A 72089-nucleotide genomic window follows, 5' to 3' on the forward strand; every position below is an offset into this window, starting at 1 on the left:
TCAAGAGGGAGATTTATGGCTAACAAAGAAGAAGAAGAAAAAACAACAGAAAAAAAACAGAAAGTGAGGCATAACTATGAAGAGACATCATCAGTAGAAAAGTCTGCCAGGGACAGACCCTCCACAGAGAATCCAAGAAGACCTCTGCCACAACCCCCTCATCCGGGCTGAGTTCTGACTCACCCACCCTTGGTGTTATACCCCCCTCCTCCTCCCGAGAGCCCTTCCCATAGTCCTTCTCCTGTAAAATAACCCCCTGTGTCAGGGGGTTAAGTCCATGAATGCTGACTTCCCTGAAGGGTGGGACTTCAATGCTTCATTGGGAACGAGTTCTGTCATCATCGTCTCAATCTCCTTGATGGCCTACTGATTCACAACAACAAATGGCCAGAACTGAAATTTACAATATTAATGATCTCCAGAGGGAGACTCTTCATGATTTTGAATACCGCTTGACCTTCTCCATACATTTTCAAACACTTCTCAGCAATTTTTAAAATTCCCAGAGAGGATTTTACAAGTCTGGGAAGTGATCATGGTGTCAGTTAATTTATCTTTTTTTTTGACAATGACGAGACAATTTTTTTTTCACATAGCGCTTACTTCGGTCTGCATGTGGCCTTCCTTAAAACACTCATTACATAAAGATGAAAGTGAACACTTAATTTGAAGACAGAGTAAGTGACACTGGTCATTAATCACATTTTCATAAAGACTTTATAAAGGAATATAAAGCAACAACAACATGACCGATGAACATTACATTTTACAGCTTGTAGGTCCACATCAAATGTTCAAATTTAGAAATATTAATTGGTTTCAGCCAAGATATATATTTTTTTAAAAAATCATTTAAATCATTAATATTACTATTATTTTAGAATGTTTTTATGTAAAGGCATCTTGGTTATTTTGTGTACAGTGCCTGTAAAAGTTCACCTTTTTATTACTTTTCAATGCTGAATCATGGTCAATGTAATCTGTCTTTTTGACAGTAAAAAAGAGACTTTCATTTCAAAGTGAAATTAGATTTTACAAAATCACGACAATTATTTAAAAATATAAAATGTAAAATAAGTAATTTACTGAGTATTCTTTCTCCTTTAAGTGAATCAACTAAATCAGCACGACCCTAAGCCAAAACTGGTGTTGGATGATGAATCGGTTACTCCTGGCTATAACCACACTGTGAAGAAAAGAGAACACCCGAGGCAACTTTGTGAAAAAGTTATTTCAAGCATAAGTCAGGGGATAAGTCAAGAAAATTTCCAAGTCACTGAATATCCTTTGAAGTACAGCCAAATCCATTATTAAGAAATGGAGGGAATATGGAACATGCATACAGCTATGTAGAGGAGGCCATCCTCAGAAGTAGTTGATCATGCAAAAAGAGACTAATGAAGGAGGCTACAGTTACTCCTCTGAAAGAGTTACAAGCTTCAGAAGCCGGACTGGGAGAGACTGTGACAGAGTGATGATAAGGTAAAGACCCAAGAGCAGAACATTAACACACAACAGGCAGCTAGTGACAACTAAAAGATCAACTTTAAGAGAACTTTAAGAGATTTACGAGCAGTATTTTAACTGCTACAGTGTAAAGGAAATACTGCTGTTAAAAGGGACTTTATTTGTTTAAAGTGTTTGCAAACCAATTGTGATTGCACTTGTCTTAATATAGCAGTACTTTTAAAATAAAAGTGCAGAATACACTACTTTTAAATGCAATGTTCATTTTAATGCCTGGTACAACTAAAGGCACATTTGTTTGGACAAATATAATGATAACAACAAAAATATTATAAGAGTTTCATTTAAGAGCTGACATCTAGCCATTTCCCATGTTTTTTTTTGATGATAACCAAAATCACTAAAGTTTTTACTGCAATAGCAATGTCATTGTACTGCCAAAAACAGTGCTTTTCTTTTTTCTTTTTCTTCCTTTCCTCCTCCTGCCCGATTTGGCATGTTGGCTGATTCGTTTCTCACCACAATTTATTGGTAGGGTGGTAAATATTTGCGATGCTGAGCCTGAGGTGGCCGGCTGAAAACTCATTATCACGCTATTATTCTCTTTGTCTGTCTGTCTGTGACCCTGAAAGCCAATTGTGTAGATGCATCAGCCTTCCAACTGGTTTTGTACTGTAGGGTTTTTGCAAGGTAATGCAAGCCATGAGGTTTACAACAGGCACAGAATTGCAAAACCAGAATCATAGTAACACAGACAATTAACAGACAGACAAATAATCACAGGGCCATTAGTTCAACCATTGAAATAAGGCAGCACCTTCTGTCATTCAGAATATGTCACCTTGTAATTATCTTGCAATCATGTAAGTTAAAGTTAATGTAAATGAACCAATCACAAATATATTTTCAACAACTCATGTAAATGTAACCATGCACAGTCACCCTGTTACTGGCTGCATTGAGAGAGGTCCCTCAGCAGCAGCCTACGCCTATAGCAGTGTAACTAGGGGCATCACTAAGGGACATCAAAGAAGAAGTCAGTTGAGCACATGCAGACTCCAACTGACCTCATCAGGGTGACCCAAGTCAGCCCTAACTATAAGATTTGTCAAAAAGGAAGGTTTTAAGCCTGGTCTTAAAAATAGAGAGGGTGTCTGCCTCCCGAACCCAAACTGGGAGCTGGTTCCACAGGAGAGGCGCCTGATAACTGAAGGCTCTGCTTCCCATTCTACTTTTAGAGATTCTAGGAACAACAAGTAAGCCTGCAGTCTGAGAGCAAAGAGTTCTGCTAGGATAATATGGTACTATCAGGTCTTTAAGATATGATGGAGATTGGTTGTTAAGAGCTTTATATGTCAGAAGAAGGATTTTGAATTCTATTCTAAATTTCACAGGAAGTAAATAAAGAGAAGCCAGTATAGGAGAAATATGATCTCTCTTGCTAACTCCCGTCAATACTCTCGCTGCAGCGTATTGGATCAACTGTAGGTGTTTCCGGGAGCTATTGGGACAACCTGATATTACTATTTCATTTCATTTCACTATTATATTGCAATAGTCAAGCCTGGAAATAACAAATGCATGCACTAGTTTTTCTGCACCACTCTGAGACAGGATGTTCCTGATTTTTACAATATTTCTCAGGTGAAAAAAGTACGTTAGTTCATTTATCAGACATCTATTTTTTATTCACACATTTGTACAACTTCAGCAGCTTCAGTGTGCCATTCAGTATGTTTTTGGAAATGTGAGGTTTGAAGCAATCAATGTGATTTTGAATTCAACAGCAAAAAGAACATATTTTGAAAGCTTAGGATTGCTGTATTTCAGTCATAATTATTTTCTACCAAGACTCAAAATAATTTTATTCCTGGCAGTATGGAAAGGCCTGCAGTCCAACTGAGACCTCACCTAGGGTTAAAAAATCACAAACTAAGTTTTGACTCATAATTTTCTATATGAGGGGGTGAAGCTCTGGTCTATTTGCATTTAGTTATGTTTATAAGCAGCAGTTGCTTTTCAGAAGGATATTTTGTTAAGAATTTCTCCACTCAAATAATACTTACTTGCAAAAAATATGCTTGCAATGGTACTTGAATCATGACTAATACTTGAAAATCCCAGCACTGACATCAAGTTTGAGTTTAATTTACTTTTTTGAAACTTTGTGTCCTCTGACTGTCCAGCTACTCAAATCCAGAACTTCAAGATAATAAAATGTCGGGCACCCTCACTTATTACAGTATATTATGATATATTTTTTGCTCAGAGTTTCACCTCTTAAGATACAATGTATACCCTCTGATTTTCAGACAAAAGAGTTCTTAGGCTGTATCGAATTTGACAACAAATTCTGTAAATAATGCTAGTAAGATAAGAAAGATGAGAAGATACTAGTAAGATCTTTTATAATATTTTTTTTCCATTCATACATAATACTTAAAATGAAAAAACGGGAAATAGTCAGATATACGGCAGTGAACGACAGTGCTGTTTTGTGGAGATGTAAATTCAGTGTTATGTATCATTAAAATGTATGTATCTTATGTTTATTCATGCTTGCTTTTCTGTACAGTATTCCCATTATTATTGTACCAATATGACATGTTTGGTAAGACCAGCAACCTCTTGTCAACATGGAAAAACTCCAAAAATTACTCTGGAGAGGAAACATTGGAGAAATTCCAAGGGAAAATGTTGGCAAAAAACAACAGAAACATATGTCAGAAAATTTGTCACCTCCTACTGGATATTTAAAAACTTATCGTATTATGATTATAAAATGGCAACTTAAATGTTAAATACCCTGCATTCTGAATCAGTTTTTCTCTTACCTAACCTTTTCGCCATTATTCCGTTTTATTTGACAGGTGCAAGTCTAGGATTTTTTTTTTGCGGGGGGTTTCAGATAGGGGCACAGACTGCAGAAGGGTGGAATAGAATGTCATGTTCTATGTGTGTATTAGTTTCAATCGCGTGGCCAGACTGAAAAAAAATCATAATGCGTCTCTAGTAGTGTTCAGGGGGCCGGGCCAAACGTGGAGGCAGGCCGTATCCGGCCCGCGGGCCGTAGTTTGGGGACCACTGCTATAGCCCTTCGTACTTCCAGTGGTCTGTCTGGTATTTGGAGAGGAGGCGTGGAGCATAGGGTCTCCCTTTATGCGGATGACCTTGAGCTTTACGTTTCTAACCCATCTGAATCACTTCCCACTGCTTTAACATTGCTAAACCACTTTGGCACTCTCTGTGGTTACAAACTTAATGTCAGCAAGAGTGAGCTTTTCCCAATAAATGAAAAAGCAAAGGCTTTGGATTATTCTAACCTAAATTTTAAGGTTGAATATAGCAAGTTCTCATATCTTGGAGTTATAGTTACCAAAAAGTACAAGGATTTGTTCAAAGAAACCCTGTCTGTCCTTCTAAACCAGACCAAGCAACTGACGTCACAGTCTTATCAGTGTCTTTGATGGGCCGTGTGAACTCTGTTAAAATGGTTATTCTCCCTAAATTCTTGAATCTTTTTCAAACATTGCCAATCTTTATTCCGCCTGCTTTTTTCCAACATATCCTCCTATTAATGGAAAGGGAAGCGTCCACGCTTAAGCAAAACTCACCTTCAAAAGTCTAAATTTACTGGGAGTCTCGCCTTGCCAAATTTCCGTTTTCATTACTGGGCAGCCCACTTGAGATGTCTAGTTCATTGGTCCTTCTATAATGAACATTCTGAACTTCCTGACTGGGTTGCTTTGGAGTTTTCTTCAAAGAATCATTGCCCTCTGATTTGTATGGGCTCTGCCTTACCTTTACCTTCTGTTAGAATATTTGACAATCCTGTAGTTAAACACTCTTTGAAAATTTGAGGACAATTTAGGAAACAGTTTGGCCTGATCAGCTTCTCTACCTGGAGCCTTATCCTGAACCATTTTTTTAAGCCTTAAGCCTTAAGGTTTTCAGAGATGGCATCAGGAGGGTATCACTCGTTTCAAACATTTACTAAAAGAAGGCACTATATTGTCCTTTTCAGAATTGAAGGAAAAATTTAAACTTTTAAAATCTGATTTCTTTTGTTTTCTTCAGATTAGACATTTTCTTGTGTCACATTTAGCTGAGTCCCAAGCTTCCTCACAAGCAGCAACACTCGATAAAATCCTGTCATTAAAGCCATCCAAAGGCCTCATTTCTGAGTTATATAACAGTATGTTAGAACTTAAAAGCCCTTCTGTAAACAAATTTAAAAGAGCCTGGGAAGAAGACTTGGGTGTCACTATAACAGAAGATACCTGGACTAGCGCGCTTAGACTGGTTCACTCATCTTCTTTCTGTGCTCGTCATCAATTAATCCAGTTTAAAATCATACACCGGGCACACATTTCGAAGGCCAAACTGTCCTCTATGTACCAGGTGCAACCTAATGGAAGCCTCCCTCAGCCACATGTTCTGGTCTTGCCCACATTTCGGTAACTATTGGGGAGCCATCTTTAGCACTCTTTCTCGGATATTTAGTATTAGATTGGAACCAAATCCTGTACTAGCCCTCTTTGGGGTTATTGAAAATCAAGTACATCTTAATACAACCAAAAAAAAAACATCTCTAGCCTTTGCCTTATTACTGGCATGCCATACCATGTTCCTAAAGTGGAAAGATGCTTCCCCTCCTTCCCATACACAGTGGCTACAGGATGTCATGTCCTGTTTAAAATGGGAAAAGATCAGATACTTACTGAAACAAACTCCTGGTGCTTTTGAGGATATGTGGGGTTCATTCATACAGGCATTCCCAGCTCTGTGATTCACGCAGCATAATATAATCGTTATTCTGGAGTGAACATTCTGTTAAGCAGGGGTGGGTAGGGTGGGAAGGTCGTGTTTTCTTTTTTGTTGTTGGTTTTTTGTTTGTTTGTTTGTTTTTATTTATTCATATTTTCTTTTTATTATTATTATTATTATTATTATTATTATTATTATTATTATTATTATTGTCTATATCCATATAAAAATATCGTACATACACATTTACATGTCTTTTATACAGTGACTCACACCATGGTTGTCTTTGTATTTTGTTTGTTGTTTAAGAAGACCTTGGCATTTATATAAATGTACTGATATTTCCTTGTGAAAAACAATAAAAATATTTTGGAATAAAAAAATAAAGTTAACTTAAGAAGTCCAACTTTAAGCAAAACATAGGAAAACAAAGTCTAGTTTAAATTGTAGAAAAGAATCCTTCATAATTGTATGAAAAAGCTGTGGAAAAATATTCAAGTAACCAGCCCGAGTTTACCAGTTTAACGTTAAGTCATACGTTTCTTAAAGCCATCATAAAAGAACCCAGTTTGAAGTCACTGTTTTAGGTTTTCATGAAAGAGCCCCCGTTGTATTCCAGTGAAATTTTTTCATATGGAAAGTTTTGGAGCCAAATTCAAATCAGCATCTAACCAATCATGGATGTGTTCCTCCCAAGGGGTGGTGTTGAGCTTCACTGTCCAGAGGTCAGAGGCCAAATATTTTTAGAACTTACTTTCAGTTCATTTCTTAAACGTACACACCTATTTGTTAAAAATCTATGTGATCATAGATCTAAAATACCACTGAATAGGTGGCTAAAACAATGTCAAACATGATGTGTTTATCATGTAGCATTCCTCAGTTAATATACATAAACATGCAGATGAACTGTGGAATTTCACAATACATGAAAGCAAAGTTCTAATATAAGAACACAAGCACATACATGCAACGATAAGAAAATAAGACTTTGAAACAGGAAGTATATATGCTTGGGATAAGAGTTTCTCTGTGACTTTTATTGCAGTGACAGAGAGAAGGTGTTTGTGTATCGTGTGTGTGTCTTCCACAAACACTTCAGATATTGATACTGGTCCTGATCAGCTTGGTATTACAGACTGAATTCAGATGTTGGGATCATCTCTCCAGTGATGCTGAACTTCTTTATTTTGAATAATCTAAAACTGTTCAGTTCATTGTTTTGAAGAAAGTTCTGGATTTAGGGAGTGAGAAAGGTCAGGAGGTCACAGTAAAGAATGCAATTTCCTCTTCTCCAGAGGTGTGGTTTTCCTCACAGTCGACACTTTATGACCCTTATCAGATTCCGGTGGAGGTAGGAGACATCCTGTGGTCTGCAAGAGTGGTCATTTTGAAGTAAACATCCGATCAGCAGATGCTCCATTGGATGTGACTTTTGGGTTAGCTGTCTTCTGAAATGGTTTCTCACCAAATTTACAGCTGTGAGAAAGTGTCTCTGGATTGTTCTGCTCCTCAGTCTGCTACAGCAGAGATGAACTCAGCAAACAGGAATAATGAGCTGGAAACTTTTATTAAGTGCAAGAAGTTGCTTGGGATAAACAAAGTTATAAAGCCAAAGGAGTGATTTAAGCATCTAGATATCTTGCAGTGAAAGTTTCATTTTCTACTATGAGGTGAGTCAAAACTGCTCTTCAAGTCTTGAAATTTCATGAAATTCACAAATGAATCATCAGCACAAGAGCTTGACAAGAAAATAACTGGTTTCCTAATAAAATGTCAAAAGAACAAGCCTGTGAATGTAAAAACTGAAAGAATTAAACTATCATTTCCAAAGTGCATTTTTGTTGGGAACCAGAAATCCAATCACAGAGCACTAACTTGTGCTGAAGCTAAAAATTGTACATTGTCAAAACTCAAATATCACAACAATGGCAATTGTGTTTTCTTTGGAGCTGTTTTGAGGAAGTATTTTACAATTGCTACAGCTCAAATTTAACAAACATTTATTCAAACATTTGGCTCCACTGTTTTGTTGAGGGGGCTTTCTGTCTATTACTTTCTTTGGCTGTAGGTAGTGACATTGCCATGTGTACATTTGGCAACTATAGTACAGCTCCCCTGTGTGGACAATCTGTGGCATACAAATGTGATTTTTTTTTTTTTTGACTTTTTCCATTACAATCTAGTTCTGTGAGGTGCATCACATCTTAAAATGCATACATTAAAATATCCCCTCAAAAAAATCTAAATCACAGAGTTCTGTGACTGCCAGTTTGGGAAAATTGAAAGGTTTACAGTGAAGAGGAATATTTTAATATTCACATGTCACACGGGTTGGCTTTTATAGTTCATTCTAATGCTATTATGCTAATGCTAAATCAAATTGGACTGTCTTAGGCAGAAATACCAATCAAATCATGATTCAATTACTAGCACTTCACAATTGATTTTGAGGAATAAAATTTACAGTAACAGGCTATACTTTAATTCTTGAGGTAAAAGTCGTTATAGTACCTATTGTTTGGGGACAGCGGAATCCAATTGCCAGTGAATAGAGTAAAAACACAAGATTTAAAGATACAAAAATCCAAAATCAGACACTAAACCAGGGGTATTCAACTAAAATTCAAAGAGGTCCAGTCAGAGAAAATGTATTAAAGCAAAGGTCTGGAACATCATAAAGTCTAACTTTAATTAGTGCGATATATGTTGATGTAACCTAGAAGTTTTATTAGCCGGTGCATGTAATCAATAGCTGACCATCAAATCAAATAAATTCAGTATGGTTCAAAAACATTTTGACAACATTTATTAACAAATAACTTTTGATATAACTGTGCATCTTAAAATTAAGTGCAGAACTTGAAAAAATAATGACTAAACAACCCAAACCAGCTTATATACATCTTTAACAATACCTACATCTCAAAAAATGTAAACAATTGAACACTTTAACATTTTTTTCCTGTCTTGTTACTCCCTTATATCCCATGCTGCTTAATGGGAGAACTGAGCTGCAGTTTGCCCAACCACTACTTTTTGAATTGTGTATTGTGGTCTGAATGGTGTCAGGGTCGTTCTCAAACACATTTGGAGCTCATTGGTCAGTCTGGAACCATATTCAGTTTTGTCATGTTTGTTATGTTCATAGTTGAGAAAGGTGCCTCCAGCTGTATGTTGAGCCAAACATGGTCAGCATGTGCAGGACTATTTCCCTCTCAGTGTCGCTTTATTCATTTCCTTTTTTGTCTGTCCCTCACCTCTCAACTGTTTTCTGAACGCAGAGCTGTGATGTTTAGCAGCTGAATGCAGAGACTTCATTGGCTGAGTAGCGTCACGTGGGATGGCTGACTTCGTACGTAATTGGTCTGTGTGTTTCCTGAGCTGCTAACTAATGCCGTAAACACTGGAAAAGCTGTGCCGGTAAAACAGAAGCGACCGGTCAAATTTAAAATCCCATTACAATTTACTCATTACAGGTCCGGTCCGTATAAGACGGCGTCTGGGTCCGGATCCGGACCGCGGTCCGCCAGTTAGTGACCCCTGCACTAGACATTTGATAAAATTCAGCTGGAAGAACACTACTAAAAAGTGTGTGTGATGATGAGGTTTAACCATTTAATCCTGCAGTGCAGCTCTGTGTTTTCACCTTGAATTCACAGAGATCATCAGCATAGAGATGGACACAGAAGCTGTGCTTCAATACAATGAGCTGTAGTCACCTTTATGAAGCTTGTTGTTCTCAGCCAGCAGCTCAGATCCAATTCTTTAAAATAAACTCATTAATTTTGTTAGACATCATACCTCTGGATAGTTTTTCTCATAATGCTGCAGATGCGGATCCTGAATACCTCTGAAGCCGTGACAGAGCTTTGTCAGTTGACAATAGATGCTGTTCATATGGTCAATGCAGGATGAGCCTGAGGCAATTAATTTTGGATGGTGGAGAAATACCACGAACGGAAAACTTCGTGGGGGTGTCCTAAGCCCCTTTCAGACATGCACTCTGTTCCATTAATCTGATGTCAATTTAACATGCCGATTTATGTCTGAATGTGCACTCTGGGCAAGTTTTGCCAGCAATCTTATTAAATCAGGCCCCTTAACACTTAAACACAAAAATCTGAATTACAGGCAGAACATTTTACTGTTTTACAATACTTTGTCCTTTAGTATTTGTTTAACTTTACAACAGAGAGGAATTTTCAAGCATTAAACCTCTGGGAAATTATATAACCTTAAAAAATAGTTAATCTATGAATGAGTTATGAAATACATCTTGTACTGTACTTCTTGTTGCTGCAAATTAGAGGTAGGTCATATATATGCAACCCAGCAACATAATGAGTGAAGTTACTGGTAAAACCTTATTTCTAATGTAACATTAAATCACATTTTCTCTATTATTATATTTCTTTGCCATGAAGTCAGGACTCAATGAACCAAAAAAACAAACAAAAAAAAAACAAAAAAAACTAGAGACACCTTTCTCGGATGTAAAACATGTCATCTTTGACAGAGTTGCATTTTAAATATATAATGGTCACAAATAGTCCAACACTAATGTTCCTCCATAACAACACAGTGAGTTGCTGTTAAGGCCTGTGTCATGTTATAGTATTTTCTGACAAAGTAAACCTAAGAGTGACATAACATCATGTGACAGTTGCTGAAGACAGACTGTAATGTTAATAATTTGAACTGAATAAGCCCCTTCCCCTCTGCGTTCACATCATTCCTCCTTAAATCAACATGCATTCTGAAATGAAAATAAAACCTAAACAGTAAAAATAGTCATAATATGCAACTGTACTGTATTCAAAATTACTAGTATGATTAAAGTTGTATTTAGAAATAAAAGAATTCATCATGTAGAATGACTCTTAAAATGCTACTAATGTGACTGTGACTATGCTGTAACTTTAACAATAGGCAGATAAACACCAGTCACCTACAACATAAGACCATGTGCCTAATCTTGCATAGGTGTCACTTGTGCTGCCAAAACAGCTTTGGACTTCACAGACCTCTGAAGTTGTCTCGTGGTATCGATCACCAAGACATTAGTGGCAATCCTTTAAGTTTTGAAAGTTGTGAGGTGGCACCTCCATGAATCAGACTAGTTTTTCTATTACATGTCACAGAATGGATTCAGAAGTATGGAATTTGGAGGCCAAGCTGGGATCTTGATCCCTTTGTCATGTTCCTCAAGCCATTCCCGAACAGTGCAGTGTGGCAAGAAACGTTATCCTGCTGAAAGTGTCTACTGTCATCAGGGAATACCATTGCTATGAAGGGGTGCACATTGTCTGCAACAATGTTAAGGTAGATGTCAAAAAAACATCCACATGAATGCAGGACCCAGAATTTCCCAGCAAATCCATTGCCATCGCGTCCCCGAGTAAACAATGCACCCAGCCATCCGCGCAATGTATAAGAAAACACTGCACTAAGATTTTCAGTTATATGTGCTACTGTAGTTCTTCTGTGGGATGGAACTACACAGACCAGTCTTCACTCTCCACAAGCATAAATGAACCTTGGGTGCACATGAGACCTCTTGTCTGTTCAGCAACTGTGCTTCCTTGGACCACTTTTGGTAGGTACTAACCACTACTTTGGAGATACACTGACCAAGTTGTCTGTACATCATAGGTTGTCTATAGTTAGATTCACTCAAACCTCATTGCCAGTTAATCCTATTATCAACACGTAAAGTAAAATAATGTATTGTTCACTTTCTGCCAATTATATTCCACCTTTTGACAAACGCAATTGTCACAAGATAATCAAGGTTATTCAGTTCAGCTGTTTCAATCTTGTGGCTAAACAGTCTTTATCAAGTTGAAGTCATATTGATCAATGCTTTCTAATTAAAGACCTCGCTCACCAAAAATAGAGTGCTAAAAACACTGGAATCTTTGTAAAATTTAGATTCCACTAGAATTCTTACTATGCTGTATACTTTAAGGCTCAGAAGTGTACTTGCTATGCAGTAATCTGCCTGTGACATTTAAGAATAAAGGTCATTATTAACCTTGGAAATACTGCCAAGGCAAAAAAAATCTAAAGGTCCAATTGCTTCAATTCAATTCAGTTTTATTTATATAGCGCAAATTACAGGTCATATTGTCTCAAGCCGCTTTACAGAACCCATATGCCTGAACCCCCAGAGCAGCCATAAGGTGACAGTGGCAAGAAAAAAACCCTTTTAACAGGGAAGAAACCTCGAGCAGAACCCGGCTCTAATGTGGGGGGACCCATCTACCTGCTGGCCGGGTGGGTTGAGAGGGACAGAAGAGGTAGAGAGGTAGAGATAGAGGGATGGAGGTAGAGGGATAGAGAGGTGGAGGTAGAGAGGTAGAGAGGTAGAGGTACAAGGGTAGAGGGATAGAGAGGTGGAGGTAGAGAGGTAGAGAGGTAGAGGTACAAGGGTAGAGGGGTGGAGAGGGGGAGGGATGGGAGAAGAGGAGGGTGCTTAAAAAAATCTTTTAACGACATCTCATGGGCTTTTTAATTGTCACTGCAAGACAGAGTTGGACCTTGCAACAAAAACTGAACAGGACTTGAATAAAAGAGGCACTTCAGTTTTTGTATTTGAACAAAATATTTTCTTTATTCTGCAAGAGAAAGAATTCTAGTGAACGTTCACTGATAAACAAACGTACATAGATTAACCTCATAAACAAACGAAGAATCTACAATCACTGAACTATTGCAACTGATTGGACAAAGCAATGTGTACTGAGATAGATTAACCACCAGAGAAACTATTTCAAGAGAGAGAATACCGAGAGGAACCTGAAGCAGGCTTAAATGAGAAAAAGACCAGTTTTTGTCAGTCTAACAGCTGGATAGGTTTTTGTCTTAGTGGTTCTTTGTAGGTATGTGAATCAGTGTGTTACAGTCTGAATTTTGTTTTTCACATTTTGAACAGTGTGGGGTTTTGACATATCCACCGCAACATCAGTCGATTCAAAATGTTCTACCAAATTCAAATAATCTGAATAAATCTGTTGGAGGATAGTAATTTTACATCAGAATGAAATTAGGTGAACTTGACACAGAAATTTGTGCTGTTGAACAATAAGCAGGCCACCACTTGAACTCTGGGCTGGTATAAACAAGAGACAACAATTTAATGGTCTTATCCGGGAGCAGGTAGTTAAAAAGCTTTGTGCACATGGCTGCAAGACAACTTACTACCAACAGTAAGCATATATTTTTGCTCCACTTCCTCAGTATTCCATGGTTTTATAGCATGATACAACTGACAGAAAAAGGACTAGAACTTGTTTCGGTTGTTTGCAGTGATGGTACATTTGTTATCTTAAATTTAGATCTGAGTACACCATGAACAGATAAACAACAATTCTTTTTTAAAGACATTTTTTTATACACAAAAAAACAACAGTCAAGAATACCAAATATGCATGCTGGATCTGTACGTATGTCAAAAAGGGGTAGGGAAGAAGGGTGGTGGTACATATACATTGGAAAAAAAATGTTAAAAGGTGTGTGTGTATATCTATATATATCTATATATAGATAATTAGATATATATATGTATATATAGATAGATAGATTGACAGATATAGATAAACCCTCAAATACCCCCTGAAAGCTGTGCTGGATACTGTGATCAGATAAACAGTGGTAGGAACACAACACGCCTCTTCTGTTAGAATCTGAAATGTGGCTGCAAATAAAACTTTGCAGTATTGCTTGAAAGTAAGCAATAGTAATACTAATAGAAGAGAAACAACAGACAGTTGCTATTTTAACAGTCCTGGGATGGGGGTAAGTACAAACATTCAGAATAAACGGTAACAGTAAAAGGTAGGGTTTTCAGTGAGACTGTACCTCTGTTTAAATCAAATTTCACTTTATTTTCTGAGGGGAAACCCTTAGTTTGCTTCCTAGTGTTATTTGAGTTTGAGTTTTCTGTAATGAAAACTCAACTAAACAGTCAGTAGAAAGCTTTTTGGTATGTCACGTTAACCCAATTCAACTGCTACAAGAGAAATCCCACCCTTTCAGAAAGAACTGCACTCTGGGTTTAATGGACCTGCCCCCCCAAAAGTCCCCTCCCATCACAAAGCCCTGACTGACAAAACATTGCATGTTGTGGCAGAGTAAGTCATAAAATACCCCTGCAGAAATCTCAGATTTTATGTGTTGAATTTAAATTTAACGAAAAATGACTTTATATCAGGGATATATACACATTATTATACATAATTCAAATCAAATCATATGATGACAGGGAGTGAAGGAAAATCTAATCAAATTGGTATCAAATTTAACCCTAACTGCTGTAAAATGCACAGTGCCCCTGGAAATCCAATAAACTATATCCACATATTCTGCACAGTTATTGATTATACTAAACCTTGCTGATCTTATATTTTTGGAACAAAATATCTATCTCTCTCATTTCTCTCCAGCCCCTTAAGTCCTTCAAAAGTATATTTACAGAATCATGTTTTTGTAACTTTTTGTTTTTGGGGCTTTCTTTCTTGTGTGCATGGGATACTACATTTAAAATGTTTATAATTCATCGTCAGGTTAAAGAAACCTACTCTAGGTATGTTTTTGAAACTTCTGCAGGACATTTTTCAGCAAGAAAAAAAATTGTTACACTAAGCTCTAGCGATGGTCATCATGTGCAAATATATGACATAGTGTTAGCACCAAAGCTGGGACTCCGGGACTTTGGGTCATTTTATTGATAAACCCTTAACAGAAGATATTGTATGGCACTAGCACACAAACTGAAGAGTTGGGATGAAGTTAAATCTGATATATTTTACCACTGAGGTATATTGAACAAGGATTTTAAAGATGGATCCTCTTTATGGGATGCTCATTTATACAACATGGTTTTATCTTCTAATATCAAGACAATGAAGATATAAAAAACATCACTGAAACATCTTTTTCTAATCAACAACCGAAAGTTAAACAAAAACTCAAATCTTTGGTCCAAAATATTTTTGGGGGGCGAAAAAGTTCAATGAACGACTATGACTCGAGAGAACCCTTCAAACTGTTAATCTTTTAGCTTTATATATGTAGATATATATTATAGATATGGACATCTCCGTGTGAATGTGACTAAGGATGCATATGCGGACATCACAGGTAAATGTGTGCAATTTAAGATCAGCCCTCTGTGCAGAAGATCCAAACATTTCTCTGAGAAAGTTTCAAAAAGCACCTACTTCCCTCCTAAAGTAGCTCTACGTTTGCCTGTAACAAATACTGTACTGTACATCTGTCATAAAACTTTGAAAACCTTGGCCCTGCTCACCATAAAATAAAAGTGAACTCTTCTGTTTTTGTTGTTTTCTTAATAAATGTATATTTTTATATAAACACATTCAACGGCGAGCAATGCAATATAGTTCAAGTAATAGAGTTTGGGAATTTTTGAGTGCCCTATCCAAAAAACAAAACTGCTTAAAAAAAGACATCCTCTGATTGATAATTCTGGGACTACACTATAAGAAGTCATGAGGGACAAAGCCTCTTGAAGTCAGGACACTAAAAATGTCCAAGTCATGGGGATCTAGCTTAATCAATAAGAATCAATGTAGCAGCTAAGTATCAATGCAGAAAAAAAACTGATTTACTTCTTTTTTGTTTCAAATTGCTGGCTATGTTGTGTGGTAGTTTCTATGGTAAACTTGAAAACACCTGAGCGTTAATGATCAGAAATTTTGTTATGGAGAAATGAAATTAATTGAATGAACATGCATTTCCCATAGCACCTTGAGAGTAACAATTATCTTGTGTCTGTTTTGGATGAACATGTCTGTGGTGAGTCTAAAAATTAAAAAATGTTGGCTTTGGACCTGTACCGATCCTTTTTTAACATTCAACAATATTACATTGCTAAAATCTGTGTTTCTGCCCTTTGCAAAAAAAAAAAGACTTCCTGTAACTCATGTAAGATAGAGGATACAGACCTTTTAAAGGCTGTGTCCCAATTCAGATACTCATTTTAAAGGATGTCTGACATAAAGGCCAAATCTGCAAATGCTTTGCAATGACTTACTACAGCATAACTGCTAATTCTTCCAAGATCCTACCAATAACCACAATAGATTGCGGTATAGGTGTTGATGTGATATACTAGACAGAAACACTGAACTTGATATCTGCAAAAAAACTAAAAGCTAAAGTCTTATTAACAAATTTACTCTGAAACTTTGAGCCAATCCTATGTGCAATCTGTAACATAGAGAGTAGCTGAAGAAGAGTAGCTGTAAAACTGCAATATGCAAAATTCGCAACAGCATCGGAAGCCTCAACAGCACAAACATCTGCAGCCACAGAAGGTACTGCATGTTTCAACTGATTTTTGCCTATTGTGTAATGGACTGTAAATACACAATCTTGTTATACCGACTGAAGAATATTTGCATGACGGAAAAGGAAAACCGTTAATAATCAATGGCTTTCAGCTACACAAACCTGACCTCACCTAAACCCTTGAGATGGGTATAGATGAACACATGGCACAACCAACATTTTGTCATTCACTTACAGTTGTTCCTTTGCAGCTACTCAAACAATGAAGCTCTTCTTAAAACCTGACACTCTTTCAGACAAACCACAGTGTAGCGCTGCAACTATTTTAATTGTTGATTAGGCTGTCATTTATTTCCTCTATTAATCAATTAGCTACTTCATTTCTAAAATTTCAGGGAAAAAAAGTGAAAGCCCAAGAGGACATCCCTGAAGATGTCCAAAGCAAAAGATATTTAGTTTACCATCACAGAGGAGGAAAGAGACTATAAAAAAGACACATTTAAAAAGTTGCAATTATGGTACTTAGACTATTCTGTCGTACAAAATTACTCAAAACAATGAATAGTTCATCAAAATAGTTGGCGAATAATCATTGACAACTAACCAATTCGTTCTTCAAGCTCCATCACAGTGTCGGCATGATCAATTGTTTGTGGCCCATACATCTTACTGGCAATACATCACAGATGATGGGTGGTAGGGTGGGTGGTGGGGTAGTGGTGGTGGTGCTCTGTTTGACCCTATAACTACCACTGTCTCATCTTTTTTTTTTTTTTTTTTAACAAACCAATGCAAACCACTCTGTATCTGATTTTTTAGAAGTTGTGGGGAGAACTGAGAACAGCTGCCTTTGTTTGCCATAAACCCCTACTCCTACACCAACAGCCAATAGAGAAACGCTGTTCTTTTCACTTTTTGGATTCATTATTTTATTGTGTGATGCTCCCAAGTCTTTGACAGAAAATGCTTCCACTTGTTATAAAGTCAAGCACTGTGTAAGAAGTGTTAACAACTGAATAAAAAGAGAAAATTATCAGCAATCAAACTGAAATTCACTCTAAAAGCTTGACTGTGCACTTTGATGACTTCACTTTAGTGCATCTCACTTTCTGTTGAATGACAAAAACATTGGATGTTCTTTCAAACTTTCAGGATTTCTTCTAAAGCCTGTATCTTCAGCTCTGAACACTGAATCTGCCCAACTACTCTGTTTCACATAAAATATTTAATCAAAGCTTATTATTTCAGAATATTTATGACAAAAACACAAACCGTCTCAGTTTTTCAACTTAGCCATGTAACGTGTAAGCCACTTTAAAAAAAAAAGAAAACACACACGTTATAGTTTCCATGTCAGTTGTACTTTGCATGTATCATCTGTCTTATCATGCATGTTTTAAACTGTGTGTTTTATGGTCCTTGTGTCCCCCCCCACCTCTCCACCTGTAACCCTCTATCTCTACCCCTCTATCTCTACCCCTCTACCTCCATCCCTCTATCTCTACCTCTCTACCTCTTCTGTCCCTCTCAACCCGCCCGGCCAGCAGGCAGATGGGTCCCCCCACATTAGAGCCGGGTTCTGCTCAAGGTTTTTTTCCCTGTTAAAAGGGTGTTTTCCTTGCCACTGTCACCTTTTGGCTTGCTCTGGAGGTCAGGCATATGGGTCCTGGAAAGTGTCTCGAGACAATTTGACTGTAATTGGCGCTATATAAATAAAATTGAATTGAACTGAATTAATAGGTGTCAAGTGTTGTCAGATTTTGTTGTCCTGCTTTTCGTCCAGAGGATGACTTTCGTGAAATGATCATTTAAAACCTTTTCTTCTCTGCAGCGTTTTTCACCTCAGCCTTTCCACAGCTTGTAAGGCAAATCTATCTCAGATATGCAGAGTGGACAGTAGTCTGTAGAACATTATTTTATCATTTTGGTTACACGTTAGATCTCAAGAAGACTTTTAAAGATGCCTCCCTTCTGCCGGGAAATGGGTAAAAACTTTTTTCTGACGAGGGCTACACCTAATGATTCTTTTCTCTGATCACTCAGCGGTTTGCAAAATTTCCCCAAAACTTTACAAACCATGTGTAATCATCAAAATACCTGCTTTGATCCACCACACATCAGTGAATAAATTATGTGTGCCATTTTTTCTCACAAATGATTCTTCCGTTCATTAACTGTTAACAAGTGGAGCTCATTTAAGTGCTTCTTAATTGACCATCTGTATTAAGATAGTCATGGTGGTTCTGTTTATGTACCATTTGGTTTTCAAAAAAAAAAAAAAAGCCTATTTGGTGCACAAGCACATGGTCTTTATGTGTGTGCCCCCCACCCCCCACCAACTTTGGTCTCTGGTTTGGATCTGTGATGTTGCCATATACACAGAGGCAAAAAACCCCCCAAAAACTATGTTCCAGCAAAAGCAAAAATAATGTAAACACTCCACGGTTAGTGGGTTACTAAATCAACCCCTTTGCTGTTCCTAAGACTACAAAACCTTTGTGTCATTTGTGTGCTCCCTCCCCCATTCAACTCCCCCAAACCCCCCAAAGCAGCAGTCTGCATGAGAGAACACCTAGACATTAGGTGTTGTTGTTTCGTAATGCTACATTATTTTATATTTACGTACAGAGAGGAACGAAAAACAGATACAAGACATTATCATCTCCTCTTGTAACTACCACAAGCAAGTCTAAGAGAAAACAAAGGCAAATATGTGAAACATGAAAACGACTCCAAAACATAAACATTGTAATATCTGAGGTGAAAATGAGAAAAGAACATGACAGAAACAAACCAAAAGATTTAAGATGGGAATGATTTGTTGTTGTCTTCGTCATCATTCCTGTCGTGTTTTGAGTTTCTGGTAAAAAGTCTGAGCTAATATTTAGGTAGCAGCGGGGTCAACCTGAAACTCTGAAGTCTCCTACTTCATTTCCTTTCATCCTGCGGTCACTTCCTTTTCACATTCACAAACATTTATAACTTCATTGTGCAAATCAAGCAGTCTTTAGAAAGAATGCCCTCTGAAATTGTTCATGTAAAAATATATAACTCCAAGCTGGCTGACATGTGTGTTGCAGCAAGTGTTAAATTTATATCTATCTTTATCAGGTCAGTGTTTGGGGTTGTTTTGCACTTCAAACAATCCCACCCCCCACCTTCCTTCACTGTCCCAGTACTGGTGGTTGTGGTTCATCTATGTCCTGAGGGTATCTGTGCGTGGACTGGGTAGGCGAGGCGCACATTGAGCGAGTCATTGTGCTGCACCAGGGAGGTGTGGTGATAGTGAAGAACAAGGTCCTTCAGGCTGCTGTAGAGGTTATAGGGCTCAGCAAAGCCAAAGCCACGTGGTGTGCTGAAGATGACGCAGTGCTTCACCTCACCTTCAACACTGAGAGGACACACATGAGAGCAGTTCAATTAGGTGGAGATTTAGATGTTTAGTCATTAGTCAATCAATATTTTCTGTCTGCAAGTAGGAAGTTGTTTTTCTCATACTAATGTTAAGAACAACAATACTTCATACATGTTTCTTAAAGGCTTCCAGTCTCACATCACTGTTTTCAGAAAGTTCACCTACAGGCTTCTGTTGGTCAAACCATTTTACATTGTTGCATATTATATATTGACAAAAGTCAATACCAACAAAAGTAAATCAGTCATAGCCTGTCTTTAATCTAATAATCTAATTTTAATGCTTAGTTCTCCCCTCCTTGACTTTCATTTTGTTGCCGATACTTCAGTACCAATTGATTCAAAAATTCTGAAAATGAAACAGTACTAATTTACTTTTGTATCAAAGGTACTAAAGTATCGTACCTATCGTATCGAGGATATTGACCAGAGGGCTGTACTACAAAGCAAGTTGAACATAGCTGTGCTTTCTTTGTGCAAGTTGGCTCGAAAAAACCTAAAACCTGTCAGAGATAACAGGTATCATGAAGATGATGGTCAATTCTCTTTATTAACTCAGGTTTTCTGTTCAAACTCTGAGCAATTTCACATAAAAGGATGCGTTTAATGATCCACATGACTCTTCTACAGCACAAAATGGACCAATGGTAAGTCACCTATTTCAGTCAACAGGTTGTTTTATTGTAGAGCTAAGAGGAATATAAAAAATTATGACATTAAAAATCACTGCTACTGCAAATTATTCAAAAAAGGAATGCTAGTAGAAAACTGTTAATCATGTGTCCTTATATTTATTTTTTTCTACCTGACAGCTGCACATTAGAGCTGTTAAACTTCAGACTAAACACATTTAAACATGACACTGTATTGAAGTGCATTTAAGTCTGACAACATGTCATAATGAAGGTACATCACAAGTGAAATTAATGCTACTGATTGAATATTCTCTGTAATAAATACCAGTCGAATAATCATGTGGACCAAACATAATTACGTGGCTATGCGCTTTCTGCATCACCAAATTAATGCAAGTAGGTTACCATGGCAATGCAACACAAACAGTGTGTGATACTGTAACTGCACGGCTGCATTCAGTGGTTTTAATAAAGCATAGCTTGACAGATTTACAGATAAAACATATTCCCTTAGCTGAGAATCTGTTTCATGCAGAGAGTCACCAGAAAACAAATTGCTGAAAAGGAGACAATTCTTAAAACTGATGCAAATCCACAACTCACAACATAACATGAACATAAACTACTCCGTACCGTGTTAACTCTGCAGCATAAGTTACCAAGGTGATCTAGTCGGTTAAAAGAGATCCACCTTCATGACACTAAAAACTCTGGATACATATCTTGGTAACCCACTAGCCTTGATTTGTAGTACAGCCCTCTGGAGAGACGGGTGCAAAGTAGACCCACACATCCACAGAAATGTTATCTGAAGGTTTTTTAGAGGTTCATAAAATACAGCAAAATCTCACATCAACAAATATCTGGCATTAGGTCACTGCTATAGAAATACCACAAAAAGAAAGACAATAGCGGCACAATATAGGGACACGTACTGGCCTTGAGTACACTAACTTTATATGGCTGTTGGCCTTTTGAAAGGAGCAGCTTCAGACATGTGGAGGATAAAGAAGAGGAGGAGGATTTTCCTGCTGCCTCTGTCTAATCACAGATTGGAGTCAGGAGTGTTTCACTGCAAGGCTGATGCTGGAGAAGCTGGACAATATTTAGTGGTGCAGCTTCACTGCTCTGCACAGCTCTGCCTTTAGGACAAACATGGATTAGGATTTTTTTGGTACTGACTGTAATAGGATTTTTATTACTTAAAAACTCCATCTCAACTGTTTTGTTTTCAAATAAAAGAGTTGATACTTAAATACATTAGTTTTACAGATTTATTTTTAGATGTGGAGTGAAAATTGGTATTGAGAATCGTAGAACTTCAGTGGTGCAGCCTGCCAAATGTTTGGTACTAGGACATCCCTACTTCTAAAATGCTTTGGAAGTTTGTTTTACAAAGTTACCAATTACTACGCCAATCTTATACAACAGCTAAGGATCTTAGAAAACAAATAATCTCATTATGTTTGTACTCACACTACGGAGCAGGCATAGCAGCCCTTTTTGCTGCTTTCTCGTATTAGAAACGCTCCGTCGGGCTTGCCAAGGAGGAGCTCCTCTGCTTGCGTCCTGTTCAGATCCCCAACGAACCAGCTCTTCTCATCATAGTGAGGCAAGTTCTCATCTTCCTCACTCACAAAGTAGCCTCTGCACCCACAATCAGTTACACGTTAAATACACCGTCAACAATAACTTAGCTGCAGAGAAAAAAAAATCTGCATTTTAACATTTGCTCTGTGCACATAAGCATGGTAACAACACGAACCCATCTGCTTCAAATCTGTATTTATATACAGAAAGTAAAAATAAAAGAGGACACTCACTGGTCAGTGTTCTCATTTTTGATTCCCAGCCAGTCGTTAATTCGTTTCTGGCGAACTCCTTTGTGATTGAGCCAGCTAGAAAGAAAGAGAAAACTATTATTACTACTAGGAGTCAGTTTAAAGGCCATTTCATTTACAAAGTAGTTTCTGGTGCAGTGAACAAGCATGATATTGAATAGAAATTAAATTTGCAGACCTACAACAATGTAGCAATCCAATAACTTGCAATGAGGCCAGTTCTGCTAAAATTTTGCCGGACTTTTTTCGAGAAATAAAACCTAAAATCTCTAAACTAACAAAACTAACATATTTACTTTATTGTTTATGCTACGTTATAACTTTAATATCTTTGTGTGATTCTTATTGATTCGTTGGGTATTTTAGTTAATTCAGTTAAGCAGGAAAAACATTCATTCCCAGGTTTGATTCTTTTACATGTAAACTATTCCCCACTGATTTTGCTGAGACTGACTTCATAATATCACAGGTCTACCTCTCCAGCACCCAGTTTTAATCCATTAAAACTTCTAGTGACTGCTTAGCTATTTAAGCATGCGTAGCACTCCCCAGAGATGAACTACAGAGCACCATTATCAAGTGAGCTCATGGGCGTGGTTGATTTAAAGGTGTCAACTCAAGCCATGTTTTTTGTACATGGATAACCAGAGTATTCAGATCTGAATGTGGACATTTGAACATCTGTCTTGTCCGTTACAAGAAGCAGTACAGTCTCACTCATTTACAACTTCTATATCTGTTTTTTTTTTGTATTCATATTAGACACAAAGTGTAAAAAAAATAAATAAATAAAAACTTAGAACCCTTTACAAACAATACCTCAAACTTGTCTAATGTCATGCAACCAGGATCATCTGAAATGCTTTTTCTGTGACCACAGTAGATCAGTATTTTTCTAAAGCGGTCCTCTGAAGCCCTTGACTTGTCCTGTAACAAAGATTCCTTCCAATTTCTGCCTGTACACTGTACTCAGTCTATTATCTATAAATAACCACATCAAGAGGTCTTAGGTAACCCTAAAAGATTTTCAAGGTGTAATTCCATATTAGTGATCTTTTTTTTAATATAAACCTTAATAATGTCTTATACTTACATTAGATACTGGTCCCTGATCTTGCGGAGCTGTATGAGATCAGGCTTCAGGCTGTTCATCTTTTTGTCCGTCTCACGGTTGTCCATCGCTTGCGTCTTCAAGTCCTGCTCCAGCCGCACCTTGCTGCCGTGAATCTCGCCAAGACGCGATTTGAGCTTTTCATAATTCATCATGATCCGCTCGATCTCCTTGTCATTACCCTCACGACGGAAGCGCTCGATGTAGTCCTTGCTGTACTGTTCCTGCGTGTGGCACTGCTCCTCAAAGATCTTGATCGTCTCGTTGAAAGCTTCGATGGCTGTACGCTTCATCTGGATCTCCTAAGGGACCAGAAGCGGGGGTGAGTGAGTGGACAACAAACATGATTATTTTTTGTTACAAGTAGAAAAACAACACCTCTGTACCTGTGATGTCTTGGTGTATTCTTCATACAGTCTGTCATAGTCTTTGCTTTTCTCCTGGTATTGATTGTGGTATTCCTGCAACTTCTTCCCCACAGCATCAATATTGTCCTCTTTCACCAGTTGGTCCTGACAAATTGAAGAGGTGCAATGAAAAACATGACAGACAGAGTGACTCACTGAACAAGAAGGCAATGAATAAGGAAAATGCTTTATGTAAAACAGTAAGATGTCAGAGAATTAAGAGCTATTTGTAAAGAAGGCACGTGGGAAAATGCAGGTAATCACTGAATCTCTTCAGCCCTGATTCTACTTGTGAAAGGTGGCTTTGAAGAGGATAGGTAAGAAACCACCTACAATATCTTGAATAGACAACAAAGTGTGAATTGTGGGAGACATTGCATAGCGCTGACTAATGACTTGCCTGGCAACTGACTGGAGCAGGGAAGGAAGGGAATAAATGCCATGACAGACTTTTGACACTGTGGAGGTGTGCAATTACTTAGGGAGTGAGGAAAGGGTGCTGACGAACTGAGCAACAATCCTGCTGCTGCAGCTAGTGCATCACCCAGCAGATATGGTATACAGGGTGGGTGGGCAGGTGTGATAAAGCTAGAAGGGAAGTTGTTTCAAATACAGTACAAACTGATACCGAGATTAGTAAGAAGGAAGTAGGTCAGATCATGACATGATTAAACTTTTAAAATAAAATAAGTAATTTTTTTTTTTTTGCAAGCTAGGTCTAATTTTTTTCCTGTTGGTTGTGATCACATTTGGCTAATTAGCATCACTGCATAGCCCTGGCATACCACTAGAGTGTAACAAATTAATCTGACAATGGTGTCTGTATTTCAGTTCATCCCAAAAGGTATTTGATGTGGTTGTTGTCAAATTCTTCCACACAAGCTAGGAAACCTTAGTTTCCTTTTATGGACCTGGCTTTGTGCCTGGGGCAATGTAACATTAAAGGAGTTAACCTAACCTTTGTCACGTCACCTTTACCTTTTCATACAGACTGTGGACATGTTTCTCTCTTACCTGTATTAACTCTCTATCCCCATCACAAAAGTATGTGTGTGTGTGTGTGTGTGCGTGTGTGTGTGTGTGTGAATATAGACGTAATGAAGTCCATGCGCTTGTGTATGCTGACCTGCTGAAAACGGGAGATGGGGTACATAAGTTTGACATCCAGCTTGGTATTGTATTGAGCAAGAGACTCATGTCTGTAGTGGCTGATGAGCTCTACCACTGAGCTGAATGTAAGGGGGTCTGAGAATCCGTACTTTCCGTCTCTGTGGTAGATCTTTATAAGCTTGTTGTTGCCCCCTTTCCTAAACACAAATTGAAAAGAAAAAGAGCACAGATGTAAGACAAGGACTACATATATACACACCATATTAAAACCTCTCCAGCAATGAAGACTGAAAATGCATTGCAAAACAGACAGTTTCTCCCTAAGACTTGTACACTAACAGCTTCTAAGTCAAAAGGCCATATTGACACTTTGACAAAAACACCCGGAACATGTGGCAGGGGGTCAAGAGACTCACCGTCTATAAGGATGGTCGCACGATGTCAGACTCCACAGACAGCACTCTACCAGACACTCTGAACCAGTTCTTCGCTCGTTTTGACCAACGCAACGGACAGGCCTACACCTTCACTGCTCTTCCAAAGAGGGACGACACCCCCATCCAGCTGCAGCAGCATCAGGTCAGAGCCACCCTGAGCAGAGTCAACACGAGGAAAGCACCTGGTCCAGACGGTGTCACAGGAAGAGTGCTCAAGTCATGTGCAAAGCAACTGGCAGAGGTTTTCACCACCATCTTTAACCTCTCGCTACTCCAGTCTACAGTCCCCACCTGCCTTAAGACAGCCACCATCGTCCCTGTGCCCAAGAAGAGCACAGTGAGCTGAATGACTATCGCCCTGTTGCTCTAACCCCCATCATAACCAAATGCTTTCAAAGACTCATATCTTCCAATATTAAGGCTGCTATTCCTGCTGACCTCGATCCACATCAGTTTGCATACAGGGCAAACAGGTCAATGGAAGACGCCATCATCACATCTCTCCACACAGCCCTCACACACCTGGAAGGGAGTAACACCTATGTGAGGATGCTGTTTGTGGATTTCAGCTGCGCCTTTAAAACAGTTCTCCCTCACAAACTGGTTATGAAGTTGAGCAACCTTGGGCTCGGCAGCTCACTGTGCTCCTGGATATTGGACTTCCTCAGCAACAGACCTCAGAACGTCAGGATCAGAGACCACATCTCCTCCAATCTCATCCTGAACACCGGTACTCCTCAGGGGTGTGTCCTCAGCCCCCTCCTCTACTCTCTATTTACGCACGACTGCTCTCCTGTTCACTCCAGCAACTCCATCGTTAAGTTCACTGATGACACCACCATCACATGACTGATTAGAGACAACGATGAATCAGCCTACAGGGAGAAGGTCCAGCATCTGTGACAATGGTGTCACCACAATAACCTGAACCTCAACACTGGAAAGACCAAGGAGATGGTCTGGGACTTTAGAAGATCCAAGCGAACTGAGAACTCCGCCCTCTACATTGATGGAGAGGAGGTAGAGAGGGTGGAGAGCTTCAGGTTCCTCGGGGTCCACATCTCTACGGACTTCACATGGTCCACCCACAACTCACACCAGGTGGGGAGGCCCAACAGAGACTGTACTTCCTCAGGAAGCTGTGTCAGGCTCATCTCCCCCAAAAGCTGCTCATAAACTTCTATCGCTCCACCATTGAGAGCCTCCTGACCTACTGCTGTACAGTGTGGTTCACCTGCTGCACTGTGAGCAGCAGAGTGAGTGATTGGGAAAACACTACCTCCCCTCAGAGACGTTTACACCAGCAGACTTCAGAGGAAAGCCAGGGGAATCACCAGAGACCCCTCACACCCAGGACACTCTATTCTCCTCCCTCCCCTCAGGTAGACGTTACAGGACACTTAGAGTCAAAACCAACAGACTCAAAAGCAGCTTTTATCCCCAAGCTGTCAAATGTCTGCTCCTTCCCCCCTGAACGACAATACCACATACCTGCAAGTGCAATATTTATGATTCAGTGCAGTTCATACCATGTGCAATTTTGCTCTCTTATGTTGTATATATTTTTAAGGTGTTTTGCTCTTATGTTGTATATATTTTTGTAAGGTGTGTTATATAGACTATTTTTGATGGTGCTATCTGGAGAGCACTGAGCCGATTTTCATTGTTCTATGTAACAGTGACAATAAAGATCTATTCTAGTCTATTCTATTGCCTTTATCTATGAACTTTAAGCTGTAGCGCCCCCCTCTGCTCTGCATAGGATCAAGTCAAGCTGGTAAAGTGAAGTGGACATTGCTCTATCAGATCAATGGTGATAGGATACACTGAGTACAATAGATACTATCTATATATATCTATATCCACATTTATATATAGATATACACACACACACACACACACACACACACACACACACACACACACACACACACACACACACACACACACACACACACACACACACACACACACACACACATATATAATATACACACATATGTATACATACATATATATACACACACATATACACATATATACATACACATATATACATATACATGCATACATATACATACACACACACATATATATAAATACATACATATATACATATATATACATACACATACATACATATACACATACATATACACACACATATATATATATATATATATATATATATATATATATATATATATATGGAGTCTGTAACATTAAAATCTGTGCATTGTGCTATATTATGTTTATATTATGTTGAATTTTGCAGATTAATAAATAAAATTTGGATAAAGAATGTTTCTGTCTAGCAGTGTTACCTTAGTGTAAGTGTATAGTCGCCTTGCATCTTGGTTGAAGCATCCCGAACCAGAAAGGTCCCATCAGGCATGTCTCTGAGTTTGTCATTCACCTCCTCCCTGAAGACAACACAGAAAAGTGGGGAAAAATGTGCTGGAGTTGGTAAGTGATATATGCACACATTGTGTCCATTTGGGAAAGTCTGACTCCAGTCATCAGTTGTTCAGGACTTTTCTCAAAGCCACACACAGGGGATGACCATGGCTCAGGTGACAGTGGGTTGTTTGTGAAAAGTTGGCAGTTTGATTATTCCACATGCTTCAGTGTGCTTGGACAAACGCCACACCCTGGCACCACTGCTTTGTGAGTGTATATGTGAATCAGAGTATGAATTTTGCCTGACAGCTAACCTGCACTTTGGTAGGTAGTGACCAAGGCCTACACAGTTAAGCCAATTTGTACAGCTGTAAAATAAACTTGTCAATACTGGCTGGTGGACAATCTATAAAATAGAGAAAATTACCTTAAATATATATTTACATGTATACACATGTCTGTGATAAGATATCACTCCCTGGTGATGTCAGCCTAGCTAACCTTTCAGTCAATCACTCCAATCCTAGGCAAATAATGCATGTGCTCAGTTTTACTTGCCTGGATATGTCCCCCCAGTACCATTCAGCCTCTTGCAGTAAGCCTGCCGCTCCTCCATCCTTGGTGCCGTTGCTGCTGGCCCCTCCCACCCCAACTAAGGAGGGCTGCTGGGGCTTTGCTGGTTTTGGAGGAAGTGCTGGAGAACAGAAATAGAGGATAGGTTACAACTGAGGAAGAGCTGGTATACAATGTATACTGAGCACACAGACTTCAATCCTACAGTAAAGTTTAACACTTGATCCATGACTGCAGATGGAGAGGAGTTGTTACAATTCTAGTCAGACTCAGAAGACGAAGACTACAGGTATAAGCCTGCCATTGGCCAGTCATTTGTGATCTCACCCTTCCACTAAGCTGCTAATTGGGAATTTTCTCACTTTAACTTGGTCTTTTGGAGTTGTTTTGACAGCAGAAAATGGTAAAACTTCTGGTTTACTTATTGAATTTTATTTAGAATTTAATGTCATACTTCAACAACATTACCATTAGCATTGGTTATGATTTTAAATACAAGTCAGAGCTGCAATGATTAATTAATAAATTGCAAAATAAGAAATTAATTGCCAACTATTTTAATAATTGCTTTGAGTAATTCTGTGAGAAGAAAAAGTTGAAGTTCTCCAATTGCAGCTTCTTAAATACAAATGTTTTCTGGTTTCTTCCTCTTATATGACAGTAAAAGGAATATGTTTGGGTTGTAGATAAACCAAGATACTGGAGGCAGTCTTCTTGGGTGTTGAGAAGTACTGATGACATTTTATCAGCCAAACAATTGACTGATTAATACGGAAAATCTACAAATTACCATGACAATGAAGATAATCGTTAGATGCAGCCCTCAAAGATAGAGCAAATGATAAGGTAAAACCAAGCAATGATAAGTTTGTGTGTAAAATTCTACATAGTCTAATGAAAAAGTTTGCAAGTTTAAACATTAATGTTATTGTTTTCTGCTCGTAAAATATCTATGTTGAAGAACAAAAAAAAAATCTGTATTTTTAGTGTTTGTCAAGTCATCATAATTGGTTTGTAGACCAAATGTTTAGCGATTGTGTGGTGCAAATAAGTAATCCACAAAAGCAGTATTGCAAAGACACCAATTTTTTTCAAATTAAACATTTTTAGGCAATGTTCTTAAATTGGATTGTTCCTGAAAAAATGAGTTAGATTTCAAATCTTCCTTGATTCTACAAAGAAAATGAATGGTTAATCAGTTTTGGAGTGATACAGCTTCAAATCTTTTAGCGTTTAAACATGGGTGGACATAGACACAGCCTGCACCTTTAAATGTAGTCAATAAAATAGCACATTTCTGAAGGCAGCTCATGTGAATATACACATCAGTTTATGCACAGACAAACAGACAGACATAAGACGCACTAATGTGGACAGCATCTTTTACAAACGTTAGTACTTATGAATGAATGAGAAAAATATTCTGCTTCTGGAGCATCTGGGGACATTGTGGCCTCACAAATGATCATACTAAATGAACAAAGATGACACAAATACACTTTTACTTACTGTCCTAACAAATGTTAACATGTCACTTCACTCACATGTACTGTGGTACTGTATCCCTACAAAGACTCTACGGTTTATTGTTAAACACTCTGGTTCATGTTTTCTATTTACACTCCACATCTGTGAAAATTGGTGACTTAACAGTAGAAAAAATATATTTAAAACCACAATTTTTGGCCACAGGGGGTAGCAGATCAAGCTCTACAGTCATGGAAAACATTATTAGACCACCTTTATTTTCATCAATTCCTTGTTCATCTTATTGCCTGGTACAACTAAAGGTACATTTGTTTGGACAGATATAATGATAAAAATAGCTCATAATTTAATTTAAGAGCTGATATCTAGACATTTTCCATGGTTCTCTTGACAATAACCAAAACCACTACAGTTCTTCCATCAATAGCTGTCATTGTACTGCCAAAAACTGTGCTTTTATGCATTCCATGTTTTCTTTTCTGTCCATTTTAGTCACATGATACACACAGGAGTAGTACTTGATTGAATAACCATTGTTTCTAATGACTGCAGCCATTCATCTTGGCATGTTCTCCACCAGCTTCCGACACTGTTCTGCTGTCACAGCAATCAATTCCTGTCGCACAAATTCAAATAAATTTGCTTTATTTTTGGGCTTGTGGGTCTCCATTTTGCATTTGATGATTTTCCACAAGTTTTCAATTGGATTTAGATCTGGTGATTGAGCAGACCAAGGCATGGTTCCAATGTTCTGGTTCTCCATCCAGGCTTTAACTGGACTTGCCATGTGGCAAGGGGCATTGTCTTATTGGAAAATCCAGTCATTTGAGGCAGGAAAGAGTTTTCCAGCTGATAGAAAAAGACTGCTTTCAAGAGTAGCTCTGTACATGACCTGGTTCATTGGCCCTGCACACAATTGCATTTGCCCTGTTCCACCCAGACTGAAACAACCCCAGATCATCACTGATCCACCTCCATGTTTTACTGTAGGATCAAGACAGTCTGGTTTGTAGGCTTCTCCAGGCTTCCTCCTAACCAGTAAGTTGGCTGGAGTGGGCATCAACTGAAAATTGGATTCATCATTGCAGAGATCCTTAGCCCAATCATCAACAGTCCAATCCTTGTGATCCCCAGCAAAGTGTAACCGGGCTTTCCTCTGTCTTTCGTTGATGAAGGGCTTCTTCTGTGCCCTGTGTGATTTCAGACCAGCTTCAAGAAGTTGGTTTCCAACTGTCCTTGTCAAACAAGTCACATTTCTCCACAGTGCCCTCATTTTTAAGGTACCTCGAGGTCTGACGAGGATTCCTGACACAGGAACGGATGAGTGCATGGTCATCTCATGGGGTAGAAAGACGTTTCCTGCCGCGACCCGCTAGCAATTTGGTAGTCCCTTGTTGGGCTTGTTTTGGCAAGGTGTAATGAACGACAGTCTTCAGTTTTTTTTGCTACATGTCTCTCACTCATGCCAATTTCCAGCAGGGCCAAGATGGCTGCCTTTGTGGCTTCACATAATTCTTTTGTTTTAGCCATTATGTGAGAGCTGATGACGTCTGAGGTGTGCTACAGCTTGAATGTAAGCAGGAAACCACTCTAGGCCTTTGCATGTGCAGTGCTGCTTGTGACATGAAGCGGTCTCTTATATAATCTAGGAATACAATTAAACTTAAGCATGTCAAACAGGACTTTAAGTATTATGTAATCAGCTGCATTTTTGTCGTGTTCATTGTATTCTTCAGGTAATATACCTTTAATGGTACCAGGCATTAAAATGAAAAAGAAATTGAAGAAAATAAGGGTGGCTTAATCATTTTTTTCCATGAGTGTATATGCAGCCAACTCATGGACTTGCTATGACAGAGTTCTCTTTCAATTTTCATCATGGAACTGAACAAATAGCCTGCTTTGATTCAGCTTACTATATTTGAATGTGTTGTCCTGATTTATTTTGCTAGTTTTTTGAAAAATTATTTTTAAAATGGGACAGTTCATATTAATGAACATTTACATGTAGATACAAGAGATTATAGCCATATGGTTAATTTCCATCTCGAGTCCCTTGACACACAACCTGTTTAGGACATGCAAGGCAATCGAAAATTCAACAATATACATAACTGGCCTTTGTTTAAAAAAAAAAACAGAAGAAGAAAACAAAAACAAGCTGGAATTGTGGAAACATCCCACAAATGCGTCTTTTCTTATTGTTTGTATGAGGTCCTCAACAAAGACTGGCAACAGGAACACAGTAGCAGCTCATTTTCCTCCCCTGTTGTCTTTGTTCTCCTCCAGCGCTTCTGACTTTTTCCTCTTCCTCACTCTGACACTGCTTACTTCTTGCCACTCCTCCCTCATCATGGCAGTCAGTTACTGCTGCCAAAGCTGTCATTGTGCAGCTGCATTGCTGCCCTCTGTCAGTGCATTATTGACTCACGCACACATGTGGAAATCCAATTCATGCTTTTAAAAAAAAAAAGTTTGCACCAGCACAAATAAATCATTGAAGGAGATTTATTTTATATATATATATCATAAATTAAACACATTGTACTGAGTGTATGTGTTTGCAAGTTGTGCTGTGTTAAGGTACATAAAACACACAAAGGACCGTAAATAAAAAGATAATTATTAATAATTTCATTTGCAGTCACTCCAACCTTTATCTGACTTTACCAATTAATCAAAAATGTACTGACACATACAATTTTAGTGTGCTAAAGTCATTTCAGTATCATTTCAAAAGCCCAGTTTGTTTCAAAGACAAGAAAATTCATTGAAAAATAGTGATTTGATCAATGAAAAACTTCACCATTAAATGTGAGATTATTTTTTAAATATGGCTTGTTGTTTCAGCACAACTACAACAACAGGACAATGAACAGCACCAATGCACAGAAACGCATGTGCATGTACAGTCACACACGAATCTTTAGTTGTTATGTTCCAATATAAATGTTAAATAAATCCGAGTGTGATATCTGGAAAATCCACAGAGCCATTCCCACAACACAGTGATCTATACTTAAAGCCAGAAAAACTTAGCAATGACAGCTGTCCTCACCAAGGTAACACATTAGGAAAATGTCATTAAACATAGAGACTACTACTGAAACAGAATGGTCGTCTACTAAAACAGTCACAATTACTTCACGAAATACAGAGAGCAAAAGGGATGAACAAAGGGGAGCGTCAGTGCAGCCTCCCCTCCATCCATCCCTCCCCCACCCCCTCACCAGACAAAGGAGCAGTGCTCAGCCACACACACTTCCATATCACTTGTCATCACACATGCAGGCACAAACCCACAGCTCTCCTGAACAATGACTGTCAGCACAGTCCGACACAAAATAAACACACATACTTGACACAAATTGAAAGCAATGGTACAGATCTTTGTGGACCTTTGACAGCACTGCAAGCATTAAAAATCACATCTGTACATGCTTCAGCTGATCAGGGGGACGGTCTTGTGTGGAGGTGCTAGAGGAGTGACCTCGTATTATAAAGTCTTGACTACAATCTTTACTGCAGCAAGCGTTCATTACACACCAGTGAAGCTACTGCACAGTCTGCAAAAGCATCCAGATCTACATCAGGATGAAGGAAGGAGTTGCAGGTCGTGCGTGTGTGTGTTTTGAGCTTCACATTCTTTTTTCAAAATGGACACATATTTCTGCCACATTAAAGCTACAACTCAGTCTAATGTTTTAGATTGTTTTATTAATAAAGTGTACAAAATCTGTGAAAAATCTAAATTTCTAAACCACAGTCAAAAACAAGAAAATATTCAAATATTCTAATTATGTTACACTAAAAACAGAGAAAATAAGCAAGCCCCTATAACTAAGAAGTAGAACCAGAGAGTGGCTGCCATTTTTAGAACTAATTCTGTCAAAGTTCAACTGTATAAAAACACAATGAGCAAGAAATGAACACAGAATAAACATCAATTCTGCACAGGCTTTAGAGGAGAAATTAAAAGAGCTGCAATGTCAGAAAAAAAGGATGAAGTAAAACTACCATAAAATACAGATAAATGGATACATAACCACAAAAGAAAGTTCAATAACTGAGAAAAGCAAAAAGAAAAAGGCTAAAAAACAAACTTATAAGAATACATCAACAGAACTTACCATCCTCCACCATTGCACTCTGCATTAGCTGCATGCTGCCACTCATCTCTCAGCTGTTTCCTTCCTCCCTCCTTCTCTTTCTGTCTCTCACTCAGGCTTCCTCTCTCAGCTGCTCCCACTCCCCTCTTCTACCTCCTCCTCTACCTCCTCCTCCTCCACCACCACCTCCTCTTCCTGCTGCTGTCCACTCCGTCAGACTGAAGAAAGGAGGGCGCAAGACTGAATCTAAAAGGCAGACGACGTGCACACTAATGTTTGCTTGGAGGCCCGCCTCCTCTGCCAATCAGGAGACTGCCAAAGAGAGTGTGTGTGTGTGTGTGTGTGTCACCCTTATTTTACTTGTCATTAAATGTCTTCTTTAATCCAACCAACAATCCAAAAAAATAGTCAGCCATACATAGTCTACTTTGAGAAGCTAAAACCAGAAAATGTTTGGCTTCCTTGCTGAAGTAACTGTTCCTTGAATTGGTACGCTTTTGGCAAACAGCTATGAAATTTGAGGTGCACTCTGCTCTGTACTAAGACACTTGTGTCTTTATATCTAAACTTTATGACGTATTGGAATATATTTGTCTTGATTATGCCTCTCATGGGCCACATGTCAATTCATTCCTTCGATGATGATTGTCACCTCTATGTAAAGAAGCTTTGACATTTCCATGGTCCATAAATGATGTCACAGACCTACTCAGCTGTTGCCCTTCACAATATCCACAGCAGGTCTACACCATTGGTCTTTTTGCCATCTATTTTTTAAAATTGAATGCTTACCAGTTTTTTTGTTATTTTTTTTTACTTTCTGCATTTCAGTGTGATGTGTAAATGAGACTAAACCTAATAAAAACTGATTTTGATCATTTAAATGTACTGGAGTTAGTAATTCCCAGCAGCTATTGTGTCTGCCTTGTAGAGCTGTCCTTGAAATAGAAATGTATTATAAACTTCAGTGTTCTCCAGTGTCCAGAAAAATCTGGAAAATAATCTCTCAATATCTGGTGCTTTATGGAGCCCACTGAAATCATATTAGGGTTGGGAAATAGATTAAGACAATAACAACAGCATAGACAAAGATGCTTAATTCTCCGACAAAAACCTCGATTGTCAGTCATGCGTCAAAATCATGAATTCAGATAACAGATTTTAAAAAAGAAAAATCATGTTTCTGCTGAAAAGATGATTCTGACCCTAACAAGTAACTAGGTGATTAATTGCCTCAGGAGGGGCAGCTGTACTGTTGCTGATGATGTGAAAGTTACATTGCTGTTACATGGCAAGTCAATGTCAAGTTGAGGGCAGAGAGATGTACAAAATTTGCACTGCATTGTAACAACTACACAAAACCAAATGCATAAAAACTGGAAAGAAGAGTCATATCAGAGCAGAGTACAGTAGATATGACTAGAATCTATCTGGAATGAAGGGTATGATGACTGAAGGAAAGCAAAGTTATTTGCTGTAAATGGGGTAAGATATGCAAAATAAACAAAAAAAACACCGGTATGGTCCTTTGACAACAAAGCCCTGGTAACTTTCCATTAAAAGATCCAAACACACACACAGTCATCAGTGGAAACACAGGGCTTGTCCTCCCCTGGGATAGCATTAGCACTCCACCTAGGCTGATCACCCCACACACACCACTGTACAAACACATGGATTTACACACTGGAACTGTCAGTGAGGCATTCACATTTCAATCCTATGCAGCAAATCTTGCTAGACTACTGTTCTCTCTACTTCTCTCCTCATCAATCCCTCCCTCTCATTTCTCTCATTTTTACTTGTTTTTTATCTTCTGTTTCACCATTATTCTGTCTGTCTTATGTTTTTGTTAAGATGAAGACATATGTACATCATATGAAATAAAGAAAGTTAGGTCAGAATAAGAAGCAGGTTTATAGCTGACAGGGTGAGCTTATTCAGGCAACTGAAGGGAGGGACACACACAAAATACCGGAAAGACCACCAGCATCGTACAACAGTGTGGATATGAGGTACAGAAAAAGTGCATCTGCATTGTCAAGACACCCACATGAGAGATGGGCAGGGGTGATTTAATCCACTTTCAACACTAAATCCTCAAGCATCCTTCATTGAAAACTACTCACGTTCATTCAGACTGCTCTAAATGGCTCAAATTCTTCACTTACAACACAATTCAAAACAAACGCTGTCTCCGTCAAGTCCCACAAGTAGCTTTTTGGAATATTGTATTATAATGTATTATTCACCGCATGGAAAGAGCACAAATGGTGTGCTACACTAGGGTAAAATTAAGAAAAATTAACAATATTTTGTGCCTCAACAGTGACGCCACATGAATGCTCTAATGAATGAATGAATCTTTGTGCCATATAAGCCAAGGTCCAATCATAACTAAGAATGTGAATCTCTTAGCTTAAATTTACATACCCAATGCACTGAGGGGCCCTGTCCATTAGCTCTACTGTAGCTCTGACAAACAAAGAAAGCAAGAAAGAAAGAAAGATGGTCAATTCTTCTCTCCAGGAGCAAAATAAAACAATTAAAAAGACCGATTTAAGTGGCCAGACAGAGGTTTGAGGTAGTGCAGCAGTCCATTTGTATACACCTCAAAACAAAGAATCCATACTGCGTTTCAGGAAGCAAGGTCTGACAAGACAATGTAGCCAATTAATGCAACTGAAATTACATTTCTCTCCTTGCAAACGAACATGCCTTTGTAAAATCATTTTCAGTCCAGTTCAAATCTATGCGATCTAAATGTAAAAATGCATTCTTTGATAAACCGTCTTTACCCAACATTTTTTTGTTTGTTTGGTTTTTTTTGCATTATATCCTAAATGTGCGACAGATACGACAATAATACTGCTCTCTGTGCTTTCTGTATCGCTTACAGTACAGCTCAATAGATAACTGGGAAAAGATAATGGAAAAAGGACAGAGCTAGCAGGCAAACTGCATTGTACTGCGCCTTCTGGAAACAAACCAACGTCCCACATCTGCGCCATGATCCACTGAGCACCGGAGGGAGGGATCCGGTGACACTGGCCGAGAATGAACGAAACATTTTCAGTTCTGGCAGACAGTTGGCCAGAATAGCCCACAAAGACCTAGGTGTGTGGCACTGACGGATGTTCCGATTTTAAAATGTTTGGGCCCTTCATTACTGGTCCCTCTCCGTTTTCTGATCCCACCTCCTCCCCCTTCCCCGCTATCGGTACCGCCAAAGCAGATTTCAGACTGATCCAGTCACATCCGTGTCAACTACCCTCGCTTATGTTTATTTGCATTAATGCCTACAGTTGATGACATACCACCTTAGCCTTTCATTTAACACATCGCATTATCTGCATGGAAGAATGAGAAGAATTTCGGCTTTCGGATAACATGGTGTGGTGAGCTGCTGTGTCAACGCACCGATCAGCACAGAGACATACAAAAGAGCGTTTAGACTGCACGGCAGAGCCCAGACCAGGAGAACAGAGCCCAGACCAGGAGCCCAGACCAGGAGCCCAGACCAGGAGCCCAGACCAGGAGCCCAGACCAGGAGCCCAGACCAGGAGCCCAGACCAGGAGCCCAGACCAGGAGCCCAGACCAGGAGCAGGCTGTAATGGAGTTAAAGCGATGCCACTATTCTTATAGCTGAACGGAAGCTCCTGGTGGTCCGCGTCACTACAACAATAGAGGATAATGCTAGGCTGATGTCCACTTTCGGGCAAATGTAACTGCAACAATAATGATTCTTGTCAGAAAGAACAATGTCACAACTGATCAGACATAAGTGATAAGTCAAAAATCATTGAAAGCCGGAGGATAACAGCAGCAGCGGGACGTGCGCTTTAAAACCAAGCACTTCCACCATCTCCACAGGCTAACCTCTATGGCTGATATTAGCTCCTGCTCTCCCCGGCCTCACCTGGCGGCTGGTCCATTTCCAGATAAAAGATGAGCTCGGTGGAGTAGGGCATCATCACGTCCCTCCAGGCTGCTTCCTCACCGGCTTTTTCCATTGTCCAAACTGTATTATACATTGCGTTGGTGTGGCGTATCCTGACAGTGTTTCTCCACAAAAAAAAGCTATCTGATGTGACCGAGTGAAAATCACAGAAGCCGTCGTCTTATGAAAACATACTCGGCAGGTTGAGCTAATCTATCTCTCTATTTGGAAGTCTTCTATCTGAATTCCTGCTTCAGAATGGAATAAATAGACGGAATGTGTACAGCGAGCACCGGGCTGCTCCCTCCGACATAATAATGATGCTAATAACTTGGGGCTCTTCATGAAGGCTCTCGATATATGTAAATGTCTGTATAAAACGTCCTTTAAACAGTGGCCAACTAAATGCCAGCTGTACATTTCAGTCCCCTCTCATTCTTCTCCGTAACTGCCATCGTCTCGCTAGCGTCATTTTTCGCAGAACACTGAGAGGCGGCCGGCAGCGGCAGGCAACGACTCGGGACAAACCACTTCGCCATGGTTTGCAGGGGGGGACAAAAAAAAACCACTTCTTTCCACCACATACCAAAATAAACAGGTGAATCGTTGTCGTAATGCACAGTAACAGCCCCCGTCTACAAAATATTATCAAATATTATGTAGAAGAAATGCAGTCCTCTGTTGTGTCTGCGTTTCTTAAATGCTTGGTCAATCCTTTTTCATACTCATAGTGGTCAGCCCCATTCTTTCCCGGCCCAAATGTGACCGGTGAAGCCGATGGCTAAATTTTAAAGCAATGACTTCAGCTGCTGAAAAGCCAGTGACAAATATTGTGTTTTTTCATTAAGATTCTCACCTCCTCCGAACTGATGGTGATGAACTGATGGTGACAACAAACATAACAGTTGAGTAGCGACTACAAGTTATTCAACTCAAGTTTAGTTCAATCCACATCAGTTCAGTTCAGTTTATTTTAAAAGGCTGTACTGGCTTTAAAAGTTTAAGAAGCAATATTACCAATGCACCAAAATATAATTTAATATATATTAATAATACACAGTGTGTACAGTATATCCTTTGCATGTGTCTGTATCAGTCTATAGCTCTAATGTTGAGGCATGATGATACATTCGTGCAAGTCTCCTCTATGAGTATTGTTAATTTCTGACATGTCATTAAGCTGTTTATAATCTCCTTGCTTCTACTGCCAAATCACACTGGTTGGAGTCGCGTTTAGCACCTCACTGAACTCTTGCCTGCTGCAGATGTTCTGTCTTGTAGCTGATCCTTTTCTAGGACACATTTAATCATCTGTACCATGATAATTACACTAGGCTTCATTTTAACCAATCCCCTGTCCCAAAAGTCACAAATGTACCCTTTTTGACCCTATTTCCCATTTCCACTGCAATGATGTACTTGGAGTTTTAGTTTAAGTTCGCTTGTTTAAGTCCAGTGAAAGAAAAAATCAATTTACAAGAAGCATCAAAGCGACTACTGTAAGGTAAGTCCAGCGACAGAAAATGGTATGGAGGTTTAACCATTAGCTTAGGCATGCTAACGGTGCAAGCATGTAATTAAGAAGCGTATAATGAAAAGATTGCCGCACACACTCATCAAAACAGACACCTGCTAAAATGGATATAGTGGATTTGCGTGACTGTAGGTTCAGGTCTGTTTCAGGACTCATTTGTAGGTGTAGTGTCTTTGTGCAGTGTGTTGAAACTCTGACTAAACACCAAGGTAAACCGAAGCCAATCAAGACAGTTGTAGCAAGATTGACCATTTACTGTCACACTTCCTCATTAACATGTCGATGAACTGCAAACAAAACAATACCGATTGTCAGTACCTGTGTTTTAACTTAATATTGCATTGTGTGTGACTTCAAACATGAAATTACATTACTTTATGCACTTGGATAACAGTCATATTGGCCACTAGTGTGTTTTTATTGCTTGTAAGTAAATATCAACAAACTCAATTTTAAATCATTTTATCCAGGACTGTTTTTTCACAAAGTATTAAATAAAGTATTAATAAATTTATGTGTGTGCGATTTATGTAAATTTTTAGGTCTGTGTCAAACCTCAAGCTGGAAAAGCTTCTAGAATAGGATTTTTTTTTTTTGTCTGAGCAGGAATGTGCTGAAATAAATATTAGGAGATAAGTTTAATTACATATACTCATTGCAAAGAAAGTTGGACATGTAACTTTACAGTAATAAAGTTTAAAAAAAATGTGAAACTATGATTCTAAAATTTCCCCTTTCAGCTTCTGTTACTATTCTGCAAACACAAAGTAGAGGCCCAGCACTGTCATGAACAGCTGCCCTAAATCACACAGTAGAGACCCAGACAGACATAGATCTCCATTCACTCACATGCTATTCTCCTGTAAATAGTCTAATATTAATACGGTGTCTTCAGATGGGGGCTGCTAAGACCAGTAATTACAGCTGCTCTATCTATCTGCCTGTCTGGTGTCCTACTTCAGAGAGCAACCATAAATGAAAGGTCTGCTCCCCAATCTGCCATTCATTCATTCCGTTTTTGCTCTACATTCAACCACCCACTCATCTATCCATCCATATATCAATCCATCCCCTCCCTAAATGTGTTTGTCTCATCTGTCCATCACAAGAGAAAAAGAGGAGGCGGAGGATGAAAGGTCCCCTTCTGACAGCAATAAAAAAAAGGGGGGGGAAAAACGTAGAAGGGGCTGGGGAAATGTCAGTGAAGGAAATATACTCACGTGGACAAAATTGTTGGTACCCCTCAGTTAATGAAAGAAAAACCCACAATGGTCACAGAAATAATTTGAATCTGACAAAATTAATAAGAAATAAAAATTATTTGAAAATTAACCAAGGAAAATTAGACATTGCTTTTGAACCGTGGTTTAACAGAAATATTTTTAAAAATAAACTCATGAAACAGGCCTGGACAAAAATGATGGTACCCTTAACTTAATATTTTGTTGCACAACCTTTTGAGGCAATCACTGCAATCAAATTATTTCTGTAACTGTCAGTGAGACTTCTGCACCTCTCAGCAGGTATTTTGGTCCACTCCTCATGAACAGACTGCTCCAGTTGTCTCAGGTTTGAAGGGTTCCTTCTCCAGACACCATGTTTCAGCTCCTTCCACAGATGTTCAATAGGATTTAGATCAGGGCTCATAGAAGGCCACTTCAGAATAGTCCAATGTTTTCCTCTTAGCCATTCTTGGGTGTTTTTAGCCGTTACGGGGGGCGCTGGAGAACCCAGGTGCAGACATAGAGAGACTGGCGGAAATGTGATTTACGGAAAGGCTTTTATTTTATCAGGGAACAAAAACAATACATAAATGGAAAACTGAACTGGGGGGAAACAAGACTAAACCAAACCACTAACAAACACTATGAATTCGAGAACAGAAGATCACTAAACTAGAACAAACAAAACTAAGCAAAGGAGGGGTACTTACAAAATGGGGGAACTGAACAGAAGGGGTAGGGAAGCTGGCTCAAGAAATCTGGGCTGTACGGAGACGAGACTAGAGCTACTGGCTGGGGACAAAAACAGGGCTAGCGGGAATCCTAAAAGAGGAACTGAGTCCAGGGTGAGGGAAATCCAATGGAGGTGTAAACAGAGTCCGAAAACAGAGTCCAAAAACAGAGGGCATGTGGGTCGATGATCCGGCAGGGAGTGAATGAACGGGCAGAGCTTAAATAGGTGGAGGTGAGGTGGAGAACAGGTGAATGGTGTGAACTGATTGCTGCAGCTGAAACTCATTGTAGCAATCAGCAAACCAGAGGCAGGCAGGTGAAGCAGGTGAAGCAGGAGGGTGAGAGACAGGGAGAGAGAGAGAGACATGAGGGAGAGGTGACAGACAGAGGGAGCCAGAGAGAGAGACAGGTCAAAACAGATTGCAGAAAATCAAGGAGGAAGAAAGAAAGAGGGAGAAAGGGAGAAGGAACAGGAGCAGGAGCGGAATCATAACATTAGCTGTGTGTTTCGGGTCATTATCCTGTTGCAAGATCCATGACCTGCGACGGAGACCAAGCTTTCTGACACTGGGCAGCACATTTCTCTCTAGAATACCTTGATAGTCATGAGATTTCATTGTACCCTGCACAGATTCAAGACACTCTGTACCAGATGCAGCAAAGCAGTCCCAGAACATAACAGAGCCTCCTCCATGTTTCACAGTAGGGACAGTGTTCTTTTCTTCATATGCTTCATTTTGGCGTCTGTGAACATAGAGCTGATGTGCTAAAAAGTTCCAGTTTTGTCTCATCTGTCCATAAGACATTCTCCCAGAAGCTTTGTGGCTTGTCAACATGCAGTTTGGCAAATTCCAGTCTGGCTTTTTTATGATTTGTTTTTAACAATGGTGTCCTCCTTGGTCGTCTCCCATGAAGTCCACTTTGGCTCAAACAACGACAGATGGTGCGATCTGACACTGATGTACCTTGACCTTGGAGTTCACCTTTAATGTCTTTAGAGGTTGTTCTGGGCTCTTTTGTTACCATTGGTATTATCCGTCTCTTCCATTTGTCATCAATTTTCCTTCTGTGGCCACGTCCATGGAGGTTGGCTACAGTCCCATGGATCATGAATTTCTGAATAATATGTGCAACTGTAGTCACAGGAACATCAAGCTGCTTGGAGATGGTCTTATAGCCTTTACCTTTAACATGCTTGTCTATAATTTTCTTTCTAATCTCCTGAGACAACTCTCTCCTTGGCTTCCTCTGTTCAATGTTTAGTGTGGTACACACCATGTCACCAAACAGCACAGTGACTACTTGTAACCCTATAAATAGGCTGACTGACTGATTACAAGTTTGTAGACACCTGTGATGCTAATTAGAGGACACACCTTGATTGAACATGTCCCTATGGTCACATTATTTTCAGTCTTTTCTAGGGGTACCATCATTTTTGTCCAGGCCTGTTTCATGAGTTTATTTTTAAAAATAATTCTGTTAAACCACGGTTCAAAAGCAATGTCTGATTTCCATTGGTTAATTTTCATAGAATTTATATTTATTATTACTTTTGTCAGATTCAAATTATTTCTGTGACCATTGTGGGTTTTTCTTTCATTAACCGAGGGATACCAACAATTTTTTCCACGTCTGTATTTAATGCTGCAGACACCTGACTGAGTTCAAGGAATCTTTTATTGTCCCCGTGGGGCAAATCACTCACTGTGTTTGTATGTATGTATGTGTGTGCGTGCATGCGTGGCACATGGATCCCTTACAATGACAGAAAATGACTGCCGTCCTCATACACAAGAGAAAGAGAGAGGAAGAAGGAGAGACAGGTGAAGGGAGGGAGATGATGGAACAGCAGTATTACTCTGTACTCACCTCAGCTATCAGCACATAGCTCCCTATTTAACCTTCTCTGCAACAGAGCAGAGTGGCATCAAGTGGCCTATTTGTGTAGTGTATGCAGAATCACATACAATATATAAATTATCCCCCCCCGCCCCCACACAGGAGAAAAAAAAAAACAGAAAAATTTTAAAAATTGACATATCATTTTGTTTAAGATATATTTTTTGTATCAAATTTGATACATTAGGCGTTTTTGGCAGCTTTTTGCTCACAACAATCTAAAGCAAAACTCCACTTACTCCAGTCTACTATTAGCATTGAGCAAGCGGACACATTTCATAACAAAAAAATAACATAATAATAGATACAATTAAAAGAAGGAACAAAACAACAAACTACAAGGAGTGTTGTCTCCATCTCCCAGTAGGTTCTTACACTGAACATATGTACTAATCCCATGAGCATGTACACGCCTAGAACCTCCTCTATCTCATCCTCATCTTCTACTGACGGCTCCATGTCACTTGTGTTGCCATCCAGTATCTCCTTGATGACATTTTCAATGTACTTTTTTTCTCTCCTTTTCCTCTAGTCTTTTTGACATCTAATAGCAATCATGATTTCAGAGGAACTGTTATTGTAAAAAATACTCAAAATTTATTTGAAGATGGCATTTCATTCATTAATTAAGTTAACTAGTTAACAGGTCTCTCTTGACAATGAGACCCAGTGTCTCAATGAGATTACCTGCATAAATAAAGGCTAAATATAAAAAAAAATTTAAAAATGTAATTAAAATAGTATGTGTTTGTATGTTCATAGGTACAATGTAGATTACATTTCAAAAAAGGTATGTGACAATTCAGGAAAAAAGCACGTTATAATCCTGGAATATCAAATTTGATACAGACATTTTATCACAAGTTAATTGAAATATAAACATTGAATTACTTAGTAAATATACATCCATTCAATGCAGAAAAGACTTATTTTAAAAAATGAGTAACAATTTAGATGTTATTTTTACCTTTGCTTCTTGAAAATATTCAATGATTTTCCTGAACAACATGCGTGGACAATTTCATGTAAGTAGCCATTTTGAAAGGGGGAAAAATACGACTTCAGTTGCCTATAGTGGAATGATGATCCACAAGGGGGCAGAATACATGTATCAGGTTTATACAACAGGCTTTTAAGGAAACTATTTATCATGATGATGAGATAGAGGTCTCAGAAACTCATGTATCAAATATGATACAAATGGCTTTACCAAGGAGTTAATTCTAGATTTCAGAATGAAGAAACCTGAACTACACTCCACCCACATTAGTGAAGACTGTGTGAAGAGGGTTTCCAACTTCAGGTTTCTGTGCATACATATAAACGATATCCTGGAAAACAAGCTCTAGTGTGCTTTTTAAGAATGTATAGAAGAGACTCGATTTACTGAGGATCCTGAAGAAGAACAACTTGGCAGAGAAACTGCTGGTGTTCTTCTGTCACTGCCCTATTGGGAATGTGCTGAGGCACTGATTTGTCACTTGCTTCTCAGCAGACAGAAACACATTTCAGAGGGTCATCTCCACTGCCCAGAATCATCAGCTGACCTCTCCCTTTTCTAACAGACATACAGTATACGGCGTCTACTGCCTGAGAAGCTTGCTGTATCCTCAGCGACTCATTTCATCTGAAAAGCACTTGTTAGAACTGTTGCCATCTAAAAGGCGCTGCAGGGTGATTAAATCTAGGACAAACAAACTGAACATCAATTTTTATCCTAACGCTGTCATGGAACTTAACTCTGCCAACCCTTGATCGTAATTGGCCAATTGTGCAATATTTTGATGGACAAGCCACAATAGTAACACAATCATGTGCGACAATAATTGCGTATCTATACAAATCTTGTGCAATATTATGCTAGAAGTGCTGTACATAGCACCTGAACACTTTTGTCTACCTCCCTTATGATAGTATTTTCTTCTATCTCATTTTATTGTTGTATATATACATTTTGCACTACATTATTGTTTTTTTCACCATTCTTATCATTGTTATTGTATTACTTTAAATACGCTCTTTGCACCGTGAAAGGATAGCCATCTAATTTTATTGTATTTGTGCAATGACAATAAAACAAAAGAACAGGTATGACGATTCCACATGAACATTCATAAAAATAAAGATAAATAAAAACTAGTACTTAGTATGCAGTGAGTGGAAATGTGGGTTTCTTTCAAGGAAAATATTTATGGAGCATTGGCTGAGGAAAATATTAAAACATGTCTCAAAGCCTTCACAGCTTTGAGATGAAAATATACTGTATCTGGTCATTAAGTTATGGAAACAGTTCCAAAGTAGACTCTAACCTACATTTACTCAACATCTATGCTTCAGTAAATTGTTGAGGTAGTGATGATTTACCTGAGTATTTCCATTTTGTGAAATTACCTGGGATTTAATGTTCCATCCAAATACACTGATTTCATCATTTCAGTTACCAGCTGCTTTACATATTCGAATTACAGTTTATGTTTAACTTTAGTTATATGCATAAACTGTGATGTATGAATATTAGGAATGGGTTTATTTTCTTTCTGTTGCCCTCCATAAAAACAGTACATTTGACAAATAATAATAACAGTAATAATAATACATTTTTCTTGTGTAGCACTTTTCTGGGCACTCATAGACACTTTACATGTAATAAAAACAAAAACAAAAATAGAGCAGGTATAAACGCATAAAACAGTAAAAAAATAAAAAATGGTCTTGAAAAGGTGAGTTTTCATAAGGGATTTGAATGTGTGGAGGTCTGAACAGTCTCACATGTGCAGCAGAGAGAGTTCCAGAGGGTGGAAGCAGCAACAGAGAAACTTCTGTTCCCCCAGATTCTATGCTTGGGTCAATATATAATTGCGGGACTTTTTGAGTTTGAAAAATTCAGGAATTTTTTTTTCTTATACATTATTATTTTTCCTTAGTGTCTCTCTCTCTCTCTTTCTTTCTCTCTCTCTCTCTCTGTGTGTGTGTGTGTGTGTGTGTGTGTGTGTTGTTATACACATATTTACATTGCTGTTGTTGTTGTTTGAGATAAGGTGCTATGATCCTGAATTTAGACCTGAGGCCAGAGGGGGAAGTGTTCTGTCCTCCACCTCTGACAGCAGATAGGCAGGTTCTCCTTCCCCCTCCCTTTCTCTTTCTCTGTCTAGGTGGGTGCGAGGCAGGTGCTGTCTATTAGCAATCCCAGACTGATTACTACAAAAGAATGATCAACTGCACCTACTTTTCTCTCCCATAAAAACCAGATGCAGTCATCACTCGTTGCTGGACCGTTGAACAATTAAAGTTAGTGTCTGATCGTAGTTCTGTCTGGCTCTTGGAAACTCTACCGTTGTTCTTTGTGTCTTAGTCCTGGATCCCTGCCTGTCAGCAAATCTGTCTCCAGAATCTTCCATCTGCTCCCGTCTCCCGTTTGGACCATCTCGGAAATCCACATTACACTGTCTCCAGCCACAGCACCTGTCTCGTCTCCGCCATCATGCCGGCTGCATGCCACCTCTGCCCTCCTCATCTGCCTTCCCTGCTGCACCATTCTTTCATCAGTTAAGTTCCCAGCTCACTCACCTAGTCCAGTGGAGTGTTTTTGTGTCTAATTTCTCATTGTAGGATATTTCCAGTTTCTTGTCTTGCTGTTTTGGGCCTAAGCTGAGTTTCGTGTGCCATGTTCATCACTCAGTTAGTTTCTGTATAGTTTCGTTATTGTGTATATTTTCGCCTAGTATTAGTTTTGTCGCTTTTGCCGTTGTGATTCTTGTTTGATCTCCAATATTTACTTATTAGCTTTCCTGCTCTGGTGACACTAGGTTCAAATTAGCAATCTGTGATCTTTGTTTTTTTTACATAGTTTGGCCACCACTCTCTATTGGCTCCTCAGTTTACCCTTTAGCCCTGCTTCCCTGAGTTACAGCATTGTACATAGTTTTGCCCCCACTCTCTAGCGGCTTCTCTGTTTACCTTGTAGCCCGCTTCCCTGAGCTTCAACATTTGGGTTTATTATTGTAACTGCTGTGTTTTGTAGTAAAACCATTAACTATACTCTAGCTGTCATGTTCCTGTTGCCCTGTGTTTGAGTCTCTGTACTGGCACTGTAGCAGGAAGAAGGTCTTATTAAGTCTCTCTATGTTCATCTTGATGTTGTGAATGCAACAGCGCAACAGAGTAAATCAATCCATTGCTGAGGTGGTGGGGGTATTTCATAATACTGTTTACCCTGACAATGGACCTCCAAGTGTAGATGTTTCAGATAGCGGGGAGTGCTGTGCCCACGGTGTGTTCTGCTGACCTCAGCTGCCTCTGCAGGGCTCTCTGGCTGCAGCCAGTGCTGTTTCTATACCACTGGCTGATGTTCACAGTCAGTGTGCTCTTCACCACTCCAGAGTTGAATGTCCTCAGGACATTCAAAGAGACTCTGAATTTCCTCAGCTGTCTGAGGTGATAGAGACACTACTTCACCTTCTTCACCTGGTTGTCAGTATGTTTGGACCATGACATATTCTCAGAGATGTGCCCCACCAGGTACTTGAAGATGTACACCTTTTCCACAATTGATCGGTTAATCCTCAGTGGAGTGTAGTCCACCATCAGCTCTTTGGTTTTACTGACGTTCAGCAGCAAGTTATTAGTCTGACACCACCATGACAGACTGTCAGCCTCCTCTGAGAATGTCTGTTCGTCACTGTCACTGATGCATCAGACCGCAACAATGTTGACTGCAAATTTCTCAGTAATGTTAGAGCTGTGTGTTGCCACATTGTCATGCATGTACAGTGAGAAGAACAGAGGGCTGAAGACACATCCCTGTGGGGCTCCAGTGTCGAGGATGCTGGAGCTGGAGATGTGTCTGCCCACCCAGACCACCAAATAGGCAGGAGTGGATCCAGTAGCACAGGGTGATGTTCAGACCATGACTGGACAGGTCTTCGCAGTGGGTCTCAAATTTTTTCTGTCAGTTGATCATTTACATGTGCATTGCAACTGCCAGATAACAGTTTATCTACAAAGGAACAAAACCTTCAGTTATAGCTATCTGGAACTGAGAAATCTAGTATCTTACTTTATGATCAAAACAATTTGTCATGTCTAGAAATTATTTAAATTTTACAGTTTTACAAATTTACAGTTAATGTCTTCTCTGTAACTTTTACCCTTTGCAACGTCGTCCTGCTGGCCGAAATGGACCATGTGGTGGGCTGGTTTTGGTCTGCGGACCATATGTACCCCTCATAAAAATAATTGGAGCAGATGAGCCGAGGTGGTGACATCATCAAGTACACTGGTGTTCCAACTGCACATTAACAATGTGTTCTCTGGCAAGTATGGACTCGCACAACGACCAACGTAGTTTGTGCGCTGTGAAAAACAGGCCGACGTTAAAACAATAGTTCCGCTAATTAGTTCTGCGTAGACAGACCTTTTCCTTCCAGTCATTCGCGCCCCCCTTGTTCTACCACTGCGCCCTACCAGGAGGGCGGCGTGCCCCACTATTTGAGAAACACTAGGTTGTCTTAACGTTTGGGACAATGGTGTTAAAGGCTAAACTAAAATCAACAAACAGCAATCTCATGTAGTTCTCTTTCCAACTGTCTAGATGGTGTGCAGATCCTGGGAGATGGCATCATCTATGTATCTGTTTGGCTGGTGAGTGAATGTTCTGCTCTAGCTGAGAATGACCTGTTGACTGATTCAGTTAGCATGTTAAGAAGAGCACGAGAATCTGATTTAGCACTGTCTGCACTCACCGAGATGGGGCCACTCCTTATGTATTCTTTGAATACCAAAAAAGAAAATACAGGAGCAATCCCTACAGGATCTGGACACAGCCACACCACCTTAAGACTCCATCTTCTTGCCCATGCATAATTGCACATAGAACTGTTGGAACGTTGTGTGTCTTTTTTAAATGTGCAACACCTCAGTAAAGTTAATACTTTGAGAGCAATTCAATTGAGAAGAAGGGATGTGAATTTGCATGCAAAATGCATCTGTCAGGCTCTAAGGGTTGAATTTCTTTGTCTACCCTAATTTCAGGAGCACTGTATATGGATATCAATAGAAACAAGTCCAGGACTTAATTGTTACATCCCTGAAAAATCTATAATGTATTATTTTGCAGACTGACTAAAAGTAATATACCTTAACCTAAATGCAGCATGTATTACTCCTGTTGAAATCTTATGATGAAAGAAGTCCTTTCAAATGAAAACAAAATAATTTATTTAAGATTTTGTTGACATAACCAAAAAAATGTTGTGTGATCATAAGAAAATAACATAAAATTAATAATTTTTTACCAAAGTCCCCTCAAGACTTCTTTGAAAACTGATTTCAAAAACATTCACACAGTTTTCCAATGAGTGAAAAGATTCTCTACTTTGATATGCATCCTTTGCAAAGAAATCCAGGAGACTCCCACAAAGTACATTTCTTCTGAGTGAATGAACATTTTCAAGGCTATGAGCAAGCTCAAACATCATGAACTGACCATCACGCAGTATCACGGAGATTGGTTGATTAGGGTTTTTAATGCATCATTGCCTTTAGCGAACTCTTAAACTTTGGATTTAAATCAGCTGTTTTGGTCTCAGTGAGTTGTGTGCTGGTCACGAGTCATGCATGCTCCAACACAAGCACAATGATACATCTGTTTCACACTTTTCAGCTCAGTTATTTCAATGAGAAGCTCTCATCTTCCTTAGCTGTCTGATCCATCATTAATGAGCTAGTGGACTCATTAATATTTAGGATAGATTGACTTGATTTGCTGGCATTGACTGATCCTGTCTCACGTAACTGAACTAGCGAAAGCTGCTCCACCTGTATAAACTCAGGTTGTTGCAAAGAGAAACGTAGAAGCAAAGTCTCAAAGTACTTAAATGATTTTTATTAATTACTGACAACACCTTGCTGGAAAGCATGTGTTTTTACAACCTACTGTTGAGGTCTACTGTGAAGCCCCTTATTTATGTAGACATTAATATACTGTAAACCAAAATATTTTTGAAACTACAGTCTAGGTTGGTGTGACTCAGATGGTGGCACAGATGGTCTAGTAATTGTAAGGTTGGTGGTGCTTGTGCAGCTTCCACATATCAAGGTGTCTTTGGGAAAGACACTGACCACAGAACAGTTGCTCCCAATGACAGGTGACCATCTTGGCCCCATGGCAGGTCTGCTGTAATTGGTGTATGCATGTGCATATGCATGATTAAATGGGAAACATTGTAAAGTTTTTTTAATGTTTTTTTTTTTAATGAGAAAAGTCCTATATAAGCACAGACCATTTTCCATTTCCAGTAATCTGACATCAGAATGGAAGTTTTAGAGGACCTCTCTGACCTAGCAAAAAGCAGAAGTGCTGGTACATGGTGCTGCTGTCATTCAGAGAGATAACACAGGGAATTTATATGATAGCTATATAATGTGTAATTATTTATTTTTATTCCACAAAATTCTGTTTACATATAACCAGAGCTCGGAGAGAAGCTCTGTAAATTTCACATGGGGGAATTATCATAGTAACGCAAGTAACATGACTGGGAAATGAAGAAAGCCATTCAATACAAGGTCATCATGCATGAGTCTTTGCTCACTTCATTTCAGAAAACCATACTTACACCTGACCACATCAAGCATTTTAGCATTGAGTCATCACTATGATGTGACATGATGTGATCAGTTACTTATCCTAAATTGAGATAATCCTACTTTTACTTTACTTATCACGGGTCTTCAGATTGAAACTCTGGAATATTCACATGGGACATAATTAAAAAATCTAAAATATATTTTACAACATTGGAAAGCAAGATTGGAAATAGCTATTTTAGATTATTACATAATCAAAGGCTTGCAACAAAGAGAAATGAGATTAGGAGAAGGCTAAATTTTTGACATTTTTGAAACCATTTAACTTGAGAGCAATCATGTATGTTGATTTACTTTCCTTACATTCAGAAAATAAAATACAATAGTACCAACCCAAACAGTACAGAGAAAGGCAGAACTTCAAATTACTCACGTAATGAATGATTAAATAAATTAAGAGTAAAAGGATAATTTAAAGACATGATTTAGAAATAACAAAATTTACATGAATGTTATCAGACAGAAAGAAATAAACCAAGTCAGAAAGTCATGCAACCCTGCTGAGTGGACTTTGTGAGTGAAAAGGACAAAGAATATGATTTTTACTGCTGAAGTGAAATAGGTTTATAATGTTGCAGTCAAAAATAGAGATGATGTCATGCCTCTCAACCTGCTCTCCCTCTTTTTCTGGGTGCAGCTGACAGTCAGAAAGCTGACACACACACACGCACACACACACACACGTGCACGCACGCACACACACACGCACACAATTAGGACTCAACCAAATCTAATTTTTTCCACCTACCCTCACTCTCTTCTCTCTTTTCAGATTGCAATATCATGCTGACACACAATGCTGAGGCTCACCATGAGAATCTGCATCTTTTTCCTCTCACACTTGTGCTTGTTATATTTTTTGTTGTACGTTCATTTGCTTTGAAATGGGCAGTCACACAGAAAGATAGACAAAGACAGCAGAGGAAAAAAACTAAATAATCGGGCAGATGGAGCCAAGCAGACAAGGCCTGACCCTGTAACAGGTGATCTAATCCTGCAATGTGAGTGCGCTCTTGGTCTCGATCCTATAATGCAAGGCATCCAAAACTTACTTTCTTTTGCTTTGCTCTTATTCTCATGTGTTTTTGTCAGGAAAATTCTTCAGTGGAGTCCTGACTTCTCCAAATGAATACTCAGAGTCGTCTCTCAAGTCAAAGCAAAGTTTTACTTGCGCAAGGAATCACTTGAACAGAGCAGAGTCTGAACGAGTGACTGGCAATAGGTGGAAACAGTTTAGTTTTTAAGCAGGCACATAAACAAGTTACATTGGTATTATCAGTTTCTGAGCAGCCAGTTTCAACTGGCTGCTTGCAGGATCAGCTTATTATATTTTCAAGGTCAAAGTCAGATTGTGGAAATTTACTGGGTACATTGGGTTATATGAGTTCACAGTCACATAATTATACAGTAGTTTGAAATCGTAAAGAGCATTTAATCATAACATAGTTATAATTTTATAACAGTTTTTCTGATGGCACAGCTGTGAATGCTTTGCATCTCGCTTCCGTTTCTCGGCCCTAAATAAACTATTCCTGTACAACTTCTTCTTATCAAATGTTTCCTTTATTTTATGCATTTGGTCATATCCTCACAGCACCAGTTTTCCTGCCCTCCTTCTCTCGCCTTCTCCTTCTCTCCTCTTCACTGGTTGTCAAGCCTGCCGGGCACCATGGCTCAGCATTATTCATGCAACAACAATCGGTCAGTTGCTCCAAAAGACATACAGTCAAACAGATAGGCAGTCAGATGAGCAGAAAGCCAAATAGGTAGCCTGCAATTAGGGTTTCATTCCAGAACCAGGAATTTCCGGTTCCCATATCTAAATTGGAATCCCAGTATCTGAGAATGGAAAAAAGAGAAAAAATAAAATCAGGAATGTGCTTGTTTCATTTTGCAAGTGCGGCATGTGCAAAAGTACCAAAAATGGAGACAAGTAAGATCACACTCTTTACCAGGAATGTCCTGTAAGTTGCTTCCCGATTGTGAAATTGTTAGTGTCATGGTACGTGGGTGGGAGTGGTGGGTGGAGGTGAACCCAAAGTAAGAAACACACAGAGCAGGCAGTCTGTATTCAAACAGGTTTATTTACAATAATAATACAATAAACCATACAACTAAGGCCAAAAACTCACTATGGGGAGGGAGAGGGGAAGGCAAGCTCCCGGGGACTGGCAGTCAGGGCGGCACATGCCGGCACTGACGCCAAGGAATGATGCCGGGCCCTCTTCAGGGAGTGGGGGCCGGGTCGACTGGACCAGTCTGGAGGTCCACATCCTCAGTCCAGAGGACGGCCGGGTCCAAGTCCTCAATCTGGAGGACTGCAGGATTCAGGTCCTCAGTCTTGAGGAATCCTTGCAGGGGGGAAGATGGCCTGCTCCGGCAGTTCAGAAAAAGGCCATGGCCTGCATAGTGCATGGTGTCCAAGTAGGGAGGAATGATCTGACACTGCGTACCATGCAGAGCCTGTCTTTATAGCTGTTCGGATGATGAGATGAGCTGCAGGTGTGCTGCTCCCACAGCTGCTCAACATCCACACTGATCACCTGCAGGATGGAGAGCAGCACAGAGAAGAGACACACAGGCAGAGGAGTGGATGACCAGAAGGGGGGGCTAGACAGTTAGATTCTATGTCTGACCTTGAAGTAGCATTAATGTGTCACTATTATATTCAGTTGATAAAACAAATCATTTGCGATAAGTTGCAAAAAGAATCCCTGTGACATCCTGTATACATTGGGCCAGCCTTGTAAGAAATGGCCTCTCAACAGAATGCGTCACCTGCTTGGGCCTACTTCATTCGCCAAGGTGGGGATAAAGCTAAGTGCAAGAAATGTTCTAAGATGTTGTCAATGGCAGGTGGCTCAACAGGAGGGCTCGTGAAGGATATGAAGTTGGTTCATGATGTGGACATCATGAGGAGCCCAAAGCATCAACCTCACAAGATTCGCAATATCAAGGCAGAGTTCAAAATTTGGACGCCAACAAGAAACATGCTCCTAATTGGGCATTCCTATACCAGGAACTTCTAACTGCACCACCGACCTCAGTTGAATCAGAGCGAAGGTTCTCCTCTACTGGGAATTCTGTGATCAAAATCCGACCAAGACTTGAGGATAAGGCTTTGAACAATCTCGTATTCCTAAAGAACTACTTCTAGGTAAGGAAGAACAAGACAAAGAAGAGCTAGGTAAAATCTTTGCACCATTGTGCTTTGTAAGTTGTAACTAAATTGACCAAAGACATGTTTGATTGAAGTTCTAACTCTTCCTGAAGTGCCTGCATTTCCACCATTGTGGACATTTGTGTTGTGCAAATACTAAATTATGATAAGTTTTGAACAGAGAAATTGATTTATCTATGAGTACTTGTTCATCTGTCTTTGCTCTTATTATTCTTTTCAACTCCACGAAGGCCATGTGCGCAACCACCTCCAAAATTCATGCCATTTTCCAACAAATTCTGTGCTATTATGAAATTTGGGAAATTCTACAAAAGCTACAATTTTACCAGATTCCCGGTTCCTGTGAAAATGGGAATATATTAAACCCTAGCTGCAAAACTGTCAACACGTAGAGTCAGGCAGTTTGCTTTGGGTTAGGGTTAGGGTTAGTCATGTAGTGCTTTCCTTTGATCTGAGAATATTAACTCACTAAGTAAATCACTAAGAAGCTATTACCTTGGACAAGACCCACAAGTGAGACAGTTAAAAATGAGTTATAAATGGTGGAATTAATGGCCAAGCTAGGAAAAACCTATACCCATTTGCAGAGAGTTTAAGATAGCATGTCTACTTTTATTCTGTAGCTTTGTATAATTACAGATTAACTTGACATCAGTAAGAAATTTTCTCACAAGTGTGATGTAAACTGCACTGAAAAATAATGAATTCCTATTTTAGCAGGATTTAAAGATTCCCTCTTGTAAAGTCAAGTTTTTATTTATTTTTTTATTTTGTTAATATATCTATGTGGTGGTTTTAGTATACTAATAGACACATCATAAATGAAATAAGCATTCAAAAGTATGACAGGACATTTCGGTCATGAAACTGCAGTGCATTGATGACAGTTGAAAAAACACAGACTCAGGCTTCTGTACATAACAAACCCAAGGAACCAGCCCTGTCAATTTGCAGGACACACAGGGAGAACATGCAAACTCCATGCAGAAAGATCCTGGGAAGGCTGGGACGTGAACTGGGGATTTTCTAGCTGCAAGTCGAACATGCTAACCACCACGCCACTGTGCAACCCCCACCCTTCTTTCCTCTGCATAATATTGTCAAAATTGGGAACATCTTGCCTCAGAGTGAGGCTGAAAAACTAGTTGATGCATTTGTAACTTTGAGGGTTGACCATAATTTCCTATTATCAGGGTGTCCTAGTAAATCTGTTAAAAACCTCCACCTGATACAAAATGCTGCAGTCACAGTTCAGACAGGAACCAGTAAGAGAGATCACATTTTTTCCCATATTAGCTTCTCTTCATTGGCCCCCTGTAAAAGCCAGGATAGAATTTAAAATCCTACTTCTCACATATAAAACACTAAATGAGCAAGCTCCATCTTATTTATCTGTTGTACAATAACATCCTAACAGAGCACTTCACTCTCAGACTGCAGGTTTACTTGTGGTTCCCAGAGTTTCCAGAAGCAGGATGGGAGGCAGAGCCTTCAGTTATCAGCTCCTCTGTTGTAGAATCAGCTCCCAGTTTGGTCTAGGAGGCAGACAACCTCGCTACATTTTCAGATTAGCTTAAAACTTTCCTCTTTGACAAAGATCCCTGGTTCGCGTCCCGGCTTTCCCAGGATCTTTCTGCATGGAGTTTGCATGTTCTCCCTGTGCATGCGTGGGTTTTCTCCGGGTACTCCGGCTTCCTCCCACAGTCCAAAAATATCCATCCATCCATTAGGTTAATTGATTATTCTAACTTGCCCGTAGGTGTGAATGTGAGAGTGCTTGTTTGTCTTTGTATGTGGCCCTGCGACAGACTGGCGATCTGTCCAGGGTGTCCCCTGCCTTCGCCCGAGTCAGCTGGGATAGGCTCCAGCCCCCCCCGCGACCCTAGTGAGGATTAAGCGGTGTATAGATAATGGATGGACCTCTGCATATTTTTGGACTGTGGGAGGAAGCCGGAGTACCCGGAGAGAACCCACGCATGCACAGGGAGAACATGCAAACTCCATGCAGAAAGATCCCGGGAAAGCCGGGACGCGAACCAGGGACCTTCTCGCTGCAAGGCGAAAGTGCTAACCACTACGCCACTGCGCAGCCCTAGTCCAAAAATATGCTGAGGTTAATTGATCATTCTAAATTGCCCGTAGGTATGAATGTGAGTGTGATTGTTTGTCCCTATATGTGGCCCTGCGACAGACTGGCGACCTGTCCAGGGTGTCACCTGCCTTCGTGCAAGTCAGCTGGGATAGACTCAATGTAATGATAGATTGTTATTTCTCTTTACTTAGTCGATTGGTTCTTCCCTTAATATGGATTCTAAACAGTTGTCAAATAGGGCTGTCAACTGTGTACCAACCTGACTTCTGCACAACACAACTGATGGTCCCAACCCCATTAAGAAGGCAAGACATTCCACAAATGAACCTTGATAAGGCACACCTGTGATGTGAATCCATTTCAGATGACTACCTCATGAAGCTCATCAAGAGAATGGCAAGAATGTGCAAAGTCAGGAAACAGAGAAGGCAGAACAAAACAATATTGTAGAGAATGAGGTAAAGAGTCAGCAGAGGATGTGAGAGTGTATGTTTGGGAGGGAGATTGGCAAATTGACTATGAGATGAATGAGAAAAATGGTGAGCACTCAGGCAATAATTAAGGGTGTGACTCAAACAGATTGGTACACACATGCACACATAGAGTTGGTTAGCCACCACACAGATAAAGGACAATACCCTTATTCCCCTTCACCACCTTGATATTGCTGGAGCTATATTGGCCTTATCACCAGGACACAGGGCACCATTCACCACCACAATATCATCATTATTTACACCTAGATGAAGAGGGTCTATTGTTAGCACGACCTGTCTGTGTGTGTGTGTGTGTGTGTGTGTGTGTGTGTGTGTGTGTGTGTGTGTGTGTGTGTGTGTGTGTGTGTGTGTGTGTGTGTGTGTGTGTGTGTGTGTGTGTGTGTGTGTGTGTGCGTGAGTGTGCATGTTGTAGATAGGATAGAGGAGTGGATGGATGATGTGGTGGTGGTGGTGGTGGTGGTCAGGAATGGATGACAAGGCCACAGATTTATGTCCACCCATGTCTTGACCTTGTGCCCTCATTGTCCATTGGACGCTTCCTCATGTCTCTGTGTGGTGGGCTGGGGGTTGTCTAGGGGCAAGCGGCACTGATAACTCAGTGACAGAAAGAGGTCTCGAGATCACATCTAGAAACTTGTGTTGTGGGCTGAGGTGAGGTTTTAAGGTTGGGATGCAGGGCAAGCAGACACAGTACATGTTCTAAGGAACTGAAGGATCAGTAGTTGGCATTTTCAATTATTCCTCTGACCTCAGTGTTTCAATCTGACCTTGTCCTTAGACGTCACCTTCAGTCTGTACAGAGACCAAACCCAAAACCTGTGCTCTTGGCTTTTATCAGAGTGACTCCCCTGGACCACAACATAAAAGACAAATATATTTTTGTAGACATTAAACCAACTTAGCTAACTTTTTCTAAAATGTTGAATTAAAGAAGAAAATAAGTGCACATGAATATTTTTAGTGTCAAGTGCAAATTCATTCACAAGTGCCTTAGAGGGCTATAAGAGTTGCAACCCCCAAAATGTTAGAGTGGCTCCAGCAGATTCTAAAAACAACATCTGAGGTCTTTGTCCAGAAAAGTGCAGTCCTAGGCTAAGATTTTGTGCAGAACCCTCAATCTCTGGTATGGGGCCCAAGCCTGAGGAAACCATAGACATATACTGAAAGACTGAAAGAGGCCACTGCCATCAGGGAATCCTGCTGTCATGACGAGGTGTAAATGGCTGGTTTGCAATAATAGTTAAGTAGATTGCACGTATTGTGCCCTCTTCCTCCACCTCTGCCCAGCTGGCAGTTTCTCCATCCTTTACCAGTTCCCTTATTAGGACATGTGTGAGTTGTGTGCGTATATGTGTGTGTGTGTGTGTGTGTGTGTGTGTGTGTGTGTGTGTGTGTGTGTGTGTGTGTGTGTGTGTGTGTGTGTGTGTGTGTGTGTGTGTGTGTGTGTATGTGTGCACTCTCATTCAATCATGAACTGTTTGAGGACACCTGCAGCAGAGAGTGATCTCACTTGTTCATTGCCATCACCTCTCATAAAAGAAGGGCTTGGATCAAACCTCGATGCCGGACACTTGTACTACTTACAGTCAGTCAAATAGTCAACTCAGGCCAGCTTTGCTCTGACTCTACTCTGTTGTTTCTTGCTTGCAATAATCCACTTCTCCTGTTTCCAGTTCTCCATGACACTCCCTGCCTGAACACCTGCCTCAAGCTGATCTCCACATCACTACCTGTCTGGATTTCTGGCCCTGTGTTCCCCTCCATGTTCATGCTGCAAACCAAAGACTCATGCTCCAGGATTCCCCCAGTCACGCCATTTCCCTCCTCACTGCCCACATTCCCCAGACCGCTGTCCCTAGAACTGTCAGCTAAGTATTTTTTTCATGCCTTAGCTTTTATGTTCTGTCTCCAGTGTAAATTGTGCTTGTCCTTTACTGGTTGTGTAGTAATGCCAGAGTAGTGTGTCCATTCTGTCGCTTTCGTCGATGTAGTTCACTGTGTTCAGCATAGTTGCTAATGATAGCGCACCGCCGTGCACATACCTCATAATCCTGTTTTGTGTATTGCACTGTGTGCATGTTAACTTTGGTCTCCCCTGTCTCTGTTAACTTTCCACCCCCCCCCCCTTTTTTTTTTTTACACAAATCTGGTTAGTTTCCCTGTCCCACTCTACTTAGATTCTCATTATGTCTGTATAGTGTTTCAGTGGTCTAGCCTTTCAGTCTAGTGTTCTTCGTGGGCTTCTGCAGCAGTCTGTGAGTTCTTGTACTGGTAATTCCCCTCCATTCCCGTAGTCATCGCCATTGCACTGTGCTTACCAGCCATTGCCCTTAAACTTGTGATTCATAAGTTCACAAGGGAAAAATTTGTTGGAACAGCAAAGCTGACATTGAGTGAAAGCAGAACAAAGGCCTGAGTTGTCATATAGTCATATAGTGGTCTGATCCAGCCTTTTATGGCAGAGGTAGATGAGTTGGCCACTCCCCGCTGCAGGTGTGCTCACTCAGGAAATTATCCAATGGCTTCAACTTCCACATATTCCACACGCATGCCTCGCACACATCAACCTGAGGGAAAAAGGAAAGGAGAGAACAGGAGGGGGAAGGGGAAATGGCTGACACTTAGCAGAGCTGGAGGTGGAGGGCATGACAACTTTTTTAAGTTGATGCTCATGTGAATCACAAGAAATTTTTTTTTTGAAAGATTAAGACGGAAGACAGAAAAGCAAGAAAAAAGAGAGCACCTGTATTAAATATTTGAAGGAAAGGAGACAGGAATACTGTTAAATAGAACAGAAAAGAGAGAAGAATGGTGAGGAGGAAAGCCTGAGGAAAAAGGAAAGAGTAGAAAAGAAGACGTTCAAACTAAATGTGAGGCAGGATGTAAGGATGCAAAGACCATCTGATGATCATGTGGTAGCCATTATTTTCCAGGTTGGAGGTTTAATTCCCAGAGCTTCCTGTCCATGTCAAGTGTCATTGGGTCTCCATAATATGAACAGCATGTGCAGACAGAGTGCAGAAACATTCATGCAACAAACCAAAACTAAATACAAATAATGGCCACACACTGTAAAATATTTCCCCAAGATGTAATGCACATTGCAAAATTGTAAAAGTGTCTTTGAGAAATTTTAGTGGCTAAAGGTGCTGTTTCTGAAACTGCACCTTCTATGAATCTCATCATGACATAATTTTTCAAAGTGTATACTTTTAGTAGCCTAAATGTGTTCAAAGGTATACACACATTTTACAGTGCACGCAGTACGATTCTTTGCTGGTGAACATCTGACTGAAAAATGCCATCATGAAAGTTAACAAAAAAATCTCCACTAATGACTAGAATGGGTGGGATTGTGACCAGCCTTCTGTTATCTGTCTCTTGGCATGTGTATTCACAGATTCACTAATTCACTGATTTGAGCTGGGGCATTAGAAATGTGTTAAATCATCATCAGGAAAAAACATGCAAAGTAGGTCCACACAGGTTATTTTAAATGTTTTTTTGTTTGTTTGTTTGTTTGTTTTTGCTGTACCTGTATGACAGTTTATCCCCACTGTGAGCATAGGCATATTTGTAATGAGGAAGAAAATACTACACTATATTAGGAGCATTGTAGTTTGGTAAATATCTAACGTGCTGCATACACACATGCACACATATCTACAGACACACTCAGACCAATCCAGTCACATCCTCCTTGTTATGATGGAATGAGGAGATGGGAAAATAGATTGATGAGTTGTCATGAAAAGTACATTTTAATCTTGTAAAGGCAGAGTCTTCTCTGCTATCTTGCCCTGCACCTATACATACGTCACTCACACATTCAACTGTTATATGTTACAACATTTACTGCATTTTCTGAACTGTGCCACCATCACAACAGTGTAAAGCCAGCCAGTCTGGCTCTGGAGCATTCCACTATTGTGTAACAGAGTGTAAGTAAAGGTCTCAGTCCTATCTCAGAGATTTTGCCCCCAAGTGTGGCAAGCTGAGAAAGAAAAATCTGAGATATTTGAGGTCTTGGAAAGACTCAAAGGGTGATTACTTTGATTAAGGGGTGATGCTGAGTTACTAAAAAAGTTGCCTGGATCAACCTTTAACTAGTCAAAACTGCAAACCATATCTTGTTCTGTCTCCAAAGCAATGCTGATAATATACAACTTAGACTTTTATACTTTTTGAATTATTGGTTTGATTTTGTCACTGCTAATTTATATAGTAATTTAGACAGTGAAATCAGATTATCTGTCAGACTGTCTGTCTTTGACTAATTATTATTTAGTTTTTTTAACATATAAAATATCCCAGACTATTGGTAAAATAACATTGATATATTCTGTGTGAGAGCTGAACTGGCTAAAAAAGTATGGACAGCTTTTGGTTAGAAAGTTGAAGGTGTCACAGAGCGGGTCAGAGGCTCAAGCGATAAAACACTCCAATAGCTCTCTATTGCTGTCAGTGTCTTCCAGGACGCCTGCGGCATGCTGGCTGAGAGATATAGGGACACTGCAGATGAGTGTGTTGAGGCTTTATTCCTGTCTGGGAAGTCCCTACTGGAGCTTACCAGAACAGTGTCCTTGGCAATGCCTTAGAGGGAGTCCCAGAAGAATCAGAAGAAGAGGAGCATCTAAATGAGTATCTATGAAATTCTCCTCAGCTCCAGAATGAATCAGAATGGACACCGGCGTGGTTTGGGATTGCTAGCAGATGGAGACAGATAACTGCTGTCATTGAGGGGCTGTTCAGCTCAGTAAATATTCCCCTGGTTAAGGGTGAGCCGGGGTGTATGTACAGTTGAGACCAAAATTATTAATCCCTCTTGTGAAATCTGACAAAACCCCAGATTTTTCCATGGAAATGACCATTAACAACAAGTGTTTATAGTTTGTTTCCAAAATAACAAAGACAAAATGTTCACCAGGTTTGAATAGGATATTTTATTGATGTAATGAGTTGAAACGGGAAAAGGCAAAAATAACAACCAAAATTATTAGACCCTTGGCCATTAATAGTCAATAGTGCACCCTTTCTGAGCCACAACTGACAACAACCTCTTCCAGTAGTTCTTTACAAGGTTAGTGCATGTTTCTTGAGGGATTTTGGTCCATTCGTTCAATGCAAATTGTTCCAACTGGTCCAAATGATGGCATGATTTTCGAGCATGGACATTCACTTTGAGCACCCGCCACAGGTTCTCAATGGGATTGAGATTTGGGCTCTGTGCAGGCCACTCCAGAACCTTGGTTTTGGTGTATTTTAAGAACTGTTGGACCAATTTTGAGTCTTTGGGTCATTGTCTTATTGGAAAACCCAGCAACAACCTAAGCCTAGACTAAGAGCAGATATCTTCGCATTATTCCTCAAAATGTCAGCATAATTTTCTTTTTTCATGATAATATTGCACCCGAACATGGCTCCCTGAGGCTGCAAAACAGTACCACAGCATGATGCTCCCATCACTATGTTTAACTGTGGGAAAGGTGTTGTTCCGGCTGAAGGCCTCACCAAACATAAGCAACATCCATGTGCCCAAACAGTTTCAGTTTAGACTCATCAGACCAAAGACACAGCTCACCAAACTCATCTTTACCTTTCAAATGTTCATGGGCAAACCTCAGTCTGGTTTTGCTGCTCTTTGAGTAAAGGGGGTCTTCTGGGATGTTGGCCCTGAAACCCACCATAATGAAGAGCCCTCACAATTGTGCTCCTTGAAGCATCAACTCCAGAAGAGTTCAGTTCAGCAGCAATCATTTGGCAGATGTCTGGGGCTTCTTGCTGACATCTCTGACTATTTTACTCTCCAGAGTTCTTGAAATTTTGCAACCAAGTTTGTTTCTCACAGAATTTGTCTCCTTGGACTGATGAATAATGCAATGTACAGCTGTTCTAGATACTATAAAATACTTGGAAATGGCAGTATAGCATTCCCCCTTATTATGAACCTCCACTATCTTCTCTCTAAGCTCAAGACTGATTTCCTTTGTCATTGGCATGGTGAGAGAAGTCCCTCTCTATAATGTGTTCAAGTGCCCTGTTTGGATCCAATCCTGACTAAATGCTCAGGTATTGTTAGGAAGCCAATTGACTGCACAGATGTGGTTTTCAAAGCTGATTGGTTGATTAGGTATGTTCTGAAAGCAAAAATTTGCATGGAGGCTAACATTTTTGACCACTCCATTTTCACTGTATTTGATACAAAGCAAGCATAGACCCACTTCTTTTTGTTGAGCAGGTGCTTCAGCTTGGTGGTCACCCATGGTTTGCTACTGGAGAAACACTGTACTTTCTTGGTAGGCAGCCTTCGCCACACAGAAATTAATATAGTCCATGATGCAGTGGGTCATATCATTGATGTGCTCCCCATGAGATCTAAACAATCCTTCCAAGGCCATTGATTCAAAGCAGTCCCTCAGTCTCTCACTGGCTTCCTCAGGCTATTTCCTCACACACCGAATGGCAGAGGGTTATTTATGCACTATAGATGTGTAGACAGGAAGCAGATGTACCAAGTTATCTTCTGAGTGACCAGGCAGAGTGAAGAGGTGTATGCATCCTGGATATTTGCATACAGTAAATCCAGAGTTTTATTGTCCCTCATGTGGCACCTAACATATTGTGTAAAGGTAGGGAGAGTGGTAGAGAGACAAGCATGATTGAAGTCTCCTGAGATAAGAAGAACTGATTGTGGATGTGAAGTCAGTAGCTGTGACACAATAGTGTGTAAAAGCTCGCAGATTGCAGCAGCATTGGCCGAGGGGGGATGTACACAGCAAACTTGATGACATATGAGAACTCCCTCAGCAGGTAGAATGGCCGAATCCTAACAGCTAAAAGTTTGTCTCTTGAGCAGCTTTGCCCTTAAACACTAATGTGCTCAGGGTTGCACCATCTTTCCTTCACAAACAGTGCTACTCCCCCTCCCTTCTTCTTAAAACTCTTCTTTGTGATTCTGTCTGCTCACATGAGATGAAATCTCTCCAGGTTCATGAGCGAGTCTGAAGTGAGTTCATTCAGCTAAGTTTCCATCAAGTAAATGACACTCCCTGTACTCCATCTACGGCCTGGTTAGTGTACTAGCCTCTCTATCTTATTAGGGAAAGATCTTACATTCCCCATAATAGCAGATGGTAAGTATGAATTTTTACTGTAGTTTCCTCTACTGCGCTTCGCTTAAGCTCTGCATTCCTTCTTCCTTCTCTTCATTTCCTCGGGGATCTCTGCTCGTGGCACTGAGAGTATCGTAGAGCGGCTCAGCAAAAATCTGAAAGCCCTCCAAACAATCTTGCAGAGGGTAGAATGTGGAATATTGGAGATGTTCTCCAAGAATTCAATTCAATTCAATTTTTCAATTCAATTTTATTTATATAGCGCCAATTACAGTCAAATTGTCTCGAGACGCCCCACAGAACCCATATGCCTGACCCCCAGAGCAAGCCAAAAGGCGACAGTGGCAAGGAAAACACCCTTTTAACAGGGAAAAAAACCTCGAGCAGAACCCGGCTCTAATGTGGGGGGACCCATCTGCCTGCTGGCCGGGCGGGTTGAGAGGGACAGAAGAAGTAGAGAGTTAGAGATAGAGGGGTAGAGGTAGAGATAGAGGGATACAGATAGAGGGGTAGAGATAGAGAGGTGGGGGGGTGGGACACAAGGACCATAAAACACAGCCACACATCTGAAGCATCCAGCATCCAGCTCTGGGACCAGGGACACTCGGAGAAAGGACATAGAAAGAAACAGAGTGAATGTAATGCAATAATGGTATATATAGTAAATACATAGGTAGTTAGAGAAGGGCTCAGTGCATCCAGAGAGGTTCCCCAGCAGTCTAGGCCTATAGCAGCATAACTAGGGGCAAACTAAAGGGACGTCAAGAGGGGAAGTCAGTTGTGCAAATGAAAAACACCAGCTCACCCCGTCAGGGTCACCCAGTCAGCCCTAACTATAAGCTTTGTCGAAAAGGAAGGTTTTAAGCCTGGTCTTAAAAATAGAGAGGGTGTCCGCCTCCCGAACCCAAACTGGGAGCTGGTTCCACAGGAGAGGTGCCTGATAACTGAAGGCTCTGCCTCCCATTCTACTTTTAGAGATTCTAGGAACAAGAAGTAAGCCTGCAGTCTGAGAGCGAAGAGTTCTGCTAGGGTAATATGGTACTATCAGATCTTTAAGATATGATGGAGATTGGTTGTTAAGAGCTTTATATGTCAGAAGAAGGATTTTGAATTCTATTCTAGATTTAACAGCGAGCCAATGAAGAGAAACCAATATAGGAGAAATATGATCTCTCTTGCTAACTCCCGTCAGTACTCTGGCTGCAGCGTTTTGGATCAGCTGTAGATGTTTCAGAGAGCTATTGGGACAACCTGATAATAAGGAATTACAGTAGTCAAGCCTAGAAGTAACAAATGCATGGACTAGTTTTTCTGCATCACTCTGAGACAGGATGTTCCTGATTTTCACAATATTTCTCAGGTGGAAAAAGGAAGTCCTACAGATTTGTTTTATGTGCGAGTTAAAGGACATGTCCTGGTCAAAGATAACACCGAGGTTCCTCACAGTAGTACTGGAGGCCAATGTAATGCCATCCAGAGTAACTATATGCTTTGAAAGCAATTCTCTAAGATGTTTGGGGCCAAATACAATGACTTCAGTCTTGTCTGAATTTAGTAGTAAGAAATTATAGGTCATCCAGGTCTTTATGTCCTTAAGACAATCTTGCAGTCTAGCTAGCTGATTAGTTTCATTTGGCTTCATAGATAAATACAATTGAGTGTCGTCAGCATAACAATGGAAATTAATACAGTGCTTCCTAATAATGTTGCCTAAGGGAAGTATGTATAATGTGAACAGTATTGGTCCTAAGACAGAACCCTGAGGAACTCCATGATTAACCCTAGTATGCTCAGAAGAGTCATTGTTGACATGCACAAACTGGAACCTGTCTGATAAGTAGGATTTAAACCAGTCCAGTGCTGTCCCTTTAATGCCAATAGAATGTTCTAGTCGCTGTAATAAAAGTTTGTGGTCAATTGTATCGAATGCTGCACTAAGGTCCAATAAAATAAGTATAGAGACCAGTCCATTATCTGACGCTATGAGAAGGTCATTAGTAACTTTCACCAGAGCTGTTTCTGTGCTATGATGCACTCTGAAGCCTGACTGAAACTCTTCAAACAGGCTATTCCTTTGTAAATGTTCATATAATTGATTTGCAACTGTTCTTTCCAGAATTTTAGAGAGAAATGGGAGGTTGGAAATTGGTCTATAGTTGGCTAAAACATCTGGATCTAGAGTGGGCTTTTTAAGTAAAGGTTTGATTACAGCAACCTTAAAAGCCTGTGGTACATAACCTGTTACTAGAGAGAGATTAATCAGATCTAACATTGAGGAATTAATTAAAGGTAAAGCCTCCTTGAACAGTCTAGTTGGAATAGGATCTAAAAGACATGTTGATGGTTTGGATGTAGAAACTATTGAAATGAGTTCAGAGAGATGTATGGGGGTGAAAAATTCTAAATATCCATCTGGTCTTACAGCCAATTCTAAAGTATCTGTACTCGATGATACATCTGTGACATTTGCAGGAAGGGCCAGATTAATTTTTTCTCTAATCGTAATAATTTTATTTGTAAAGAAGCTCATGAAGTTGTTACTGCTCAAAGCTAAAGGAATACAAGGTTCAACAGAGCTCTGACTCTTTGTCAGCCTGGCTACAGTGCTGAAGAGAAACCTGGGGTTGTTCTTGTTTTCCTCTATTAAAGATGAATAATATGTTGTCCTGGCATTACGAAGAGCTTTTTTATAAATTACTAGACTTTTTTTCCAAGCTACATAAACTTCCTCTAAATTAGTGGAGTACCACTTCCTTTCCAGCTTTCGGGACGCCTGCTTTAAAGTCCGCAGCTGGGAATTATACCAAGGAGCAGGTCCTCTCTGAGATAGAACTTTCTTTTTTACAGGTGCAACACTATCAAGTGTTGTACGCAGTGAGGCTGCAGCATTATTAACAATATAATCCACTTCTGTGGGGGTAAAATTATAATATTTCCCTTCCATTATATCAGTAAGTGGTGCTGGACTAAATAGAGAGGGTATTATTTCCTTAAATTTAGTCACCGAATTGTGAGACAGACATCTACTGTAATGATATTTATTCTTAACTCCTATACAATCTATTGTTGTAAATTGAAATGTTATCATAAAATGGTCAGAAAGAAGAGGGTTCTGGGGAAATACTGTTAACTGTTTGATTTCTATGCCATAAGTCAGAACGAGGTCAAGGGTATGATTAAAACTATGAGTTGGTTTAGATGAGGGAAGATGAGGGATGATACCTTAGCTATCATCCTCCTGTCTCCCCTCACCTCTACTGGGTCGAGGGGACATCCCAAGACAGAGCTGGTCTTCTTTATCAGTCTGCTGAGTCTCCTCTTGTCGGTTGTAGAAATGGTACTGCTGGGGCATAGAGCTGAGTGCTTTATGCCCCAGCATACAGCTGCATAAGAGATGCCTGATGCCACCACTGAATCAACAAGGGACCTCAGGAGCACTCCCTGCACTCCAAAAGACCTGAGTCTACTCATCAGATAGAGTCTACGCAGTCCTTTTCCAGCATTGATCTGGAGGCTCCAGCTGAGTTGCACATGAAGTGTGCAGTGAAAAAGAGTGAAGAGAAAGGAAGCCAGGACTGATTCCAGCTGGACCCCTGTACTGCAGACAACAATATCAGATTCATAGTCCTTACCTGTCACTGGAAACACGCTGCCTTTCTGCCTTTTTGCCAAGAGGACTGAAGATGTGGCCATCTTCTTTGAAAAAGCGTTATTGTGACTATTAGTGAACAAAGTGACTAGCGGATTCATGATTGTGTTCAGCGTGGACAACACATGGTTTTTGATTGTGTAGGATCAACCAACCATGATCAAATCTAAGACAGAAAAAGAGCAAGCTTCATCCATTTATAATCACACTGGAGACAGGGTCCACTGTGATCAATGGAGCAGAGATGATAAGGCTCCACACCAGATGTGCAACCTGAAAAGAAGACACCTTCCAGATCTGTCAGGATGGTGTAAAGTCTGTGTTATCAGGAGGAAGTCATGAGAAGGCAGACCTTCAGTAGATTCAAACCAAGTGACTGACTCAAACAAACAAAAGTCACTATAAGACGTACAAGAGACCAACTGGCTGCCAGAACCACTCAGACCAACTTCTGACCCTTCAGGAAGTGGGGGGCAAAACTTTGATAACAACATCAAAAGGATTTCACTTCATCGACAATGCCACAAGGAATAACAGACTTACCTTAAGACAAAGATGCAAGTAACTTTCAGTCATTGAAACCTGGTGCAACTTTCTCAATTATTTTTTATTCCCAAAAGCAAATTCCTCCACATTTAAACCAGTATACCATTAAATTAGCGATTGCTTTCAGGTGTGGTCTATCAATCCCTTTGTCTCAGAATGCTGAATTACACCATAATCTTGACCCCCCACATTGCATTGTAATATTGTGTTCTCTTCCTTCCTTTTTCCCTCACTCACATTCACCTTCAAGTTCAGTGCCTCCACTGTTTTGCTGCTCACATTTCAGTCCCTAACTTTATATAAATTCCGAACTACCTTGCTTTTAAAAATAATCTTCAGCTTAAATAATTTCCAAGATCATTCATAAAGCTCTTCTTGACAGCACAACAGGTGCTTCATATGCTGCTTTGTTACAATATTCTGATCTAAATATTTTGCTAGAATATTAGTTAGACTGTGTGGTAATTCTGCACAGCTGTCACAGCGGGTGCTGGGAACCCAAGTGTGGATATAGAGATCTAGATGGGTGTGTGAGGTCTCAAGGACACAGAAGGACTGGCGCTCCTGGTGATTACCAGAGATGAGGATGGTTACCGGATTGTTCAATTCAATTCAATTCAATTCAATTCATTTCAATTCAATTTTATTTATATAGCACCAATTACAGTCAATTTGTCTCGAGACGCTTTACAGAACCCATACGCCTGACCCCCAGAGCAAGCCAAAAGGTGACAGTGGCAAGGAAAACACCCTTTTAACAGGGAAAAAACCTCAAGCAGAACCCGGCTCTAATGTGGGGGGACCCATCTGTCTGCTGGCCGGGCGGGTTGAGAGGGACAGAAGAGGTAGAGAGGTGGAGGGGTAGAGGGTTCTCCGATGGACCAGGGCCAGGTGATACCCATTGAGGAAGCGGGCGTCCAGCCGAGTTGGCAGGGTCTTGGTGGGGATGCCCAGCTGGGTGATCATAGCCTTGTCTATGAAACTGCCCTCTGCTCCGGAGTCAATCAGGGTGGAGATAGTCAAGTGCTGTTTCTTCCAGCATAGGGTGGTGGAGACCCGCAGTTGTTATTGGGGAGTCAGAACAGATCACCAGACTGCCCTCAGTTACTGATGAGCCGAATCTTTTCCCAACTTGGCTGGACAGGTCGCTGCGTAGTGCCCTGCTTCGCCACAGTAGAGGCAGGAGTTCATCCAGTAGTGGTGGCTCTTCTCCTCCACGTTAAGCTGAGCTCACCTGAGCTGCATTGGCCCCTCCGAGGAGGAGGCTGCTGTGGGCTGGGGCACTCGTGGTGGGTTGACGATGGGGCCAGGGTGGCAGGAATGTTCATGGGAGCACAAAAGGACCTGGATTCCTCTCTCAGCGGCACTTCCGGAGACGGTTGTCCACGCAGATGATGAAGGTGATGAGCTGGTCGAGGGAGGCAGACTTGTCCGTTGCCAGTTCATTCTTGACACCCTCGCTCAATCCTCTATGGAAGGCTCCCTGTGGAGCAATGCCGCTTCAGCTGCTCTCCACCGCAAGGGTGCGGAACTCCACCAAATACTCTGCTCCAGGAAATTTCAGTGAGCACTTCCTCCATCTCAACTGTACATCAGTCCTGTAAGCTACAACTGAGCATCACAACTTTTCTTTCAGTAAGGCAGTTTATGTCCTTCCACAGAGAATGAGATGCAGCCATGCATGGTCATAAAACCATTAACCTCCTAGGACCTGGCATCCACATATGTGGACATCTTTTTTTTTTTTTCAAAAAGAGCATATTTTTAATAATAATAACAATAATAATATTAATAATAATAACAATAAAAATAACAATATACATTTTATTTAAGTATAATATAAATATAACAAACTTAATAATCAGATATTAGATATTAATCAGTTATTATATTTATTGGTTTCTCCGTATCCCAAATAACTGGAAGAAATCTAAAATGCAAGCCCAACCAAAGCTAGGATCTTAAGAGGTTAAAGCTGTTTAATTCACTGCCTTGCCAACACTGGAAACCTAGGACAGCTCAATAGGCAGAAATTATATTTTTAACCTTCCTTTTTATGTGAAATGAATCTATTTAAAATCCTTTTTAAAATAAATGAATCCAGGTGGCAATACATTTCTCAACAAATGTATGTGCTGTTGCAAATTAATGGTAAACACACCATGGTGACATGTCACCCTGCCTCGATTGTTTCCAATTTGCTAAATTTCTTCTCCTTTTTTAGTGACTTCTCTTCATTATTGTATTTAATTTGCATGAGTTTTTTTTTTAGTTTATACTGCCATAAGAGTATTTGAGCAAATTTACATGTGTAACATTAGAGATTGTGGTATAATTTTTTTCTAACTGTGACAAAAATGTTTAAAAATGTACTACTGTCCACTTGCAAATGATATCTGAGGAAAAAAAACTTTCTAGAGACCTGGCATAAAATGGCAATGTCTCTGTGTGCAAGAAAACAAAAGATAGATTTTTTTTAATAATTCTATTGAGAACACAAAACTCATTCCACTTGATCACTCAACGGCACCACAAACAGGACATGTGGCTTGGTTGTGTTCGTGTATCTACAGGCATATATGCAGCCACATGCAATGTCACAATGTGCAATGTGCAATGAGACTCCACAGATTACTGTAACCTGTGGTTCTGCTGCCTCAAAGCTCAGCCTGACAGGCAACAATTACATTTTCCTGGCCACCCATAAACCTTGTAGCACGAAAGGACAGGTGAGATTGTTTCTTTATAGGAACCTGGGGAGGGAAATTACTCTCGCTCACCCTTTTATCCATTTCAGTCCTTATATATCAGGCAGATTTCATATCTTTCATATAACATGCCCTTGACCTTCAAGCAATATAAGGGATTTGATAGAGCATCATAATGGGGCCTCATAGCTTTCCATGTGGTTGAGCAAGCAGAGCACTGCAGGCTAGTAGGGCAGCTTGCTACAGATTAGCTGTTAAAGTGTGTTGCCATAACTCGCAGAGCCTGTAAAACGCATAAAACATAGCAGGTCAGGTGCTGGAGGCTCCAATGTCAAGATGTCAGGAAAATAATACAAGTCAGTCTACTGTTGAGCCTAGAAATCCTAAACAAATCTAATGTTCAGGTATAAAGTTCTTCTTCTACTTCTCCCGTAGTCAACAAATACCAAAAAAAAAGGAGCTTAACAGCTTGTTCTAAGCATTTTTAAAACTTACCACAGCAATGTTAATTTATAGGCTGCATTAATGACTTCTGTCTGTTCATGTAATCCTAGACTGACTTTATTATGCTGAGATCAGGGCGAACTTGTCATGGTCTCCCTTGCTCTCCCTCTTGGCACCTCCCCCCTCTTTGCTGTGCATGTTATACAGCTGGAGAGGAAGTGCAGCTGCACCTGGTCTCTCATCAGTGTTGAATAAAGCCTGATTCGTCACTCCACTCAGCGCCAGCCTGTAGTGTTAGCTACACCACATTGTGAGAAGGTCTCTGGTTTTGTTTCAGTCATTTGTTTCAGCCACAATTTAACCCTGGGTTTCTTGTGCCTTAGCTTTCCACCGGACCGTTGTGTCCTTTTGTCTGCCTGCCCGCCTGCCCGCCTGCCTCCCTGCCTGCCTGCCTGCCTCCCTGCCTGCCTGCCTGCCTGCCTGTCTGCCTCCCTGCCTGCCTGCCTCCCTGCCTGCCTGCCTGCCTGCCTGCCTGCCTGCCTCCCTGCCTCCCTGCCTCCCTGCCTGCCTGCCTCCCTGCCTCCCTGCCTGCCTGCCTGCCTGCCTCCCTGCCTGTCTGCCTCCCTGCCTGCCTGCCTGCCTGCCTGCCTCCCTGCCTCCCTGCCTCCCTGCCTGCCTGCCTCCCTGCCTCCCTGCCTGCCTGCCTGCCTGCCTCCCTGCCTCCCTGCCTGCCTGCCTGTCTGCCTCCCTGCCTCCCTGCCTGCCTGCCTCCCTGCCTCCCTGCCTCCCTGCCTGTCTGCCTCCC

The 72089-nt window shown here is 40.1% G+C and overlaps 1 protein-coding gene across 2 annotated transcripts; it reads right to left on the reverse strand.

Annotated features, from left to right (window-relative positions):
- Nucleotides 1-12822: 12822 nt before the first annotated feature.
- On the reverse strand, nt 12823-38505 carry pik3r3b (phosphoinositide-3-kinase, regulatory subunit 3b (gamma)). Of its 2 annotated transcripts, none has more exons than XM_023267500.3 (9): nt 37997-38505; nt 28465-28600; nt 27831-27929; nt 25086-25266; nt 23939-24064; nt 23535-23854; nt 22424-22498; nt 22077-22247; nt 12823-19942 (listed from the first exon to the last, which is right to left on the reverse strand). In XM_023267500.3, exons 1-9 carry the CDS (start codon nt 38109-38111, stop codon nt 19744-19746), a joined length of 1422 nt encoding a protein of 473 aa, XP_023123268.1. In that variant the 5' UTR covers nt 38112-38505; the 3' UTR covers nt 12823-19743. The 2 variants fall into 2 exon arrangements, with proteins under 2 accessions (XP_023123268.1, XP_035802802.1); XM_035946909.2 differs by lacking the exon at nt 37997-38505 and adding an exon at nt 34098-34247.
- Nucleotides 38506-72089: the final 33584 nt, after the last annotated feature.

Source organism: Amphiprion ocellaris, chromosome 2 (assembly GCF_022539595.1).
Source record: "Amphiprion ocellaris isolate individual 3 ecotype Okinawa chromosome 2, ASM2253959v1, whole genome shotgun sequence".
Taxonomy (NCBI): domain Eukaryota; kingdom Metazoa; phylum Chordata; class Actinopteri; family Pomacentridae; genus Amphiprion; species Amphiprion ocellaris.

Bases quoted from the DNA above. Each gene is read 5' to 3' on its own strand.
- pik3r3b (XM_023267500.3), bottom strand. From the start codon at position 38,111: ATGTATAATACAGTTTGGACAATGGAAAAAGCCGGTGAGGAAGCAGCC. The intron at 27,930-28,464 runs GCAAGTAAAACT...TGTTGTCTTCAG, and splicing joins TACTGGGGGGACATATCCAG to GGAGGAGGTGAATGACAAAC. The intron at 22,248-22,423 runs GTGAGTGTCCTC...TTGTGGGTGCAG, and splicing joins AAAAATGAGAACACTGACCA to AGGCTACTTTGTGAGTGAGG.